Below are 56,204 nucleotides of genomic sequence, written 5' to 3'. Positions count from 1 at the left end.
CAGGCCATTTTGTGCTGCTTCTTGGCTACTGTACAAGCCTGCTTTGGTAACTGGTTAATTTATTATTATTCGTTATTTTCATGGCAAGTGCTCGTCTGAGCTCCAATTTATGGTCCCCCTGAGCAAAACATTCACGAGGAACACTCGTCTGGCTAAAAACACTATCAATAATTTTCCTCACTTTTTATCTGTGCCTAAACGTAAATGTAGATTCCATGAACAAAGCTTCTTTCTTAGAACTGCATACCTGTGGAACTCTCTTCCGTTTATCTGCTCTCCAGTTGACTACAATTTGATTGTCTTCAAGTCCAACATAAGCAAGTTCTTGATGAGCCGTTCCCCTTTAAGTAATTCAATTTACCAAATTTACACTTCTAACCATTGTCCTTTTGATGACTTTACATTCTTGAACCAATATCCTCGAGTGGCCTCCGTACCTTGATAAGTGGTGATTCCCTTGTAAAAAAACTTAATAAAATATTAATTTGCAGCACAGAGGCACAGAATAATTAACCAACACCTCTTTTTAGAACAAAACAACAAAAAGGGTTATTTCAAAAGAAGGACTGTGTCCGAGGTGAAAGAAAAGAAAATGAAAAGAAAGTTCTATTATGTTCTCCTGTCAGGAGGAAAAAAAACTTTAAGTGTCCCCCAGGTTGTCCAGTGGAGGTTTTCAGTGAAGCAGTCGCAGCCTGGGGGGATCAGTTGACAGAGAAGAGATGTTTGTCTTCTCTGGTTGTCCTAGTTTCTCTGCTTGCTGCTGGCTAGCGCCTGATAGGAGTAATAAGTTCCTTAAGAGACATATAGGATTAATGCGCCCTAGTAGCTGACTGGTCAGCGCGTGGACACTCGGTCAGAAAGGGGACATCAATTCATAAGAGAAAATAGTTTGTTATGGTGACTGCTATAAACATATAAACAAATAAAAATAATACAAAGAAAAAGAGTAAGATATAGACATAACAGCGACACCAGACACAAGCGATACAAAAAGTTTCTTTAAGACCATATGTTCTCACCTAAAATCATGACCAATAAAATATATGTAAAGATTTGGATTCTTACCTCATTGGCAAGAAAAAAACTGCTACTTACTATATTGGACTGATCGAACGATGAATGGCCGACGAAACGCGGGGTCTAATCTTAAATGGGATTGGCATCCCTTTTCTTTTATCACTTCGCCCGGTGCATTAACTGAATCACGACCTGAAAATACGGGCACTAATCTTATTTTACTTTCTAAGCTATATACAACTCAAATGAATGATGATTATTTATTTTATTTAAATATATTTATACCATTATTATAATTAATTATTACTAGAACGATATTTTCCCTATTTTTCATATTACCTTAAGAGCCTATTTTATGGTGACGGATTTAGCTAGGGTTTATTAGGATTTGATATTCAGCATTGTGATTTGCAAAGGGCCAGAAAACTAAAATTCATCTGTCGTATGGAAAGATGAATCTGGCAGCAGCCACAATAAGTGCATTAGCACCAGCACTATGAATATACGCACAGCTTTCAGCGATTTTCTAACGTCTTTGAAATTCTTTTTTGGTTCTTATGATCTCCACGGCAATTTCACACTCAACGTATGCGAAAAAGTTGTATTTTTCATTTCTTTTTATTTGCAAGCATCATTTCGTGACTTAACGACGACTGTATAACTAACTTAACATAACTAACTCAGTCTGGAAGGATTTTTCATCTATTAAATTATAGCAAAACCAATGGTTTTACGATTAACTTTAATATTCCTACGCTTACATGTTTTATTATCACATTCATGTACGGATGTGGGGTGTTATCTACGATTTTCTTTCTTTTTTATTTTGGTTGTTGCACATTTTTTTTACAGCTAACCTGCCATTTTCACGTTTTTTTTTTTTTTTTTTTTTTTTAGATATTTTTCGTTCCTTGCACGAACTAACAACCTAGCTGTATGAGTTTCCATTCCAGATAATTACCAATCACTTCATCAAACTAAAACGAATTTATCTCAGTGTATAAGGATTTCTCCTTCATTGTAAAAACACCAGAATTAATGGTTTCAGGCTCGAATGAAATATGTATTCGTAATTATTCCTTACTCATTGATTTCCTTTATTGGGAGGCATGCACATTTACAAACTTTTTAGAAATCTAATTAGCGTTCATTTTTACACGTCTGTTCATTATTTCACGTGTGCTTAAAATATTTCTTCATAAACATTTTTTTTCCATTACAAAGGGATGGAAGCACATTCATTTTACCCGTTAATCAACCTGTTTCTTAAACATTGCTTTATAATGGTGGGGATCTCGATTAGTACTTCATAAAACAGACCAAAACAATATTAACTCAGTTTATCATAATGCGTTAATGTTTTTGAGGGGGCGGACTTCTTACAACAAACTTATTCTGGCTTTGTGCCATCTTTCCACCCGGCAGCGCCAGTGCACGGGTCATAAAAGTACTTCTCAATCTTTTCCAACTGTTTTATTGGATTACTAGCGATTGGTGCCTGGCCTTGTCCGGTTGTTAAGTATATTTTAATTCATGCAGATGTCGTATTTATTATAACAAAGCCAATTCGCTTTTGGATATTATTTATAGTACTGCTTTTAAAAGTTAAAAAAAATTACTAGGATATCATCAGCTAGAATTGAAACGAAAACTTTTAGCACCCCAGTCGTGTTCGCTACTGTTTGAACCAATCTCACAATAGATAAGAAAGTTTTAAAATTTGTAACTATGATTAGTTTGTAGCAGACACAAATAGACCCCTTTTCTTCTCGCGCATTCGCTTCCTCTGAGTGAGTGATGAGGCGTTAAACTGTCCAATCTGAGGACTTGCACACGAATACAAATTAACCCCTAGGGACCAGACAGCTTCCGGTCCCAGAAGAAAACTCTCTCTTACGCTACCAGCCTTCGTCGGTGCTAGACGCCTGTTCTCTTCGCTGCTCCTACTAAAGGTATTGACGACAGCCGCGGGTTGTAACTACCTCGTAAGGCAGTGGAGACCCGACTCTACTTTCTTCCTTCAGTACGCTTTGCAAATAAACCTTTCCCTTGTTAAGTTGAAGAAGTTGTTTGTCATTGTTCATAGAATTGTGTTATTTTATTTTATTAGGGAAATTCCCAAAAATGGTGACTCCGTCGTGATAACACATTTCCGAACAGACAACGGATTCGGGAGAGCACATTTAAAACTTAAAAAAAAAAAAAGACGTTATTTCCCTCTCTTCCTTATCGTTTTTTTCCCGTTATATATATATATATATATATATATATATATATATATATATATATTGTAAACTAAGGAGCATACAAAAAAAAAAAAAAAAAAAAAAAAAACAAAGAAAAAACACCCTTTTCTTTCACAACGGCGGGCTACACATAAAAAAAAAGAACGCCAACCTACAAAAAGAGGTGACACTTTCTTGGTGTACGAAAAAGAATAAACTCAACAACAAAAAAAAAAAAAAAAAAAAAAAAAAAAAGAACTTTCACGAAGTTTTTCCGCATTAGCACTCTTCGGCCAAAATGTAAGTACTTAAAGAGTTCATTTATCTTCAGGTTCACACACATTTATAAAAAAAAAAAAAAAAAAAAAAAAAAAAAAAAAAAACCATATTGTCCACATTTTTTTTTTTGCTTCACGGCTCTTCCTGATATAATTTTGTTTTAGCTTTATTTCATGGTAATTTTGTTTCTTTCTTCTCCTCCCCCATTAGCCTGTTAATTTTTTTTTTTTTGTATTGTCTCTGTTTAAAGATTTTCTCCATATTTCTCCTTTCTTCTCCACGTGGTCCATATTCGGCGTCCTTTCAGATTTCGGATACATTATATATATATTTTTTTTTTAAAAATGTTTGGTATCTACTTTCGGTAGTGACGATGACAACGTTGCCTGCCTTCGCTGGGGACGTCCGGGTCTGGTTTGCTCAACTCGAGTCTTATTTTGCGGCGAACAACGTGTCAGAGCAAACGAAGCTGCACATTTTATTCAGTGCCTTCCCCGCGTCATTGACTCCTGCGGTCAAGGACTTAATAACGGACACCCCGTTAAACTCCACTTACGATAGCATAAAACGGGAGGTGCTACTACGGACGTCCGTGTCGGCGGAAAAGCGTTTTCAAACGCTGGTCCATGACGAGCACTTAGGTGACCGCAGGCCGACGGAACTACTCCGTAGAATGAGGGAACTGGCAGAGGACGTCCCTCCTGACAGTGCCTTAATTAAGCAGCTCTTTTTCTCAAGGCTGCCGGCGCAGGTAAAGGCCATACTTGCGCCAATGTTTGAAAAACACACCGTCGATGTAGTAGCAGCATCGGCGGACAAGGTCATGGACTTTGTGAGGGGGCCTACCACCGCGGCGATTCCACAACAGCCTGCTGAGGTACCCGCAGGCACCGCAAATGTAAGACAGGATGCTACATCGGTGGCTATACTAACGGCCATCGAACGCCTCACTAGAGAGGTGAGCAAGCTCAATATGGGCAGGTCGCACTCACCCAGACGCCGCTACAAAAGCCGCTCATCTTCCCCGCACCACCGTCGCCGTGCAAACATGCCGGGACTATGTTTTTTATCATAGTCGCTATGGCGCTGAAGCACGGAATTGTAAAATGCCCTGCACTTTTAACAACCAGGGAAACTAAATTGTGGAAAGACGAGCACGGCAAACTTTCCACAAAATGCAAATAACCGTGCCTATTTCGTCACTGACGTAAAATCTCAAGCACGTTGCTTGGTAGACACTGGCGCTGTTTGTAGTATATGGCCACTTAGGCTACTTAAAGAAAGGCCACCAGTGTCATTGATAACACTGCAAGCGGTGAACCATTCACCTATCCCCACGTACGGTCAAATTTCACGTTCTCTGGACTTGAATTTACGGAGAGACTTTACGTGGGTTTTCACTGTAGCAGATCTACCGTACCCCATACTAGGCGCGGATTTCTTGCATAATTTTAATTTAATGGTCGACATGCGCAGACGCCGGCTGATAGACGCTAGCACGGAACTTTCCGTCCCTGGCTCGTTATCTAATGCCCCATCTATCAGCCCGGTATTTTTCATTGCCGCTGCAAATGACCCATACCATGAGGTGCTACACTCCTACCCAGAGTTAACCAATTTAAATTTTGTGGTGAGCAAACCCACGCACACCACAAAACATCATATTGAGACCACAGGTGCTCCTGTGTTCTCACGCCCTCGTCGCCTTCCTGTGGATAAACTTAAAGCAGCGAAGGCAGAATTTAATCATATGCTACAGTTGGGAATTATACGCCCCTCGTCCAGTCCTTGGGCTTCCCCTCTGCATATGGTTCCAAAACGAGACGGAGATTGGCGTCCAACTGGGGACTATAGACGACTCAATGCCATGACGGTACCTGATCGTTACCCAATCCCGCATATTCAGGACTTTGCTTCCTCTCTGCATGGTTGTAAGACTTTCTCTAAGCTAGATCTGGTTAAGGCTTACCATCAGATCCCGGTGAATCCGGCCGACATACCCAAAACTGCGGTTACAACTCCATTTGGAGCGTTTGAATTTCTTACTATGCCTTTCGGCCTACGTAACGCTGCCAGTACTTTTCAGCGCTTTATGGATGAAGTAGTGCGTGATTTAGATTTCGTCTATAACTATATAGATGACATTCTCGTGGCTAGTGCCTCACCTGAGGAACACGTCACTCACCTCCGCCTACTTTTTGAACGGTTTCAGCAATACCAAGTGAGGATTAACCCTGGTAAATGCGTTTTCGGTGTTACGTCACTAGTTTTCCTGGGCCACATTATCAGCCCAGACGGTATATCTCCGTTGCCGGAAAAGGTGAAGGCTCTACAAGACCTTCAACCGCCCACTTCACTTCGCCAACTTAGGCACTTCCTTGGTCTGTTGAATTACTACAGACGCTTTATCCCACACTGTGCGGATCTCTTAGCTCCTCTTTCCGACCTGTTACGTAACAGGAAGAAGAAAAACGAGCAGATCTCACTTAATGAGATCCAACTTAAAGCATTTGCGGAAGTGAAAAATAAACTAGCGACGACATCTTTGCTGGCACATCCTGTACCCGATGCCCAGTTTTCACTGGTCGTTGATGCATCGGGCACAGCTGTAGGTGCAGTGCTGCAACAGCAGCACCAACAACAGTTACAACCTCTTGCATACTTTTCGCGACAGCTGAAACCGGCCGAACAACGTTACAGCACGTTTGGCCGCGAACTACTGGCAATGTACCTCGCAGTGAAACACTTCCAACATTCACTCGAGGGCCGACAATTTGTGATCTACACCGATCACTGTCCGCTTACATACGCACTGCGTGCTAAGCCGGACAAATATTCTCCCCGCGAAACACGTCATTTGGACTTTGTTTCGCAGTTTACTAGTGATATCCGACATATCGCGGGTGAGCAGAACGCAGCAGCAGACGCATTGTCTCGCCTGCCCATCAATTCTCTGTCCTCACCATCGGATATCGATTTGCAACAGATGGCCTTAGACCAGCCAAGTCTGGACACGTTGGATCCATCGTCACCTGAATTCGGGACTTGCAAATTCGCATATCTGCCCGTGCCTACTTCTGACACGCAGATCATCTGTGACACCTCAACGGATTCACCTCGACCATTCGTTCCAACGACCCACCGTAGAGTTGTTTTCGACACTCTACACAACCTGGCACACCCCGGACGCAAGGCCACAGTAAAGCTGATTACAGCTAGATTTTTCTGGCCTAACATGAGGCGTGACATCATTGCTTGGTCACGTTCCTGTGTATCCTGCCAAAAATCAAAGGTGCACGAGCATATCCGCGCACCCCTTGGAACATTCAGCACCCCAGACGCTCAGTTTAGCCATGTTCACATTGACTTGGTTGGACCATGGCCGGTCAGTCAGGGATTCACTTATCTCCTGACCTGCATAGACCGTTTCACACGGTGGCCAGAAGCCATCCCACTTAGTGACATTTCGGCTGAATCTGTAGCGCGAGCCCTTATATCAGGCTGGATATCGCGCTACGGAGTTCCCACTACAATCACCACTGATCGTGGTGCACAATTCGAATCCCACCTATTCCGGGAACTGTCCAAGATCCTCGGGATCACTCGCATTCGGACAACAAGCTATCACCCTGCTTCAAATGGGATGATAGAACGCTTCCATCGCCAATTGAAAGCTGCATTACGCGCTTACCCTGATCAACAGCGATGGAGCGAGTACATACCGGTCATCCTTCTTGGCTGTCGGGCATCAATCAAGGAGGACCTGGGATATTCCGCAGCCGAACTGGTCTATGGAGCACCTCTATCGTTGCCAGGTCAGATGCTGACCCCGATAGAGGATATATCAACTGACACAGCTCTATATGTCAACAGACTACGAGCTTATCTCAGTAAGCTACCGCCGATGCACCCTAGGGAACAGACCATTAAATCTTTGGTTCCGAAGGACATAGCGACATGGACTCACGTGTTTCTTAGAAAGGACGCAGTAAAAGCCCCCCCTAACTCCACCTTACACTGGCCCTTATCGCGTGCTTTCACGCACTGATAAAACTTTTATCCTAGACATTAGTGGTAAAAAAGAGACAGTATCGGTAGATAGGGTAAAAAGAGCCTTTCTGGACACATTAACACCTGAGCCACACATTCCTCCAACATACACACAGCATAATCATACACCTGAGGTAAATGTTCCACGTGAGAACAATTATGTGACCACTACACGTAGTGGTCGACGGGTACATTGGCCGAAGAGACTTTGCAAAACAGTGTATTTCTGTTGAAAAAGAACATTTTTTCTTCTCTCCTTTTTAGAACAGAACGTTTTGTGCAAATATTCCAACTTTTCACAGAAAAGTAAGAACATTTTTTTTTCTGCAAGAAAATAACCTAAAGAGACGGACATTTCTTATTGTATTTTTCTTTCTGCTATTTGTTATGCTACCTTTCTCTCTGTCGGCTTTCAGCCTAAGCAGGGGGTTATGTAGCAGACACAAATAGACCCCTTTTCTTCTCGCGCATTCGCTTCCTCTGAGTGAGTGATGAGGCGTTAAACTGTCCAATCTGAGGACTTGCACACGAATACAAATTAACCCCTAGGGACCAGACAGCTTCCGGTCCCAGAAGAAAACTCTCTCTTACGCTACCAGCCTTCGTCGGTGCTAGACGCCTGTTCTCTTCGCTGCTCCTACTAAAGGTATTGACGACAGCCGCGGGTTGTAACTACCTCGTAAGGCAGTGGAGACCCGACTCTACTTTCTTCCTTCAGTACGCTTTGCAAATAAACCTTTCCCTTGTTAAGTTGAAGAAGTTGTTTGTCATTGTTCATAGAATTGTGTTATTTTATTTTATTAGGGAAATTCCCTAAAAGTTGTCCGCATGCGCAAACTAATAGAAATATTGGAAAGTTTAAATAAATATTTTCCATTTCAACTTCTGTACGCGTTATTCATTCATCCAAACAAAGACGTTATAAACCATCCTTGGTGAATGATTATAATTTCTGGTTAATCTCAGTGTTATGGTCCCAATAGTTTAAGAGATTATTGGTTAAATATTTAAACACACAGGCATATTTTTTTTTTTTTTTTTTACACAGTGATCACCACTTATCAAGGCCCGGAAGCCACCCAGGGATAAGGGTTATTGCAAGTACATCACGTTAGTGAGGAGATTTTATGAAGTGTTTAATTAGGGGGGCGGTTCATTAGGAATTTGTTAACATTAGACTTGAAGACATCCAAGTTGTAGTCCGGAGGGAAGCAGGCAGACGGAACAGAGTTCCACAGGCGTGCAGTTCTAAGAAAGAAGCTTTGCTCATGAAATCCGCGTTTTGATTTAGGCACAGATATAGAGTGGGGGAAATTTTTCAAAGTGGATTCAGCTAGACGGGTGTTTTTCGTGAAAGATTGGCGAGGGGGGACCAGGGATTGCAGTTCAGACGAGCACCTGCCATGAAAATAACGATAAAACAAGGATAGGCTCGCAACGTCTCTTCTGTGGGAGAGGGGTTGCAGGGTAGAGAAAAGGGCATCCCCCACTAAAACACGAAGTCTATTTTGTACTCTGTCAAGGCATGATAGGCTGTTTTTGGCAGCTCCTGCCCAGATATGGCAACAGTATTCCCATCCTTGGCCGTACTTGGCTTTTATATGGATAGAGAATTGCATCAGTAGTGAGATATCTTCTGGAGCGGTAGAAGGATCCCACCATCTTTCCTGCGACCTTGGCAACAGACTTGATGTACGTGTTCCATTTCAGATCAGGAGTAAAGGTCAAACCCAGACGCTTGTCAAAACACGGGGCCTCACCCAGACGAGAGCCATCCATCACAATTGATGCCAGCTGGGGATCAGAGCGTTGATGATGTAAGGATAGGAGTTTGGTTTTGGATGCATTAAAGCTAACTAGCCACATCTTCCCCCACTGAACCACGCGCTCGAGATCAGAGGAGAGAGAATCCGAGAGAACTTCGTCATTTACAGCCTTTGATGTGTTGCCGTAGATGGTCGTGTCATCAGCATAGATGTCAACGAATGATTTAAGTATGTGTTTAGGGAGGTCATTGATGTAGATCAGGAAGACAGTTGGGCCCAGGATTGACCCCTGAGGGACTCCAGCATTTATATTGCAGGCCTTCGATTTTTGTCCATCTACCACTACTCTTATGAGCCTATCGGAGAGAAATGATTTAATGATTGAGAAAACATTTCCAGTTATACCGTAGCTGGAAATCTTGTGAAGCAGACCCTTATGCCATACTTTGTCGAAGGCCTTTGATATGTCAAGAGCAATTGCCCTAGAAAGGAAGCCCTTGTCAAGAGATTCACTAATCCTGTGGGATATAACCGTCAGCACATCTGCGGTAGATCTTGCAGAGCGGAAACCATATTGTGTGTCACTAAGAAGGTTATTCCTGCTGAGGTGGTTGACTATTTCTCTATTTAATATTGATTCCAGTAACTTACTCATAACACAGAGAAGACTTATTGGTCTGTATTGAGAGGGAGATGACTTATCACCTGAATTCTTAAATACAGGGCAAACTGATGAGGTCTTCCAGGGGGTCGGAAAGCACTTCTCCTTAAGGCAGCGCTTAAATAGTTTCGTAAGTATGGGAGCAAGTTCTGGTTGAAGCTTTTTTAACACTATAATTGGGATGCCATCAGGGCCAGTTGCTTTACTGGAATCTAGGTTTTTTATTAGCTTGGCGACCTCATGCACGGATATTTGTATGTTACCTAGCTTGTTCTGTGTTATAGGAGGAAATATGGGGAGTCTACTGTTTTATTTATATAGATGTTACTCCCTTGTAATGTCATCCAGTATGCACAAAAACAAAACAAAATGAGTGAAAATGTTCGTCTAGATCATTGGTCGCCAACTAATGGTTTTTACACAAAACCCTGGTATTCTGTGTAAAACCTTTTGAAATTTTTCGTAGAAAAATTGAGATATTATTCCTATTGTTATGCAACGTCAGATTTTAAACTGAAGAAAATCAAGGAGTTTTATTGATGGTATGATTTTTGAAGCTAAAACTAATTTAATGTTGATTTTAACACGAGCAGACAAGTATAGAGATGTGACATCATCCAGCCATTGTACAAACAAACACGACTTGTAAAGTGATGTTCAATACCGTACTTTGGGGTAATTGCGCCAAATCCGAGGGGAGGGGTAATTGCGCCAAACTAAAAAAAAAAGTGCTCTTTATATGTGTGGTTGCCAAAAAAGCACTTTTGGCTGGTTGGTGCAATTACCCCAAAGTACGATACTTATTATTGCTTTTTATCACCATAACTGTTGGTAATGACTAGATGTTTGCTAGTATAATCTATAAACATATCGTAGAAACGGCGAAAGAGATCTGTTCTAACAAGTGGCGCTATATGAATAATGATGTAACCATTTTATGACATCATCCACTATTATACTCAGTTATTATGAATGACGTCATCACTTTGTGACATTGTGTTTTGTAATGTTATTCAGTGTACACTGAGGCAAACTAACAAACATGCAGAAATAAAACAAGACCTTCGGGGTTTTGATAGTATATGTCAGTAGATTGATATACAGAGTGCGTCATAAGTAACGCCTTATTCTTAAGTGGGACAAAATTAAACCCCTTTTTTTATTTATTTATTTATTTATTTATTTGATTACTTTTCATTTTTTCGAATATGACTTCATATTTTTAACAAATAAAAGGGGCGTTCTGTATAAGGCAAATACCCAGAACAAAATCTATTCATACGAAAGTCGTCCCAAAAGTAAAGACTCTTATTTTCTAATCTAAAAAAAAATTGAAAAGCTACAAAGACGGGAGTGGTACCATTAAAACGAACCAGTTTTTGTGCTCCAGAATTTTTTTCCTACATAGTCACCACAATTCCCAATGCATTTTTGTTAGCGATGAACGATGGCTTCGCATGAGCATTCAGAGCCCGCTTTATTATACGGAATCATTCTAAAAGTAAAACCTTTTTTTTCACTGCAAAAGTTGAAGAGCTACAAGGACGGAAGTGGTGACATAAAAATGAGCGACCTTTTTTTATATCAGTATTTATTTTTCTAGTTATTTACCATTATTCTGAATGCACTATTGCCAGAAATTCAATGATGCATTTCCTTCTGACGCACGTCCATGACAGGGGTTGCTTCCTTAGAGTCTCACGCCGTCAATATCTGCAATAGATAATAGGTAATAAATGCATGAGTTCAGCCATCATAACAATGCAATTTTCAATCCCTTCTGATTTATTCGGGCAGAATAAAATATAGGAGGAATTACTTTGAAAACGTTCCTCGTAATTATAAGAAAAGAAGTAATTTTGTTTTATAAAGTTTATTCAACGAAAAGCAAACTAATATATTATTCATATCATAACTGGCTTCTTTCGTTTCATCGTCCGACCAGTTCTATAGTTTGAATAAATAGTTTCTTGGCGTTGAAAATCAGCTTGACATGGTGTGTTCAAGTTGTATCAGCGTGGCATCGGTCTTCACTCATCCATGTAATTTCTGAATATTTTTGATCTAAACTTTCTTCGAAGATAATGACCCAGCCTGTTTCGTCTCTTGGCCTCACGCCAACGACGTTTGTAATACCCATACCATTTAGTCTGTTTCTCATCTATAAATATAAGGAAATAATGTTTAGTCTTGGTGTTTGGAAGTGTTAGATGATAATTGCAAGGTACATTGAAAATACAAAGATTAGCAGGAACATGGAGATCATTGGCCATTAGAATGATTAAGAAACAAAGAGATGGAGAGAGTGAACTATAAACAAACTGTGGGAGAAAATCATAGCCATAAAGATATTAAATAATGTTGGTGGAAAGAGATAATGAAGATATCACGTTACAGACAAACAATAAGAAAAGTGCAGTGGAATGAGATAACAGAGGAGTTTTTTTTTTATCGGAAAAGGAAATCAAGACAAATTAGGAGCGAAGAATAAAGATCGTTTTGCCATTGTCAATCTCATGGATGAATGAATATTCGTAGTTTTCCAGACTCATGGAACATCCACGGATGTTGTCGTTGGATTCTGTCACTATTATAGACTACACACGCCCCTTACCACTCCCTCCAGGATCTGTAAAATTTAATTCTGACGTATATAGGAATTTAACAGATGAGGACATTAACGGCGGAGCCCCAATAACATGGACATATACGTTTTTATTGAAATCGCTCAAAACAAGGCATGAAGCCACTTGATGCAAGAACTAACAAGAATGAAAGATGATTATTGAAAAATAAGGACACACTCATTAGCTTTAGTCTTAAAAAGACTAACACTTTAAGTAAGAAGAAAAGAGTCAACAGATAGCGATTTCAACAAGAGAACTACCGGTGACACTGGAAAAAAAACCCCAGCGAAAATGGATGAATATATAAACAGTATGACGAAATAAATAAAGCAAAACATAAAAAAGATTAAGCGTTTCCATTTACGATATGCAACACAATGTTGATGTATGAGGATAGAGTCATAATACCGCGAATCTTAACAAAACAGAATTTTGAAAGAATTCTATATGGGCCATCCTTGAATCTCCAGAAAGAAGGCATTCACAAGAAGCTACAATTGTTTGCTGAAACTGAACCAGGATATTGAAAATCTAGTAAAATAATATAAAGGTTGTCAATTAGCTGCTAAAGCTCCACCGATGAGGACCAAACCGTGGCTGAAAACAGGCGTACTCTGGACACGTATTCATATAGATTATGTAGGGTCACTGAAGAACTAATATTATCTGTTATTCGCATATAGTTTTTCGAATTGATCTGAAATTTATAGATACTAACACCCAACAGCTTCGAACAATATAAAAGTGTTAAATTAAGTATTTAGTCGTTTTGGAGTACCAAAGACAATTGTACTTAAGGACTACTGTGAGTCGTTGGCACAAACACATCAAAACACCAACGTCCATCACTAGGTCCTATGGCGTTGCCGAAAGGTTTATTGATGCCTTCAAGAAAACATTGAAAAAGAATGACAATATTGACAGGGAAAAAATTGCATGCGGAAATTGCTAACCATTTATAGGATAACACTAAATCAAAATACTAACGCAAATTTATCACCGACGAAAATAATGTACGCAAAGAAGATACATTCAGTATTCGATAGGATATTACCAAGAAATAGAAAAAAAACACTGAAGGCAATACAGAGTATAAAACGTATAAGTATGGCGATAATGTTTGTTTTAGGAACTATCGGACAGGAAAGTGTTTTAAGGAGGACGGTATAGTCTAAGAACGAATTATGAAAATGGTCTATATAATAAAAGAAAATACATTTTTCCATAAAACCATAAATCAGTTGAAACCCTGATACATCGAAATAGTCGAAAACAATATTGAATTAGCAATTGAAGTGTTATATGATACTTTTCAGATTATTCCCCCTCATTAACAATGAAATACCGACGGAAGTAACATCAACGCCAAGAATTGCGGATTCCCCAACAACTAAAATGATACCAGTTCAAATTGTAAGGAGAAGTGAAAGAATAAAAAGAAAAGAGAATGAATGCTTGTGTTCAAACTAAAAAAAACAAACTAAATGTTAAAAGCAAAATTCTAGGGAAGAACTTTCCTCGGGAGATGTCAAAATAGAAAAACCTTGCACCCTTATAACTGTTAGTTCGTCATGAGAGACGACGACTTCGAAAAGATAATAAAGGAATAGTTTAACACATAAATTGGGGAAGACAAAAAGAAAAACACGCAGTGTGTCGGTGAAATATTCGTCCATACATACGCACCGACCTATATATATATATATATATATATATATATATATATATATATATATATATATATATATATATATATATATATATATATTGTAATGAAAGGATCGTTCTAAAAGTAAAACCTATTTTTTCACTGCAAAATTTGAAGTGCTACAAGGACCGCAGTGGTACCATCCAAATGAGTGACTTTTTGTATATCAGTATTTATTTTTCTACATGGTCACCACCATTCTGAATACACTTTTGCCTGGAATTCAATGATGCATCTTTGCTTCTGACGCACGTCCATGACAAGGGTCCATTTCTTTGTTTCGCACCGTCAATATCTGCAACAGAGAGCAAAAAAATATTAGGTTATAAATGCATGAGTTCAGTCATCATAGCAATGCAATTTGTAATCCCCTTGATCCATTCGGGGGAATAAAATATAGGTAGAATTACTTTGGAAATGTCCCTCGTAATTATAAGAAAAGAAGTAATTTTGTTTTATAAATTTTATTCAACGAAAAGCAAACTAAAATATTATTCACATCATAACTGACTTCTTTAGTTTCATCGCCCGAGCAGTTCTATAGTTTGAATAAATAGTTTCTTGGCGTTGAAAATCAGCTTGACATGGTGTGTTCAAGTTTTATAAGGGTTGTATCGGTTTTCACTCATTAATGTAATTTCTGAATATTTTTGGTCTAAACCTTCTTCGAAGATAAGGACGCAGCCTGTTTCGTCTCTTGATCTTACGACGAGGAGGTTTGTCTTGCCCATACGTTCTAGTCTCTTTCTCATCTATAAATATAAGGAAATAATGTTTAGTCTTCGTGTTTGGAAGTGTTAGATGATAATTGCAAGGTACATTGAAAATACAGAGATTAGGAGGAACGTGGAGATCATTCAGCATTTGAATGGTTAATGAAACAAAGAGATGGAGAATTAGAATGGCCGATGAGACAAACAGATAGAGAGAGTGAACTATAGACAAATTGTGAAAGAAAATCATATACATAGGAAGATTAAATAATATTGGCGGAAAGAGATAATGAAGATATCAAGTTACAAACAAACAATACGCGAACTGCAATGGAATGAGATAATAAACGAGTTTTCTTATTGGAAACTAGGAAAATCAAAGCAAACTAGGAGTTTTAGTGAGATTGTTTAAATGGAAAAAAGCGTATATATATATATATATATATATATATATATATATATATATATATATATATATCTACATCTATATATATAGTCATCCACATACAGTACTGTTTCGCTGTTTCACAGCTCATCAGTGCATCTGGACAAGCAACTACCTCAAGCCGGGATTGAAACCCGACCGCTCAAATGAAGGTCAGAGCTTTTAACCGTTGCGCTATTCGGCTGCTGCTATGCGGTTAGTGAATTAACAATGTTTTGACATTGTCCAATTACCTAAGTTCAAGGCCCTGTCGGTGGGGCATTAGAATACGCCGACTGCCCCCCCCTGCAGAGGGTAAAAGTCCTTCCATGGGGGTCCTGGATATGACCTTAAACTATATCCAGTGGTGAGGCCCCAGCTTGTGGTCTTTGGGGAGTGTGGAGCCACCCTTTAATTACCATTGCTCCCAGGTCCACTCTGACCCAGAGTGGTAGTACCTGTTAGGGTTCCAACTATGGGTTAAATAGAAACGGACGTGAAAACAACAAATATATTCTATTAAAATAACTTTTTTTTCAAAAGCTTTGGATTCGGCATTAAATAACCCGAAAAGGGTTGATATGCCGTAAAACAAAAACAAACAACCAACCAACCAACCAACCAACCAACCAACCTAAGATCAATCGGTTTATATAAAGCATCACTTAATACGCTAATGCTAATTTTTATATCACTTCCCAATATGCTCAAATATATATATATATATATATATATATATATATATATATATATATATAGTAATGTGATATATATATATATATATATATATATATATATATATATATATATATTTAGTAATTTGATTGATAATTTAAAAATCAAATTATAATTAAATTAAAAATCCGTTTCATAAGAAGGAACAACAACAAAATCAATTATTTGTACGATCGTTTCGGAAAACAGTGTTTTTATTGTAGTAGACATCAAGTTACGGACAATAATTATTACATATAGTTTTTTATCAAACAAGGTTTCCTCATCAGCCAATATTGTGAAGGGTTTTTATTAAATGTAAAAGACACCATAAATAAACCTAGCATTAAAAGTAAGGCAGATGTATCTGGAAAAAATTAAAATAAAGGTATGGATTTAAACTTGATAAGAAAATTGATATGGGTTAGAGATAGAAATAAAATAGAGTAAAATTATAAATATAAATTTGGTTTAAGTACAATATTATACATATATACATAAACAAATATATACATGCATATATATGAAAAAGTACACATATATATATATATACATATACATAAATATACATATCTATATATATAAAAATATAAAGTTGGTTCGTTCTAAACAAATAAAACCCTATTTCTAAGTTACCAATTTATTTGAAATTTTCAGACAACCCATCTTTAGAGTCGATGTATGTTTTTATGTTATTGAAATAAATTTACCTCGCGATTTATTAAAATTACAATATTAAATAAAATAAATATATTTTTTTTACTGCGAATCTGTTATGTTGATAAAACTGAACTTCCGGTTCGATTCATTTCACAGCCACGAATTGACGAAAGATTTTATTTTCTGTTAACTCGATAAGTAAAAAAAACTTACTCATGCAGAGAGTGATCCGTGCTGAAATAATAATGTTATTATTTAAAAAGCCATTCTTAACATGGGGAAGGGAGGGTGTTTTGTACCTATTCTGTACTTTAACCTTACAATTGAATAAAAACATATCATAAAACTTTAAACGTGGAAAACGATTTAAAAAAAATAGCGCGGATCACTCTCTGCATTAGGACAAACACACACACACACACACACACACAAAAATAATAATAATAATAATAATAATAATAATAATATTTTAAACTTTAAACTCATTTATGTACTTATGATTTTTAAATTTTATTTATGTAAAGGCTTCACTCATGAAACATTACGTTTTAATTGTTTAGTTTATTTTCACGGCATTGTTTACATAAAAAAGTTTGTTTTAACTTTTTCTAAACTGTTTCATTTTTACGACATGCCTCAACGTATTATAAACACCCTAACCCCCCATGTTAAAAAAAAAACGCCTTCCATAAACCTCGAAAGCCGTTCTTAACATCGGGAAGTTAGGGTGTTTATAATATGCTGGGGCGAGTCGTAAAATTAACGAAGTTGCTATCTATTATTTATTGCAAAAATTGCTTGAAATTTATTTATTTGACAAAAAAATTAAATTTTGGTATTCCTTGGGCGTTGAGTTCCATGGCGACCAGTAGAAAAAAATAATAGTCGCTCCCTTAGTCTCCCACCTCATCCCGCACGTAACATATTTTATTTACTGACGTTGCCGTAACTAAACGATTATCTGTCACATTTACAAACATTTATTTATTTATTTATTTATTTATTTATTTTGAAAAAGGTTTTACTTTTTATGAATATTAAAAGAAAAATGGGTACTCATGCAGAGAGTGATCCATGCTGAAATAATAACGTTATTATTTAAAAAGCCATTCTTAACATGGGGGGAGTGTTTTGTACCTATTCTGTACTTTAACCTTGCAATTGATTAAAAAAAACATGATTTAAAAAATAGCGCAGATCACTCTCTGCATTAGCACCGAAAAATGTTACTAAACATTTATTAATAATTTCTCACGTTTTACAAACATTTGATTTTAAATTTCTTTTTAAATGACGACTTTTATCGACTTTTTTTTAAATATCCCCCCACCCCAATGGTGTTTATTCCGAAATCCGTTGTTAACATGGAGAGGTTGGGGGTGTTTATTCTGAAAGCCGTTCTTAACATTTGTGGAGGTGGATCTAATGTAAAAAAAAATAAATAAATTAAAAAAAAAAACTAAATCATTTACTAATAACTTCTCACTTTTACAAATATTTTTTAATTTACATGCGCAGATGAACAAATTGTTGAATAGTGCGAAAACAAAACATTTAGGTCCACCTCCACAATTTTCTTTTTTAAATGACGACTTTTATTGATAAATAAATTTACTTCTCCGCAACTTTTATTGATAAATAAATCTACTTCTCTGCCACGGGCACTGAACCCCTCCTTTTTTTTTTAATAGTATTTTCGGGTGGGTATGCTGACAACAAATATCAGTTAAATTTTGCAAATAGCCACCCCCCACTCCAAAAGTGGTGTTTATTCCGGAAGCTGTTCTTAATATGAGGAGGTTGGGGAGGGGGGTGATTATGAGGTGGACCTAATCTAAAAAAAAAACAAAACAAGTTGTTTATGCGCACATAAGCAACTATTTTTTTATTAAATTTTTTTTTTAATTTTTAATTTAAAAATTAGTAAATTTCAATGAATAGAATAATAAATCATTTATCATTAATATGTGTTTTTGGTTTTGTGTTGAATGAAACTTTTTTTTTTCATTACAACAATGATGAACCAATTTAAATCTTCCGGCATGCGTTTAAGGGTTACGAAATTATCAATAAATCGTTTAGTTACTAAGCCAACGTCAGTAAATAAAAAAATGTTACGTGCGCATGCATTAGCCTTGACTGGGGGGGGGCTAAGGGAGCGACCATTTAATAATTATGCTGGTCGCCATGGAACTCAACGCCCAAGGAGTACCTAAAGTGGCACTTATGCACTTATGTTACCGTGCTATTTTTTAAAATAGTATTTTCCTGTTAAATTCAAATTTTACAATATGTTTTTCTTTTATTAATTTGTTAAGTGAAAGTACAGATAACCCGGTCGGTTTCTAATGCGAAGAAAATCTAGCCCCCCTCAAAAAGGGGTACTCTGGATAATAACAAAACATTAAAATTGCCTCAGTATCGAAAGATTTCTTCTCTACTGAACGAGGAAAAAAACGGTGAAGTGGAGTTCACCTTTTGTTTCTCTCCCCCTCTCTCAATATCTCTCTCTATCCATCTCTCCCTTTCCCTCTCTCAATCTATCTTTCTCTCTATATCACCCTCTCCATCTCTCTTTGAGCCCCTTTCTCTCTCTAACTCTATCTCTCTCCTTTCCTCTGTTTCATCCCTCTCTGTTTCTAACTCTCCCTCTCTCTCTGTTTATCTATCAATCCCTTTATCTCTCTATCTCCTTCTCTTTCTCTATTTTCCTCTCACTGTCTCTTTTCTATCTATATATCTTCCTCTCTATCTGTCCATCTCTAATCCCTCATCCTATTTTAGTCTCCTAAATTAATTACAGTGAATAAAGCATTGTCAAAACATGGATAAATTCTATTTTAGTCACCTAATTTACTGACTGTGAGAATAGAAGTTATTTGGAAATTACTGCTACCTTGAACAGCACCAGAAGTAACTGGTAAAACCTTTCTAATTAAATTGATTTTGGCAGCCATTTGATAACAAAATGACATAGCCTTAGCCCTTGCTGGATGAGGAATACCTGCGACTTTGCTGCCAAGTAGAAGAATTATTTATTCTACTTTAAAACATTCAATTTTTCAAAAATCTCATGTTCGACATCTCCAAAACATCCAATATGGGGAAAAATATTGCAGAAATGCAAACTTATTGTTTAGGATGAATGCACAATGGTACGCAAAAAATCACTTGAGGCTCTTGGTCGATCCTTGCAAGATTTGCGTGGCAATGTCAAACCATTTTGGAATGCAGTAATATTGCTTGCAAAAGATTTCAGACAAATGTTACCTGTTATTCTTACATCAACACCAGCAGATGAAATAAATGCTTGCCTCAAATACTCTACTTTTTTGTTCCATGTGAAGACATTAAACTTAACTCAAAATATGCATGTACAGTTGCAGACTGTTCGATCCGCACAAAAACTTTTGCGTCACTTGTGGGAAATTGGGTACGAAAAAGTGCCAGCTGATCAGAGTTAAGGGCAAAATTCTTTGACTTTTAACTTCTGTAATTTCTGTCATTTTATTTCATCAAAAGAATAGTTAGTTTAAAAGGTTTTTGCAGATATTCAAAATATAAGAATTCCATTTGACTGAGTGAATGAGCTATTCTTGCAGGTCAATACAAAGATGCCCATGAACTTAACGCTATAATTAAATGTAAAATTCCAAGTGAGGTAGTCAAATACAAATCCATCGACACTGTTGTGAAAGCAGATAAAGTGGTTAATTATCCAACAGTTATATTTGCCAGGGATGCCACCGCATGTATTGTAACTGAAATTTGGTGTACTAATTATCATGTTGTGAAATATAAACCAATCCAAGCTTTGCAATGGCACATAGCTTGCAGTAAAAAAAATAACAAACAATATCATAGAAACAGCAATCTTAACAGGACCTTTCACAGATGAATATATCTTCATTCCATGCATTACTATGATTCCACCGGATACATCATTACACTTTAGCAAATTGCACTTTCCAATTTTATTGTAATTTGCAATAACCATCAACAAAGCACAGGGAACAATCTTTACAATTGTGGGCCTTACAGTTACACACTGACTGTTTTTTCACATGGACAATTTATGTTACATATTCAAGAGTCACCAAACCGGAAAATCTCTATATCAGCTAAGAAAATGGAACAACAAAAACTGTGTACCCATGCAAAATGGAAATTTAAACCTATAAGAAACATGCTTTTTCTCATTTTGGAACTTTTTCCATTGCGCCAATTTGAGCCACAGCAACGCGTGGCAGGGTACAGCTAGTATATACATAAAAACATACGTACAAATATTTACCTTTTAATTTTTCGCCTTTTGAAATCAGGAACTATGGTTAAAGTACTCATATAGATGCTTGCTATAGCTTTTTAGCTTATGAAATGATAAATTTTCAAAAAGAACGCTTGTGTAATAATTTATTTCCGTTAGCGTACTTTTGATTAAAGGACGCCAAGGTTTAGAATTCGAAAGAAATTGGAGGATAATGTTATTTGTATAATTAATTAATGAAAGGGGGATAATTAGTCATATTTTTTTAATTAAAGAATGTAAGGGAGATAATTAGTCTAACTTAATTTATTACAGAATAATAAAAAATATTGTAATCTATTTTTACTAATAAGTAATTTTTAATGATTTAAGGTGGTTTATATTTATTAAATTTAAACCAACGTTTATGACTGCATGTGAAGATTAGTTCCTCTCTTGAATTTAATAGGGTGGTTGTATTTTTATATCTTCATATTTCAAAATTTGTAGGGTCTCTTTTGTACATAGTGCACAGAATTTATCTCCTGGTTTATATGGTTTGCAAGATTCAATTACTTGCCATTTCAACTTGAAAGAAATATTGTTATTCTTGAGTTGCCAAATATACTTGGATAGAGTAGTTTGATTTGACAGAGAGTTATTTCTAAAAGAATATTTGTGCATTGAAATTCTATGTTTTATTAGGACAGATTAATTTTCTTATCAAGTTTAAATCCATACCTTTATTTTAATTTTTTCCAGATACATCTGCCTTACTTAATTTCTCGGAGCCGTTTGATATCTACCTAGAATAGTGGGAGAAGTTTCTTAAAAAATTACTAGAACCGGTTATATGAGATAAGATGGAGTTACGAATCATTTGTGAGTAGCTAGATATGGCCTCAAAAGTGGGTCTTCGGAGATCTAGGTTTATTTATGGTGTCTTTTATATTTAATAAAAACCTTTCCCAATATTTGCTGATGAGGAAACCTTGTTTGATAAAAAACTATATGTAATAATTATTGTCCGTAACTTGATGTCTACCACAATAAAAACACTGTTTTCCAAAACGATCGTACAAATAATTGATTTTGGTGTTGTTCCTTCTTATGAAACGGATTTTAATTTAATTATAATTTGATTTTTAAATTATCAATCACATTACTAAGTATTAAATTAGCTCTAGGATATTTACCTATCAGGCTTATTATATATCTAAATTACAACGAGCACTTTTTCTTTCCCTGCATTTTAATTAAACTAGTAATTTTACTTATTAGATTAAAATACACTCTACTCTAGACTATTGTTCTAATCTCCTTTATATATATATATATATAGATATATATATATATATATATATATATATATATATATTGTAATGAAAAAGTCGAAATGAGTTTAAGCTTAGAAAGCTTTATTTAGAACGTTGCAGAGACTGTATGCGAACTCACGATGATTTAAAAGAAGGAAAATGAAAGAGAATGTTCAAGGGAAGTAATTCACTCCCGGGGAGCGAAAATAGATAAAGAAGTGCTCGCGTTTTAGGACATTCTCAGCTACTCAGGAAAATCTGAGGTTGCATGATTGCTTTGGAAGAAAGACTTAATCTCATGTACAAGTTTCTGCTTAAACTGAAAAAAAAAAGAATAAAAGTTCCAAGCTGGTAGTTTTCAATTAAATACTGATGAATTCTAGTAGAGCGTTGAAGCTTCATCCCATCAGTATCCTTTGAAGAATATTTCTGGCGATCCTCCGAGATGGGAGAGTGAGGAAGTGTAGGAATTAAGTTACAAGTGATGGAATTCTTGTAAGCACTTGGCAGATGATCCGAGGAGTTGGCCTACAGGGGTATATTCTGTAGCTGTCGGTTCTTTGGCTCAAGATCAATTTCTGCTTCCACACTGCTCGATCTGTCACCCAATAGAGATATGTGGCGTGACGACACAGCAATCGTCTCTCGCTAATTATTGAAGTGTACATGAACATAGTTAGGAACAACAACCTTGACTAGGGGCTCATATGTGCATACATGTCGCTTTAGGAGGACGGATTTATCGTTTGTTAGCCACGTAGGAATGGAAGCTCTAGTGGCTGAGTTCCTTTGAAAATTGAAGAGATGTTCGTGGGGAATGCAATTAGTGGAGCTGGAAAGCAATAAATTTCGTGGAGGACTACATCTAGTACTCTCTCCCTATTAGTTATAGGAAGCTTTATCCACCGTAAAACCACAGTTTGCAACATTATTTAATTGAATCTCTCAACTTGACAATTACCTTGAGGATTGAAGGCAGTTGTTTGATTGGTAGCAATACTTCCAGAAAGCAGAAATTTCTTTTAGTTCGTCCGACATAAAAGCCACCCAACGATCGGAGAGTATAAAAGAAGAATTCCAAACTTTAGAGAATAGGCTAATCATAAATTTCCAGACAGTTGCAACTGAAAAATCAGCACAGGGGAAAGCAAAAGAAAATAAGAATATCCATTAATTACAATCATAATATAGCGATTGCGATAATTTGAAGGTAATGATCCCTTGAAATCCACAATTATTCTCTCAAATGGTTTATTTGCTTTTATAAGAATTTGAAGTGGCCCGTTAAGGAACCTAGGTTTACATCTGAACAGACACTGCATGTTTTAATAACTACTCTCACATTTTCCATAGAATATGGCAGATTCTTGCTCCTAACGAAATGTAGCATTCTGGTTACTCCCGGGAAGCATAAGTCTGAGTGCAAAGAGTATAATGTCAAGAGAGCTAGTGGAGGAACAAATTTGAGACAAGCCATCTGCAGCTGCATTTCGTTTCCCAGGGCAGTAAGCAATATTGTACCGAAATCAGGCAAGTTCCAGCTTCCATCTCGTGATCTTCTTATCTTTAATTTTGCTCTTGCCTTTGGAGTCAAACATAAAAAATAGACTGATTTTTGATCAGTGATCAGCTTAAAATGTTTCCCAAACAGTAATTGTCGCCATTTTCAAATCGCTTTCACAATTGTGTTGGCCTATTTTTTTACCTGCAGAGTGCTTTTGCTCAGTAGAGGTTTAAGTTCTTGAATAGAAGACCACAGGCTTAGAGTTTTGAATCAAAGCAGCCAGCAATCGTGTGTTCCAAAGCATCCGTTTCGATGTCAAATGGAAGAGATGAGTTTATGGCTGCAAGGGACGATTCAGCAATTTCCTTTTTTTTTAGTATCTAAAGGCATCTGTTTGTTCCTTATTGAGGGGAAAGTTGGTAATCCTGGTTAAGGGGTGTAATTTCTCGGAGCCGTTTGATATCTACCTAGAATAGTGGGAGAAGTTTCTTAAAAAATTACTAGAACCGGTTATATGAGATAAGATGGAGTTACGAATCATTTGTGAGTAGCTAGATATGGCCTCAAAAGTGGGTCTTCGGAGATCTTTAGTAGGATATCTGGAAACCTCAGAAAAACTCATCAAAATAATTGTTATGATGAAAAATGTAATAAGCACAAACAGAGGAGAATGAGGTTCGGTAATAAACTTACAATGAGGAATACATGTGTCAATTCCTATAAGAAACAAGTTAGTAACTTCCTAATCAGAATAATTAGGAGACTTATCTGAGATAGAAAACCGCTCAGTTTCCCTGTAGTAAAATGGCTTCCTATGGAAAGGACTATGAAGAGCTGATCTTCTTCGCTTTCTGAAAATGAACCTCAGTACCAACAACAGCTTGATCAGAAGAATTCAATGGCAGGCATAGAACATGAGTTAGGAACCAGTTGGAACATGTGATGAGACAAAGAAAAGTTAAGACAGAGCAGCAAGATCTGTGCGATTAAAATGAGAATCCTAGTTAGCATTGATGAGCATTGAAATCACAAAAAATGTTCTAATATATCCGATGTTTGTGCATGTGCTTGTTTTTTTATTATTATGTGTAAGTTGTAAAATACATTTCGCGTTGACTTGGTCATTGCCACTGAAAGAATCGGTACGGATAGAAGAAGAAGAAGAAGAAGAAGAAGAAGAAGAAGAAGAAGAAGAAGAAGAAGAAGAAGAAGTGTTAATGCTGGAGTCCCTTTCTTCCTGATCTACATCAATCATCTCCCAAAACACATACTTAAATCATTTGTGGACATCTATGCTGATGACACGACCGTCTATGGCAACACATCTAAGGCCATAAATGACAAAGTTCTCTCTAATTCTCTCTGCTCTGATCTTGAGCGAGTGGTACAGTGGGGAAAGATGTGGCTGGTTACCTTTAATGCATCTAAAACCAAGCTCCTATCTTTACACTCTGATACTCATCTAGCATCAATTTAAATGGACGACTAGGGGAAGCTTCATGCTTTGATAAGCTTCTGGGTTTGACCTTTACTCCTGACCTGAAATGGAACACGTACATCAAGTCTATTGCCAAGATCGCTGGAAAAATGGTGGGATCCTTCTACCGCTCCAGAAAATATCTCACTGCTGACGCAATTCTCTACTTATATAAAAGCCAAGTACGTCCAAGGATGGAGTACTTTTGCCACATCTGGGCAGGAGCTGCTAAAAACACTCTATCCTGCCTTGACAGAGTACGAAATAGGCTTCATGGCTTAGTAGGGGATGCCCTTTTCTCTTCCCTGTAACCTCTCTCCGACAGGAGAGACGTTGCGAGCCTGTCTTTGTTTTATCGTTATTTCCATGGCAGGTGCTCGTCTGAGCTCCAATCCCTGGCCCCCCTCGCCGATCTTTCACGAAAAACACCCGTCTAGCTGAAACCAGTATCAAAAATTTCCCCCACTCTTTATTTGTGCCAAAACCAAAACGTAGATTCCATGAACAAAGCTTCTTTCTTAGAAGTGCACGCCTGTGGAACTCTGTTCTGTCTGCCTGTTTCCCACCTGACTACAACCTGGATGTCTTCAAGTCCAACATAAACAAATTCCTGATGAACCGCTCCTTAAGTAGACACTTTATCAAATCTCAACACTAACGTACTGTACACGCAATAACCCTTAGTGGTTTCCGGGCCTTGATAAGTGGTGACCACCTTGTAAAAAAAAAAAAAAAAGATTACAATGACGATGATGATGTAGAAGAAAGCGAAGAAGATGATGAAGAAGAAAAGCAAAAAAGAAGTTGGGGTCGGCATCGCAATGCATAATGTGTATTGAGAAAAAAGAATTAAAGACAGATGATATGAAATCTACTTACTGTATCTACATGGTTGTACCTCACCATTTTTTCCGTAACAAGAGACTTTGCATACACCGTTACAAGTTGCTCTAGAGAAAAGAAATAAGAATTATTTCAATCTTATGCAGACCAACGAAAATAATATTTTAAATTGAATCAGGATGGATCAACGAAATATTTATTTATTAATAGAATAAAAATCTCAAAGAACAAGGAAAATGCTATTTCACACTTGAGTTTTAGAAAACAATGAGAATACTATTTAAATTAGCAAAAGCTGATAAAACCTAGACTTTCTGTGAAGTAACTAAACAAGAATATTATAACCCGCTTAATTAGAATATCAAATAAAAATACATAAAATCAAAGACTGACTTCGTCATACTAATAAATTCAGACAGTAAAACTACAGCAGACAAACTAAGGAGTAGTGATAAAATAGGAAATTTAGATACAAGAAAGCACATATTTTACAAAATAATCATAAAACTGACTTCCAAACTAACGTCTTCGATGGAATCATTAACACCAGTAGAAAGTGCATTAGTATAATTACTTTAAAACTACAAGAAAGATTTAATTAAAAGACTAAAAAGCAATCATGCATTTTACGAATGAATGAATACAACGGAAACTATTAACAGGTTCTCCAAAATTAAACAAAATATTGTTCAATTTGATATTGTATACTATTATCTATATATATGAATTTCGCTGTTTTCCCCCTGACACTTGCGCGAGCCTTTTCAAGTCTCACACAAAAACACGCGTTCACATTTCAAGCTATATTACTTGTCATATACATACGCTCACACAAACATACGCGCCCACGTCCACACACATACATATATTCACGTTCGCATACATACACTGACATTCACGTGTATACACACACACACACACACGCTAACGTACACACATGTACTCACATACACGCACGGACAACGTCACTTTCCCTTTCAAAGGAAATCCACACATGCGCAAAAGACCAGCGGAAACACCTATAAAAGGAAGAGACAAGTTGTTTCTAACCCTTTTTTTCGGCCCAGCTTTCGAGCTGTTCGGTCTACGGACTTCCAGCATGCCTTTTCGGCATGCACGCGCACGCGTGTACCTCACACCACTTGCTACTATGTGGGACAAAAAGCTAACAGACCGTACGTAGACTTTATATGCTTTCTCTCTCCATGAACTGGATGGACATTCTCACTCTTTCTCTCTCTATCTACTACTGGTCCCTGAGAACACCTTCGCGTAGCTGACTGCTAACTGATGTAAACCCTCTATCCTTTTCTTTGTCTACACGATGGACTGTCATTTCTCATTCTATTACATTACTCATTTCTCTTCCCACGCGCAAACAAACGATAGCGACCCGACCTTGAGATGAACACACATTTCCTTTTCTTTCTACAACACCAGTCCCGCAACGAACGATGGGTACACCCGCGCGGACATGAACACGTGTTATATCTAAAACATTCATTCTTTCAACAGTAAATAAACGACACGATTATCTTATCCATCAATTGAGTCTTTGTTTCCTTCAATTCCATTCGTTTCATTATTCTTTTGTAACGGGATTGGGATTTATATATCCTAGTCCTCTACAAACGATGGTGACCCCTTTATTTTAAAATGAAATGGATGAGGTTGAACGAAACACTCATACACACACTCACTCTCTCTCTCTCTCTCTACGACAATAAACTTTTCTTCTCACCAGTAAACAACGAGAGATGCACGGCAAACTATACACTTTCCCTCTCACCAGCTTACTACGAGAGACGCATGCCAAACTTTCGACCTTCCTCTTCACCAGTGAACAGCGAGAGACGCACGCCAAACTAAACAAGTGTGGTACTCTTTTCTTTCATTTGTTTCTTTTATGAAAGAAATTCCTGTTCGTTTAATTCAATTTAACATGCCGTTCATTTCTTCGTCGAGACAATTCATTTTCCCTATTTTGCACCACCACCACAGAATGGTGACAACCGAACGCGAGACGAACAAGCATTGCTTCCTATGCCACAAGTCCACAACAAACTGGCGCTCGACTGACGCGAAACGAACAAGCATGGCACCCTTCCTTTTTGAAATTAATTGTTGTGAGTGAGACGCGTGTTTTATTTGATAAAGAAAAAAATCAACTTTTCAACAAAGAAAAACAATGAACCACTACCGACAAGGACCTCAACAAACTACAAGTACGAAACCATTTGTTAGACTCGGCAGAAAATAAACACGGAGCTGTCGACTTTATAGCGAATTTAAAAAAAAATTCGAGCCCGACAAACATTTTTCACGGTTTCCTGACATTATACTGCAACAAACTCGAGGAGCAAAATCACATAGGCCTATACACATTCTCTCCCGCACAGCAGACGCAACAACAAAGAAACAATTACAGGACATCTCCATCAACACATAGGAAGAAGTTGAATCAACAATACGAGTTGAGATGCACCATACACGCTGATAAACTCACAACTTGGAAGTTTCGTTGACAGCCGGCAACCGGACACTATCGTTCACCCACGAACGAATGCACAACAAACGCCCGTTCAGACAATGTATATCACTACCGCAGACTCACATGTGAAGATAACGGCAACCAAACACATTGTTCAACAAGAACGAATGCGCAACTAGCGCCCGTCCAAACAATGTACATACTACCGCAGACTCACATGCGAAGACAATGGCAACTGGACACACGACGTCGCCATGAAACAAAAAAATTTTCCTTCCAAACGAACAATTCACTTCTCTGTCCAAGCAACTCGTTGCACATGTCAGCACACAACAAAACCCAACCAAACAAATATCACCAAAAAAAAAAAAAAGAGTAAACGCATTTTCCACGCGTAAGTAAATACCTTTTTTTAACGAACACACTGCGTTTTTGACGTTTTTTTTTAAACAACCACACAAAAAAAAACAAAAAAAAACAGGACGAAAAATCAACTGCCGAAAACATTACTTACAAAAAAAAAAAATACATATATATATATATATATATATATATAAATATATATACACTGCATATATTTTTTTTTCCTAGGAGGGAGAGTATTGCGCGAGCCTTTTCAAGTCTCACACAAAAACACGCGTTCACATTTCAAGCTATATTACTTGTCATATACATATGCGCACACAAACATACGCGCCCACGTCCACACACATACATATATTCACGTTCGCGTACATACACTCACATTCACGTGTATACACACACACACACGCTAACGTACACACATGTACTCACATACACGCACGCATGGACAACGTCACTTCCCCTTTCAAAGGAAATCCACACATGCGCAAAAGACCAGCGGAAACACCTATAAAAGGAAGAGACAAGTTGTTTCTAACCCTTTTTTTCGGTCCAGCTTTCGAGTTGTTCGGTCACACGCGTACCTCACACCACTTGCTACTATGTGGGACAAAAAGCTAACAGACCGTACGTAGACTTTATACGTTTTCTCTCTCCATGAACTGATGGACATTCTCACTCTTTCTCTCTCTATCTACTACTGGTCCCTGAGAACACCTTCGCGTAGCTGACTGCTAACTGATGTAAACCCTCTATCCTTTTCTTTGTCTACACGATAGACTGCCATTTCTCGTTCCATTACATTACTCACTTCTCTTCCCACGCGCAAACAAACGATAGCGACCCGACCTTGAGAATAACACACATTTCCTTTTCTTTCTACAACACAAGTCCCGCAACGAACAATGGGTACACCCGCGCGGACATGAACACGTGTAATATCTAAAACATTCATTCTTTCAACAGTAAATAAACGACACGTTTATCATATCCATCAATGTAGTCTTTGTTTCCTTCAATTCCACTCGTTTCATTATTCTTTTGTAACGGCATTGGGATATATCCTATTCCTCTACACACTCCTGAGGATGAAATTAACATTGTTATAAAATGCAGAACTAGTTAGTTAAAACAAAACTGATGGACTTAGAGTAATCAAACGTGTTCAGTTGATGTGTCAGTAAGTAACTAGTAGATTACGCTTGTAGAGTAACCGACATATTTGGCATTTTTCCATTTTATATAATCTCACTAAAGCTCTTGATATAGACACTATATGATTGTATAGAGATGTCAGCTTTCTAATCTTAAAATATTTCAATGGACCTAAATTTGTAAACAATAGCCAATATTCTTATAATCGTTAAACAACAATTATCCATTAATTTATATATTTACTTATTTGTGTTCTTCTACAGTTGACATACATAGTTATAACCTACGAAAGTTCTGTGTACCTTTTATTTTATGGCTCTTCTTGTATTTATTAAATTATTACTATCATTATTACAAGTAATATTAGCAGTATTTTAATGATAATCATCATTCTTATCATTAGTATTATTATTATTTTAAGTAGTAATATCATAAATGTTGTTAAGATTATATTATTTTTTTAATAGCAGTAATAGTATCAGTATTATATATCAATGTATATGTGTGTGTGTGTGTGTGTGTGTGTGTGTGTGTGTGTGTGTGTGTGTGTGTGTGTGTGTGTGTGATATAGAATTATGTAACTGAATCCCCAGTCCAAGAATTCGAAATTAGGATCAAAATATATGAGAGGCGTTCTAAAAATAATATCTCCTATTTTTTATTACGTCTGAATCAATGTGAAGAAACTACAAATTGCATTGCTATAATGACAAAACTTATACATTCAGGACCAGACAATTTCATTTTGCTGTTGCGGGGCAGTGTGAAACTCTACAAAAAAGACTCCTGTCATGGGCAGTATTAGAAGAAGCCATGCGTCATTGAATAACCGAGAAAAGCACATTGAGACTGGTGCTATGTGAAAAAAAAATTCTGGTGCTATGTAAAATAAAAAAAATTTTGGTGCTTTGTGAAAAACAAATTATGGTGCTTTGTGAAAAAATACATTCTGGTGCTTTGTGAAAAAATAAATTATGGTGCTTTGTGAAAATATACATTATGGTGCTTTGCGAACAAATAAATTATGGTGCTTTGTGAACAAATAAATTATGGTGCTTTGTGAACAAATAAATTATGGTGCTTTGTGAACAAATAAATTATAGTGCTTTGTGAACAAATAAATTATGGTGCTTTGTGAACAAATAAATTATGGTGCTTTGTGAACAAATAAATTATGGTGCTTTGTGAACAAATAAATTATGGTGCTTTGTGAACAAATAAATTATGGTGCTTTGTGAACAAATAAATTATGGTGCTTTGTGAACAAATAAATTATGGTGCTTTGTGAACAAATAAATTATGGTGCTTTGTGAACAAATAAATTATGGTGCTTTGTGAACAAATAAATTATGGTGCTTTGTGAAAAAATACATTCTGGTGCTTTGTGAAAATATACATTCTGGTGCTTTGTGAACAAATAAATTTTGGTGCTTTGCGAAAAAATATATGCTGCTGCTTTGTAAAAAAATAAATTTTGGGGCTTTGTGAAAAAATACATTCTGGTGCTTTGTGAACAAATAAATTTTGGTGCTTTGTGAACAAATACATTCTGCTGCTTTGTAAAAAAATAAATTTTGGTGCTTTGTGAAAAAATACATTCTGGTGCTTAGTAAAAACAAATTATGGTGCTTTGTGAAAATATACATTCTGGTGCTTTGTGAACAAATAAATTTTGGTGCTTCGTGAAAAAATACATTCTGGTGCTTTGTGAACAAATAAATTTTATTGCTTTGTGAAAAAATACATTCTGGTGCTTTGTGAACAAATAAATTTTGGTGTTTTGTGAAAAAATACATCCTGGTGCTTAGTAAAAAAAAAATTATAGTGCTTTGTGAAAAATACATTCTGGTGCTTTGTAAAAAAAAAAATTGGTGCTTTGTGAAAAAATACATTCTGGTGCTTTTAGAAACAATAAATTTTGGTGCTTTGTGAACAAATACATTCTGCTGCTTTGTAAAAAGATAAATTTTGGTGCTTTGTGAAAAAAATACACTCTGGTGCTTAGTAAAAAAAGAATTATGGTGCTTTGTGAAAAAATACATGCTGCTGCTTTGTAAAAAAATAAATGTTGGTGCTTTGTGAAAAAATATATTCTGATGCTTTGTGAACAAATAAATTTTGGTGCTTTGTGAACAAATATATTCTGCTGCTTTGTAAAAACATAAATTTTGGTGCTTTTTGAAAACATACATTCTGGTGCTTAGTAAAAAAATAAATTTTGGTGCTTTGTGAAAAAAAAATTATGGTTCTTTGTAAAAAAATAAATTTTGGTGTTTTGTGAAAAAATACATTCTGGTGCTTGGTAAAAAAATACATTTTGGTGCTTTGTGAAAAAAAAAATTATGGTGCCTTCTGAAAAAATAAATTTTGGTGCATTGTGAAAAAATACGTTCTGGTGCTTTGTAAGAAAATACATTCTGGTGCTTTGTGAAAAAATACGTTCTGGTGCCTTGTGAAAAAAATTATGGTGCTTTGTAAAAAAATAAATTATGGTGCTTTGTGAACAAATAAATTATGGTGCTTTGTGAAAAAATAAATTTTTGTGCACTGTGAAAAAATACATTCTGGTGATTTGTGAAAAAATAAATTATGGTGCTTTGTGAAAAAATAAATTATGGTGCTTTGTGAAAAACAAATTCTTGTTCTACGTGAAAAAATAAATTATTGTGCCATGTGAAAAAATAAATTATGGTGCTTTTTGAAAAAATAAATTATGGTGCTTTGTGAAAAAATACATTCTGGTGCTTTGTGAAAAAATAAATTATGGTGCTTTGTGAAAATATACATTATGGTGCTTTGTGAAAAAATACATTATGGTGCTTTGTGAACAAATAGATTATGGTGCTTTGTGAACAAATAAATTATGGTGGTTTGTGAACAAATAAATTATGGTGCTTTGTGAACAAATAAATTATAGTGCTTTGTGAACAAATAAATTATGGTGCTTTGTGAACAAATAAATTATGGTGCTTTGTGAACAAATAAATTATGGTGCTTTGTGAACAAATAAATTATGGTGCTTTGTGAACAAATAAATTATGGTGCTTTGTGAACAAATAAATTATGGTGCTTTGTGAACAAATAAATTATGGTGCTTTGTGAAAAAATACATTCTGGTGCTTTGTGAAAATATACATTCTGGTGCTTTGTGAACAAATAAATTTTGGTGCTTTGCGAAAAAATATATGCTGCTGCTTTGTAAAAAAATAAATTTTGGGGCTTTGTGAAAAAATACATTCTGGTGCTTTGTGAACAAATAAATTTTGGTGCTTTGTGAACAAATACATTCTGCTGCTTTGTAAAAAAATAAATTTTGGTGCTTTGTGAAAAAATACATTCTGGTGCTTAGTAAAAACAAATTATGGTGCTTTGTGAAAATATACATTCTGGTGCTTTGTGAACAAATAAATTTTGGTGCTTCGTGAAAAAATACATTCTGGTGCTTTGTGAACAAATAAATTTTATTGCTTTGTGAAAAAATACAGTCTGGTGCTTTGTGAACAAATAAATTTTGGTGTTTTGTGAAAAAATACATCCTGGTGCTTAGTAAAAAAAAAATTATAGTGCTTTGTGAAAAATACATTCTGGTGCTTTGTAAAAAAAAAATTTGGTGCTTTGTGAAAAAATACATTCTGGTGCTTTTAGAAACAATAAATTTTGGTGCTTTGTGAACAAATACATTCTGCTGCTTTGTAAAAAGATAAATTTTGGTGCTTTGTGAAAAAATACACTCTGGTGCTTAGTAAAAAAAGAATTATGGTGCTTTGTGAAAAAATACATGCTGCTGCTTTGTAAAAAAATAAATGTTGGTGCTTTGTGAAAAAATATATTCTGATGCTTTGTGAACAAATAAATTTTGGTGCTTTGTGAACAAATATATTCTGCTGCTTTGTAAAAACATAAATTTTGGTGCTTTTTGAAAACATACATTCTGGTGCTTAGTAAAAAAATAAATTTTGGTGCTTTGTGAAAAAAAAATTATGGTTCTTTGTAAAAAAATAAATTTTGGTGTTTTGTGAAAAAATACATTCTGGTGCTTGGTAAAAAAATACATTTTGGTGCTTTGTGAAAAAAAAAATTATGGTGCCTTCTGAAAAAATAAATTTTGGTGCATTGTGAAAAAATACGTTCTGGTGCTTTGTAAGAAAATACATTCTGGTGCTTTGTGAAAAAATACGTTCTGGTGCCTTGTGAAAAAAAATTATGGTGCTTTGTAAAAAAATAAATTATGGTGCTTTGTGAACAAATAAATTATGGTGCTTTGTGAAAAAATAAATTTTTGTGCACTGTGAAAAAATACATTCTGGTGATTTGTGAAAAAATAAATTATGGTGCTTTGTGAAAAACAAATTCTTGTTCTACGTGAAAAAATAAATTATTGTGCCATGTGAAAAAATAAATTATGGTGCTTTTTGAAAAAATAAATTATGGTGCTTTGTGAAAAAATACATTATGGTGCTATGTGAAAAAATAAATTATGGTGCTTTGTGAAAAATAAATTCTTGTGCTATGTGAAAAAATACATTCTGGTGCTTTCTGGAAAAATAAATTATGTTTCTTTGTGAACAAATAAATTATGGAGCTTTGTGAAAAAATTAATTATGGTGCTTTGTGAAAAAATAAATTATTGTGCTTTGTGAAAAAATAAATTATGGTGCTTCGTAAAAAAATAAATTATGGTGCTTTGTGAGAAAATACATTATGGTGCTATGTAAAAAAAATTATGGTGCTTCGTGAAAAAATACATTATGGTGCTTTGTGAAAAAATAAATTTTTGTGCTTTGTGAAAAAGAAATTATTGTGCTATGTGAAAAAAATAAATTATGGTGCTTTGTGAACAAATAAATTATGGTGCTTTTTGAAAAAATAAATTACGGTGCTTTGTGAAAAAATTAATTATGGTGCTATGTAAAAAAATAAATTATTGTGCTTTGTGAAAAAATACAATTATTGTGCTATGTGAAAAAATACATTATGGTGCTTTGTGAAAAAATAAATTCTTGTGCTATGTGAAAAAATAAATTATTGTGCTTTGTGAAAAAATAAATTCTGGTGCTTTGTGAAAAAATAAATTCTTGTGCTATGTGAAAAAATAAATTATAGTGCTTTATGAAAAATAAATTATTGTGCTTTGTGAAAAAATAAAATCTGGTGTTGGGTGAAAAAATAAATTATTGTGCTATGTGAAAAAATAAATTATGGTGCTATGTGAATAAATGTTTCGATGTTACCACCCTCGTCTTTGTACCTCCTTAACGTTTGGAGTTAAAAATACAAGATTTTACTTTTGGAACGACCGTTGTATGATAAAGTGCGTGCTCGATTCACATTCACAGCCACCATTCATCACTGGTAAATGTGTATTGAGAATAGCATACACTATGTAGAAAAATTAATTCTGGAGCACAAAAGTTCATGATCATGTTTAAGTCGATAGTTATAAATAACTAAGGCACTTCTCATGCGATAATAGTCTTTCACATATACGAACATGAAAATACCTGGACCCTTCGATATATCGATTGGCTCTTTAATTTCATCAGAAGTGATCGACTTGGTTGAACTCTACATTCTATATAATGTCACTAAGGACATAGACGTTGAAACAACTGGCGACCTTTAAGTTATTAAAATTGGAATTGTCTTAAATGTGATTTTTTTAAAACCATATTAAAGGAAATGAAAAAGAGAAACCTTAAAGTAGAAATCACGTCAAGCGTAAAAATAATTTATTTTCTAGGTGTAACTATTAACTTGGTTAAAAAAAAACATATGAACTTTATAATAAGGAAAACAATAAGCCAATCTATGTAGAGCCACTCCAATTACCCCAAAAAACTATAATCCAACATATTCCCAAATTTATTGGAAAAGGAATCATCCAGAACTTCTTAAACAAAGAAATTTGCAATACTCATAAAACTCTTTACAATAAAGCTATAATAGATAGTGGTTATAAAATCATTCAAATAAATTATATTGAACTAACATCACTAAGTAACGTATCCAAAATAGTAAGAAATAGAAAAATATCTGGTTTAAACCCCAATTTTATTTTATGGTTAAATCAACATTGGAAATCTAAATCTAATTAATTTAAACTTCCCTCCTAATAACATCCTTCATTCATTTTTAAATAAACGGAGCCTTAAATTAAGTTATGGTTGTATTGATAGCTTAGAAAAAATAATTAAGGAAACATAATAATAAAATTTTAAATGATAATATAATTACCTCAACTACAGTAAACCAAACAGCACGAAGACATGTAGCTGTATGACTAAATCTAAATGCTGCATACAACAGAAGTATTTATAAAAATCTATAGTTTACCAAGTCACAATATCAATTAAGAAAATCATAGTATTAATAAATATTATTTTTGTACTGCTGGTTATACCTTCAAAGAGAGATAGTTCCGCCACAAATGATCTTTCAACAATTTAAATTAGACTAATAAACCCTTACTTTCTTTATATTGCATATAAATAACTAGTTAAAACACCAATCGTCAAATGGGATATTAGAAAAAAAATAGCAGCTGTCAATCTTTATACACACCTTCTTATTTATCAGTCAACGAAAAATTTCATATAGCAATATTAAATGACATCAATAATCTTTTTTTTAATTACATTTTCACCCCAAACAAGGCATATTGCCACTTTATTGTAGGGGGCTACTATCATGGACATGGACATCAGAGGTACTGTGTAGGGAGTTAGATTGTAAGCTGTCGGTTCACATTGCATTTGAACTTCTGCATGTCAGGACAGTTGGGGAGGCAAGGACCCGGCAGGGAATTCCAAAGTGTAGTTGTCCTGGGGAAGAAACTACTGGAGTAGAAGGCTCTCTTACATCTAGGGATCTATACTGTGAAGGGGTGGGATGTAGCTGCTTGTTGGGTTTGTCGGGGGTATTTACGTCGAGGGGGCACAAGTGCTTGCAGTTCGTCAGAGCATTCACCATTAAAGTACTTGTAGAAAAGGCAGAAGGATGCAACATTTTGTCGATGGGACAGGGGCTGAAGTTTAGATGACAGTTCAGGACCTATCAGATTGACGACTCTCTTGTAAACCTTATCTAGGAGCGAGAGACTAGTGGTAGATGCACCAGCCCAAATATGACAACAATACTACATACATGGACGAATGGTGGCCTTATAGAGGTATAGGATACTTTTGGGCGTTAGTATCTTTCTAGCACGGTAGAGAGAACCTACCTTCTTCGCAGCGGTCCTGGCGATACTCTCGATGTAATTGTTCCAACTCATGTTTCCTGAGAGCATTAGGCCGAGAAGTTTAAAGGATGTACTTTCAGATAAAGAGTCATTGGCTATTGCTATTGGTGGTAGAGAAGGTTTCTTGTAATTATTGAAAGAAACGAGTTTAGTCTTGGCATATTGAATGTGACCATCCATTCATGTCCCTATTCCACTACAGATAGGGGGTCATCCTCTAGTGCTTCTGCCATTTCTTTATATATGTGTTCATTTTATTTCCTGTCGTGTCTGTTATAGTGTGGTGTCGTCAGCATATATACACATCTCACAGGCAATTTCGTCAGGGAGATAATTTATGAATATTAGGAATAACAGAGGCCCCAGGAGAGACCCCTGGGCCACTCCCGCATTTATATCGTACTGTTTAGATGTACGACTGTCGAGGACAACCTGGATTTTTCTCTTATCTAAAAAGGATTTAATTATGTCCCATGTATTCTTCCAGTGATGCCATATGATCTGATTTTCCCGAGAAGACCTTTATGCCATACCCTGTCAAAAGCCTTAGATATATCTAAAGCTACCGCTCTACCTTCCCGGGTTTCTTGTAATTATTGAATGAAACTAATTTAGTTGGAAGCATTGAACGTGACCAACCATTTTTGTCCCCATTCCACTACAGATTAGAGGCCTTCCTCTAGTGTTTCTGCCATTTCTTTAGAAATGTGTTCATTCGTCTTCCTGTCGTGCCTGCCATAGAGTGTAGTGTCATCAGCATATATACCCATCTCAGAAGCAATTTTGTCGGGGAGGTCATTTAAGAATATCAGGAACAATAGAGGTCCAAGGATAGTACCCTGGGCCACTCCCGCATTTATATCATATTGTTTGGATGTACGACTGTCGAGGACAACCTGGATTGGTCTCTTATCTAAGAAGGATTTAATTATGTTAAGTATTCTACCAGTGATGCCGTATGATTTCATTTTCCTGAGGAGACCCTTGTGCAATTCCCTTTCAATTCTTGTAAGTAAAAAATTCTCAAGCTTAGATCGAAACCAAAACGTAGAGACATTGAGTCAAGTACGATAACCATTACAACAATTTGACATAACATTTACAAAGTTTTTCACAAAATCTTATTCTTTACATAAAGAAGCTATCATGCTTCTCGATCGCGCATACACAGCCATGAAACAGCTGGCAAACAAATAAAAATCCGACGACTCCCAAGTACCAATTTTGGAAATTTGACCCCTTTTTCCGGATGAAAACCGATTAAAAGGTTTTCTTTTATGTCTGAATCCTCTATATACCAAAATTCAAGTCTTTACATAAAAATTCGTTGAGTATATAGGTTGAGAATTGTGTCCTCACATACATTCTCACTTTTATAGGTATATAGATAATAGTAATTAGAGATAATACAACGCCATATATTGGTATATATAGATTTATTTATCGACATAATAAGGAAACAGCAATCGGGGGAGGCGTTATATGCTCTTTATACCTAGGTATTTTGAAACGTAATGCTTCTCATCAGTAGAGGGACTAGGAGGCTAAGTTGCAAATTATTTCAATGTAATATATTGTTAGAAGGATTATTGGAGGAATATTAATGCATCCAGTATGTAGAGAAGTGATGGGGAGGAGCAGTGAGCAAGGCTTCTGGTGGTGTTAAACTAATGTAGGTGGATTTCTGTGAGCTGAGGACTTGCGATAGATTAGGAGCTATAAGGTATAGAGGGGTTAATATATTATAGGGGCGTTATTTAATTAATATGTTTCAAACACACATACTCTTTCTAGATTTAAAACCCAATATTTAATACCTTGATTCATGCTTACAGCTTTGACGATAAGCTTAACATTCTACATTACAGTAATGAGACCAAGTCAAGTTTTTAAGATTCGCAGTTAGTTTTTATCATTCAATTTCAACTTGCCTATATTCGTATTCATTAGTCTAATTTTCAATATTATGGTTTAATTAAATTTGTCATTATACAGGTTATTTTATTTTCAAATTCAAACACTCATTATTATCTGCCGTTTTTTCGAATTACACTATTGGGTTTTTCTTTTGTTTTTGTTTTTTAATTTACATTTTCACCCCAAACAAGGCACATTGCCACTTTGGTGTAGGGGGCTACTATCAGGGGCAGCAACTACTGAGGCAATATGTTGGGATTTGGGCAGCAAGATGTCGGTTCACGTTACACTTGAACTTCTGCATGTCAGTACAGTAAGGGAAGCAGGAACCTGGAATGGAATTCCAGAGTCTAGCGGTTCTGGGGAAGAACCTACTGGAGTAGAAAGATCTTTTACATCTAGGGATCTCTACAGTATGGGGGTGGGATTTAGCTGCCTGTCGGGTTTGTCGAGGGTGTCTACATCGTGGGGGCACAAGTGTCTGCGGTTCGTCAGAGCATTCACCACTAAAATACTTGTAGAACAGGCAGAGGGATGCAACGTTTCGTCAATGGGACAGAGGCTGAAGCTTAGATGCCAGTTCAGGGCCTATCAGATTAGCGACTCTTTTTTTAACCTTGTCTAGGAGCGCAAGACTAGTAGCAGATGCACCAGCCCAAATGTGACAACAATACTCCATACATGGGCGAATGGTGGCCTTATAGAGGTACAGGATACTTTCAGGTGTCAGTAATTTTCTAGGACGGTAGAGTTTTTCGCAGCGGTCCTGGCAATGTTTTCAATATAATTGTTCCAACTCATGTTTCCTGTGAACGTTAGGCCAAGCAGTTTGAAAGATGTACCCTCAGACAGGGAGTCTCTGGCCATTGCTATTTGTGGCAGAGAAGGTTTCTTGTAATTATTGAAGGAAACCAGTTTAGTCTTGGCAGTATTGAATGTGACCATCCATTTATGTCCCCATTCCAATATAGATTGGAGGTCATCCTCTAGTGTTTTTGCCATTTCTTTAGAAATGTGTTCTTTTGTTTTCTTGTCATGCCTGTTGAAGAGTGTAGTGTCATCAGCATATATACCCATCTCAGAGGCAGTTTTATCGGAGAGGTCATTAATAAATATTTGGAAACATAGACGTCCAAGGATAAACCCCTGAGGCACTCCCGCATTTATATCACACTGTTTAGATGTACGACCATCGAGGACAACCTGGATTTTTCTCTAATCTAAGAAGGATTTAATTATTTTAAGTATTCTACCAGTGATACGGTATGATTTCATTTTCCTGAGGAGACCCTTGTGCCATACCCTGTCAAAAGTCTTAGATATATCTAGAGCTACACTTCTGCCCTCCCCCGCTTTGTCCAGTGAATGGTATATACGTTCAGAGATCACAGTTAGTATGTCAGCTGTGAAACGGGCTTGTCTAAATCCATATTGTTTGTCAGTCAGAAGTTTAACATCTGTAAGGTGCCGGACAAGAACATGGTTAATTATGGTCTCAAATATTTTGTCGAAAAGTGGGAGGAGGCCAATGAGGGGATAATTTGATGGGTCAGTACTTTCGTCAGAATTCTTGAATACTGGTACCACACAATCAGTTTTCCAACAGCCCGGAAAGCAAGATTCATTAATGCATTTCTTGTAGAGTTTGGAGAGAACTGGAGCTACTTCGGCTGAGCACTTTTTTAATAGCACAGCTGGGATGAGATCAGGTCCACATGCTTTTGAAGTGTCAAAGTTTTTTATGATAGCGTGTACCTGAGCAGGGGTGTTTTTTGGATCTAGCATGGCGTCTGTCCGCATAGGAAAATCAGGCAGGGGGTGGTTGGAAGGGTCCAGTGTGGAGTTGGAGGCAAACCGGCTGGCAAGCATATTAGCCTTGTCGTTTGCTGAGCAAACAACCTCGTGATTGTTGGTTTGCGGGGGAATTGTTGATTGCCCATTATTTACTACACTGTTGTAGATTTTCCAGAAGTCATGATTTCCTAATTTTTGTGCTTCGATGCTTTTTTTTAGTGGTTTCAGTAAATTCTCTCTTAGCAGTCACTATTTCTTTCTTAACGTTACTTCTAGCTTCTATAGTCTTCTGTTTGTTTGAACTGGACTTGTGTCGGTTAAATCTGCGGTATGCATGCTGCCTTTGAGCAATGGTAGTTGCGCAAGTCGAAGTAAATTATTGGGGAGAGTGTGGCTTGCTATAAAATTTCCGCATGGGAACATGTGCTTCCATTACTGCTTTGAATCATTCAGTGGTCTCATTTGCGCACTTTTCAGCAGGAAGAGAAAAAATATTTCCCCGTGGGGCATCTTTGATAAGATCTCTGATGGCTTCCCAGTCAGCCTTTTTATAATATTTCGTTGTTTTGATCACTGGCTTTTCGGTTTGGGCTCTAGAATTTAGGGCGATTTCTACCATTATCACTGCATGGTCGGCGTTCCCGAGTGGGCTGTCAGCATCTGTTGTACAATCCTCGGGAACTGTAGTCAGAAACAGATCTAGAAGTGATGCGTGTTATTCTTGCTGGTCAGGGAAATGGGTTGGAAACGTAACCATTTGTGATAGGGAGTGAGATATAGCAAAACTATGTGTTGTGCTGCCCGCTTCGTCTGTGTGAGTAGAGAATCCAAGCAGTTTTTGTGGGGAACATTAAAGTCACCAAATATGTGTACTTGTGCGCTAGTGTCGAGGGAGAGTGCTGTGTCTATGCTGTCAGAGACTTTGTTTATTATGGTGCAGTCCTGGGTCGAGGGAGAGTGGTTGAGAAAATAAAAGTAGCTAATGTTGTGTTGAATTTTTACTCTAAAGCACATAAAGGCTTTATCCTCCGTTTCTAGGTTTGTTTCTCTAGTCAGGGGGAGGGTGTTACGAATTTAGACTCCAAGTCCGTGCATATGTCTGTCAGAGTCCTTACGGCAGAGTGGGAGATAGCCAGACATGTGAAAGTAGTTAAAGGGGATGGAGGAGTGTAGGTTAGTCTCGCTTAGTGCTAAGATATCCGGGGTATTTGTTAGGAGAACTGCTTCAGCATCAGCTTATATTAGTTCTAAGCCCACGGATGTTAGTGAATGCAAGCCTCAAGGGAGGAGGCAAGTTGGATTTGTTTGTCCCTAGGCCTGGTTTAAGCTTATTTTTTTTATTGTACTGTCATCATGTTTTTAAAGAGTTTCAGTTAGGTGAGGGGGAGCTGAACAAGAGGTTATGCAGGGTATCAGACATGCAACACAAGTAGACCATTAGCTGACCTTTCTTCGACTGGGACTGTGGCCTCCGGAAAGCCCATCGGGGTTGAGTGCAGGGTCCCTTTCCATGCGCGACATGGCACTACAAACATCCCGATATTATACAACTGTTGATGGAGAAGCCGCTCTAAGCGCTACCAAAGAGTTAGGGCTGCTGTACTACCAGTCGGGAACAACAGCCAGGAACTGTCAATCCGGTACCCTCAGCCCATCAGAAGATCACCCGAAGTGGCGCTTCATTTACTGTAAAACTCACATGAGTTTATATAAATCAATCTTCAAACTATCTGCGTCTTATTTCACTAATCAAATTTTTAAACATAATTATTTAATCAATAGATATGTTTAATGCTTATCCTACTTTTATAAACTAATCTTTTTTTTATTCATAGGCATATATATTCAACGTGATAACGGGTTGTTTACATCTATTGTAATTTAAATTTCCGGTTCATCCATTACAGTTTTTATTGAAGCTAGATTTACCATGTTTCAATTTATTATTAGTTATTTACTTATTAAACTCTATTTACACTTACCGTTTATTATTAGTAAAAATGTTTATTGGCTTAAGTTGTAACGCGCTTATGATATACGTTAGTATTACACTTTTCATCTGCTTATCTTGATTATGAGTTTTATCATAATCTATCATCAAATCACTAGGACTTTCGGCGGAGGTTTATTCTTGGCCCCCAAATCAACAAAGATTAGATCATTCCTGTAATGATCCGGTCCCTATTGATTCTGTGACGGAAATAAAGTTCTGTGCAGTTCCAGGACGTTCTGTCAACATATTGATTATCTTTCCTTGTTGTTTATAATTCGTGCTGTACGAGTTACTTCCCTTAGAAAATAAGGATATCTTCCGTGAACTAACACGCTTCGTTTCGCCTCCTTAATATTACACATTCATACTAATAATATTACAAAAAAGGTACAACATGGTCGCAGTGATAAAACTTGACTATGAGCCAGTACTGTTTAAAAAAAAAAGAATGAACTAAAAAAAAAGAAAAAAGAGAGAACTTTGAAAACAGCCTGACAACAATTCAGTCTTCTTACTTTTGAGAACACGTGCGTCACTAAGGCGCCATATTGAATTTGTACTCGAAAAAATGTGAGTTGCTTTTTTCCCCTCTTTTCCCTAATTATCTTCTTTGCATTCTCGTGTATCGTTTATAAGAAAATGACCAATCACTCAATGGAACCACACATGTGCTGGGATACTGACAATTTAGTGGATTCTTTTAAATTCTTTAAACAACAGTGTGAGTTATACTTCTCTGTCAGGAACATTGACGTAACCAAACAAGTGGACCACATTTTATTATTATCGAGGAAAGAAGGGCTAAGCCGATTTAACATGGTCATTTGAAAATGAGGGCGACAAGCGCAACCCTTTAGTGATTTGGAACAAATTCCAAGAATAAATAGAGCCTCAAATCAACTTTAGAATTGCTTCTTTTTACATAAATACTCGCAGACCGATACAGAAAATATCGATGACTTTCTCGCGAGATGCAGGCTGCAGGCGCAAAAATGCAAGTTCCGGTGCGGGCGAAATTGAAACAGAAGAATGCATCATAGACCAGATAATTGCGGGCACTAGATTCCCAGAGCTGCAAAAGCAGCTACTATGCAAAAATTAAAAACCGGCGATGCCTGAAGTTCTAAACATGTGCAGAAGCTTCGACGCTTTAGTAGATCACATGTAAAAAATGGGCGAAATAAAGGGTGGATGTAAAAGTCAGATAAGCTCTATCAAACACAAAATTGAGAGCGCAGATCTCTGTGGAAGACGTGGACTCCATCATAAACCAGGAAATCGTCCTGCTCGCGGCAGTACGTGCTCAGAATGTGGTCATAAAAACCACTGGGCCAAACGGTGTCAGACCCGAAAAACTAAAAATACCAACAGGCAGCCAAAAGCAAACAAGCTAACCAAGCAGAAAAATTTTGGACCGGAACGGGATACGTTAAAAAACCAGCAGAACTGTATAAACATACAGCAAGATGAAAAAGCAGATGATGTTGAAAGAATGTTTTTATATACACTAAATCAGAAAGGAGACAACACCTCCCAAACAGAAGCATTTGCCAACCTGGATATCGTCCTGCCAAACAGAAAAGTCATTCATGAGCTGAAGGTCAAAGTGGACACAGGCTCGGAAAGGAATACACTTTCCTTACGCACGTTCCGACAGATGTTTCCCAAACATGTGAACCAGAATAGGCATCCACATCCAGGCACAACGAACAAAGAAAGTGCAATTCTTACAGCGTACAATGGCTCTGATATCTTGCAGCACGAATCCATCGATATAAAGTGCGGGTACAAGGGTCTATGGAAAGCAATAAAATTTTATGTGGTCACATCAAATGGACCTACCATATTAGGATTACCTTTCATCCAAGATTTGAAATTGGCAATGCTACACTGTTCCATATAGAGAACAACATGTACCCCAGTTGATCCTCTGTCAAACACCATAAATTCTACGACAGATCTCATGGAAGCCTATCCGAACCAATTCGACCGGATTGAAAACTTTCCAGAAGAGTACCACATCGTACTTCGCTTTAACAACTTACCCATAGTCCATGCACCGAGGAAATGTCCCATCAATATGAGGGACGAGATAAAGGCAGAATTAGACCTAATGTCCCATCAATATGAGGGACGAGATAAAGGCGGAACTAGACCCAATGGTGTCTCTGGGAATAATAAAAAAAATTGATGAACCAACTAACTGGGTAAGCAGCATCATTTATGTGCGGAAGAGCAACGGCAAACTGCGAATATGTTTACACCCTAAAGATTTAAACAAAAACATAATGTGATGCCATTACAAAATCCCAACTACAGAGGAGTTCTTACACAAACTGTCTGGTGCAAAATTCTTCTCAAAGCTGGACGCCAAAAACGAATACTGGTCAATCAAACTTGACAAAGAGTGACAGATACTCACGACATTTTACTTTCCTTTTGGAAGATATTGCTTCAAGAGAATGCCCTTTGGGTTGGTCATGTCTCAGGATGTTTTCCAGCAAAAAATGGATATGATCATAAAAAATGTCCTGGAGCATTAGCGTTAATTGATGACGTGATCATATATGGAAAAATCAAAGAGGATAATGACTGAAACCTGATTAATGGAGATTCAAAGACTGCTGGCCTCACATTCAACAGCAGCAAATGTGCCATAAATCAGAAACAAGTCAGATTCTGTGGAGGAAATAAAATCACTCCCGAGCCCAGCTAATCTTACCGATCTGCAGAAGGTACTAGGGATGATCACCTACATGGCACCTTTCATTCGAAGGCTTTCAGACCTCACAGCTAGCCTCAGGGAGCTCTTAAAAAAAGATGCTGACTACCAATGGAACTGTAGCCACCAGAAGTTACTGCAAATCCCAACCCGCTGAAACCCTCATGCCGCATGAGATTCCCGTACGACCGTGGCAAATCTTAGCCACCAACCTCTTCAATCTGAATGGAATCAACTATCTCCTTGTGGTGGATTATTAATCAAAGTACCCCTTCATCCGCAGTCTCAGAGAATTCTCCAGCAAGGAGGTCATTAGTTGTCTCAAGCAAATATTTAGTGATCAGGGAGTCCCTGAAAGGCTCATAAGCGATAATGGTTCACAATTTAGCTACCAGCAGTTCAAAGAATTTGCTAAAGCCTGGGACTTTGAGCATATTACCAGCTCTCCCAGATACCCGCAATCTAACGGCATGGCAGAATATTGAATTCAGGCTGTCAATGCAGTCATGAAGAAAGCTATGTTGAGCAATCGGGACACAAACATGGGCCTCTTGTGTCTGCGATCAACACCAATGGATCATACAATCCCATACCCGGGTGAATTGCTTTTTAATCGCAAACTAGTCAGCAATCTCCCCACAAAATGTACGAACCAAAATGTCCATAGGGAAGAAATCCAGAATCGTCTGTTACAGAGAAAGTTGTCGCAGAAAAGACAACATGACAAATATGCTAAGGACCCCCCTAATCTCAGCGCAGGACGGTGAGTACGAGTACAAGACCAAGAGACAAGAAGATGGACTCTAGCGACTGTTAGACAAGCCTACACTGAACCACGTTCCTACATTGTAGAGACGTCATCAGGAGAGATTCTTCGCAGAAACCGTAGACATCTCAAGAAAATTACCCACACATCCAATATGACACAATCAATTACACATAATACACCCTCGCGTCATACCACCCAATGTGCCAGGCTCACATCCTGCAGAAACTCCCAATACACATGCAAGCATCTGCATGCCATCTGCCGAAACACATAGTCCTGCACATATCACGCAGTCCAGTACAAACAAACCATCTGTAACAATCACAAGATCGGGTCGGGTCATAAACCCCTCTCAAAAGATACGATCTGTAGATAAGTTCACTTGTAAAAACTCATCCAGCAACCTCTGGTTAAACAAACAATTCTCTTGTGAAAGAGGGATGTCAACATATGGATTATCTTTCCTTGGTGTTTATAATTCGTGCTGTACGAGTTACTTCTCTTAGAAAATAAAGATGTCTTCCGTGAGCTAACACGCTTCGTTTCGCTTCATTAATATTACACATTCATACTAATAATATTGCAAAAAAGGTACAACAGGTTCACCCTCGTAGACTTTGCCTTCGCTCTTTGAGAAGGTGTTAGTTTATTGCTAATCGCCGGACGCGCCCTCACTAGGTAATGCCGATGGGGTTGCCTAGGCACTTTTTGCAGATCAGAGTACTTCTCCTCAGGGGCGCTGACTTCTCAATTCCACTTTTCGACCTTGGTATCACGGTTCTTGCAGTGGGAGAGAACAAAATAACCACTAGAAGCTTGTGAACAAAAGAGCAATAGAAAAAAACAGGAACTATGACCACACACACACACACGCGCGCACACACACACACACACACATTTAAATTGTATACGCACTAATTCTTCATATACACGCATATTCCTATGTACATATTCATAGACGCACATACATTAATGCACACCCATGCAACATTTATTTTACTACTAATATAAAATAGTAATAATGAATTCATAAGAGCTCTACAAACTTCACGCTTAACTTACACCAGTTACATTAATAGAATCTTACGATTCCAGTAGATTTTGATGGCAATAAAAGTTCAACAACAAAGTTAGTCTTACTTACTGAGTTTTTCTACTTACTTGCAAACTGGATTGAGAACATGTCTACATGGCGGGAGAATACATTCCCGTCTTGTTGAACCAGGGACACACGACTTGGCTGAAAACAAATCAATGTTATAGGTTTCGATTAATATTTCCTCTCCGTTTTAAATAGGTCCCTAAATCAAAGAAATCATTTTTGTATAATTTTCTAAGTGGAACATTTCTAAAAATATCTTTAAGAAATACACTTTTCCTTGATTTTCGTTTATAAATTTTATTTCTATGCTTACATCGACAATTTAGCCTTGATCTTGTGCCATAATCGTTGTGTATTTTTTCGATATGTTTTGTAAAATTGATTGTAACCATTAAACGCGAATAAATACAGTCTATTAACACTTTATATTCCAATCTTATAAATCTTTTTTTCACCATTTGTTGGTGTTCCCTTTAAGAATTAAATAATTGCATAATATGTTTAAGAAATATTACGAAAATACTGCCAATAACATAAGGCGATAGTTGAGATAATTAACGGATTCTGTAAGAAACATCATCCACACTTACGTAAAAGGTGTATTGCCATCGTTACAGCAAAAAATGCGGAGAAAATGACGATTTTAAACATCATGGTTCTTGGAGGTTTGCTGCAAGTCCAAAAAAAAAAAAAAAAAAAAAACAGAAAAAAAGAAGAATACATTAAAACGACAATGTTCTTTTTTAAAAGAGATATGTTTTCTTAAGATGTGACAAGCGATTAAAATGATATTTTAGTTAAACGTGACAGACCAAAGCACAGACAAAAGCTAATAGAATTATTCTGGTATTGTTTCTTGTCCATCTTTCTCGGATCATTTGAAATATGTAGTTGGTCTAGAAGTTGATTTCAGTTCTATTATTGATTGGGAATACGAAATAACTTGTTTCGTTTACTCATGTTAAGACTCGCCTATTGTCTTTCAATCGTAGGCATGTCCCTTTTCTTCCCGAGATTCCTATGGATGGCTCTACTCTCGACTAGAAATCGACTCTAAAACTTCTTGGTCTTTCTTTCTCATCAAATCTTCTATGGAGACCATATATTTAATCCATTGCTCTTTCTGATTCTCGTAAAATCGGTTATCTTTATCGCTCTAAACACTTTCTCACGCCCGAAGTTATTCTCTATCTCTACAAATCTACAATCAGACCATGTATTATGTTGTTATATTTGTAAGAGAGAGACAGAGACATTTTAATAGTGATTTGTATTACACTTTGGATGAGGGGAGATATAGATATATAGATAGAAGAGAGATTGACATTTATACAGTTCTGACAATTCTGGGAGTGCTTCTATAAACATTATATTTCTTTAACACATATATGTTTGAGATGATGATTATCAGTTCTTTTATCATAAAGAAGGAATAGTCATTACGTATCATAGCTGAGGGGGGAAACATTCTTAAGATGATGAAGATACATTACTTATATGCGTTCATACACAAAGTTCTTATACAGATGAGTGGAACAAAAATTCATATAAATGATCCACAATACCTTTTTTTGTTGAATGACACAACACAAGACAGCTGTTACAAAATATGATGACGTCTTTCATTTTTTGACCGGTCAATAATTTCGCATCAAAAGCTCAAAGTCTTTTATGATATCCTTCTTCTAAGCCTTCGCTTCCAAAGATGGATGTCAGCTATATCTGTCCGACCCTCTCTCGACCCTGCCTCGACTCTGGCTCTACTCTGACTTAAGCTCTTACGATATTGACAACTCATCTCTTCCATGACGTCATTGCATGGCCAATAACGTGCATATCGGTCCCGTGGCCTGACATGCCTCATGTGTCTAAACATGTACTGTTTCTCACATGTCTACAACAAGAGTTCTGTAACCTATTCTTTCGACTAACCTACTTTACACATATGTTTAACATTTTCCTATTTCGTTTCAAATTCCTTTTTCAATAACAGAATTGAATCAATAACATTACTAAACAAGGAATTCCTTTTCAACAAACATCTGCTTATTTATTTTAAACTCTCGATCGGAATTCTTCTGAATCTTAATTCCAACCATAGCTTCCCAGGTTCGAATTCTCGGACTATCCTATCTGATTTTTACTTACTTACAACAACAGGCGACCTGTTCTCTACCACATGTATAGATTATTATTTTGTTTAATATTTTCACGTCAAACAAGGCACATTGCCACTTTGATGTAGGGGGCTACTATTAGGGACACAGGCTACAAGGGTACTAGGTGGGGAGTTGGGCTGTAAGATGTTGTTTCACGTCACACTTGAACTTCTGCATGTCAGTATAATTGGGGAAGCGAGAACCTGGAAGGGAATTCCAAAGTCCAGCTGTTCTGAGGAAGAAAATACTGGAGTAGAAGACTCTCTTACATCTAGGGATCTCTACTGTGAAGGGGTGGGATTTAGCTGCTTGTTGGGTTTGTCGGGGGTATTTGCGTCGAGGGGACACAAGTGCTTGCCGTTCGTCAGAGCATTCACCGTTAAAGGACTTGTAGAAAAGGAAGAGAGATGCAATATGTCGTCGATGGGACAGCTGAAGTTTAGATAACAGTTCAGGACCTATCAAATTGGCGACTCTCTTTAAACCTTGTTTAGGAGCGAGAGACTAGTGGTAGATGCACCAGCCCAAATATGACAACAATACTCCATACATGGACGAATGGTGGTCTTATAGAGGTACAGGATACTTTCAGGCGTTAGTAGCTTTCTAGCACGGATGAGAGAACCTACCTTCTTTGCAGCGGTTCTAGTAATGCTCTCAATGTGACTGTTCCTACTCATGTTCCCTGTAAACATTAGGCCAAAGAATTTAAAAGACGATCTTTCAGATAAATAGTCACTGGCCATTGCTATTGGTGGTAGAGAAGGTTTCTTGTAGTTATTGAAGGAAACAAGTTTAGTCTTGGCAGCATTGAATGTGACCATCCATTTATGTCCCCATTCCACTACAGATTGGAGGTCATCCTCTAGTGTTTCTGCCATTTCTTTAGATATGTGTTCATTTGTTTTCTTGTTGTGTCTATTATAGAGCGTGGTGTCATCAGCATATACATCTATCTATCTCACAGGCAATTTTTTCATGGAGGTCATTTAGGAATATTAGGAATAATAGAGATCCAAGGATAGACCCCTGAGGCACTCCCGCATTTATATCATATAGTTTAGATGGATTTTTCTCTTATCTAAGAAGGATTTAATTATGTTAAGTATTCTATCAGTGATACCATATGATCTGATTTGAGAAGACCTTCATGCCATACCCTGTCAAAAGCCTTAGATATATCTAGAGCTACCGCTCTACCCTCCCCACTGCTTTGTCAAGTGAATGGTATATACGTTCAGAGATTACAGTTAGAAAGTCTGTTGTGGAATGGGCCTGTCTAAATCAATATTGGTGGCCGGTCAATAGTTTAGCATCTGTAAGGTGATGGACTAGACCTTGGTTAATTATGGACTCAAATATTTTGGCAAAAAGTGGGAGGAGGCTAATGGGTCATTTCTTTCGCCAGAATTCTTGAAAACTGGTAACACAGAAGCAGTTTTCCAGCAGGCAGGAAAGCAAGATTCATTAAGGCATTTGTTGTAAAGGTTGGAGAGGATTGGAGCTACTCCAGCGGGGCACTTTTTAAATAGCACAGCCGGGATGAGATCAGGTCCACATGCTTTTGAAGTGTCAAGATTTTTATGATGTCATGCACCTGAGAAGGGGTGATTTTCAGATCGTCTAGTATGGCGTCTGTCTGCAAAGGAAAGTTCGGGAAAGGGTGGTTAGAAGGGTCCAGTGTGGAGTTGGAGGCAAACCGACTGGAAAGCATGTTAGCCTTCTCGGTTGCTGAGCAAACAACTTCATGATTGTTGGATAGTGGGGGAATTTTGATTGTCTATTATTTACAATATCATTATTTACTACACCATTGTTTACACTATTATTTACTACACCATTATTTACTAAACCATTATTCACTACATTATTTACATCATTATTTACTACACCATTATTTACTACATTGTTGTAGATTTTCCAGACGTCACGTGTTCCTAATTTCTTTACTTCGATGCGTTTTTTAGTGGTTTCAGTAAATTGTCGCTATTTCTTTCTTACAGTTACTTCTAGCTTCTATATACTTCCGTCTGTTTGAACTGGATTTATGTCGGTTAAATCTGCGGTATGCGTGCTGCCTTTGCGCAATGGCAGCACCACATGTGGAAGTAAACCATTGGGGAGAGTGTGGATTGCTATAAAATTTCCTCGTGGGAACATTGCTTCAATTGCTACTTTGATCAGGGAAACGGGTTGGGAACGTAGCAATCTGTGATAGGGAATGAGTTATAGAGAAGCTATGTGTTGTGGTACCAGCTGCATCTGTGTAAGTAAAAAATCCAAGTCAGTTGTTGTGGTGGACATTGAAGTCTCCAAATACATGTACTTGTGCGCTAGTGTCGAGGGAAAGTGCTGTATCTATGCTGTCAAAGACTTTGTTCATTAGGGTACAGTCTTGGGTCGAGGGGGAACGGTAGAGAAAATAAAAGTAACTAATATTATGTTGCATGTTAAGTCTAAAGCACATAAAGGCTTGATCGTCCGATTCTAGTTTAGTTTCTCTTGTCAAGGGGAGGGTGTTTCGAATATAGACTCCAAGTCCGTGCATATGTCTGTCAGAGTCCTTACTGCAGAGTGGGAGATATCCGGGCATGTTAAAGTTGTTAGAGGGGATGGAGGAGTGTAGGTTAGTCTCACTTAGTGCTAAGATAGCCGGGGTGTTTGGTAGGAGAAATGCTTCAACATCATTTAAATTAGTTGTAAGGTCACGGATATTCGTAAATGCAAGCCTCAAGGGAGCAGGCAATTTGATTTTCATCAAGATTATTATTATGTAAAATGTGTAGACATTATCGTAAAATTTATTATTAGAAAAATAGTTTCTGGCTGGAAGTTGTCACTCTTTGTCTCGAACGAAAAGGAAAACATGATTATATTATAATTGCGACACTATTATAAAATTGAATTAAAATTATTTTAAAAAAGCAAACTAAATTAAAACAAATAAATCTTGTACTTACTTTAGAATCAGTTGGTTGATCACATTGACATTCTTCACTGCCGGCACAGACAATTTTACCACGCTTTTTATAATCTCCAAACCCAGGAGGGATTGTGTTTAAGAGGAAAAATAAATAAATAAGAAAAATAGAAACGTATCATTTTTTTTTTGTTTAGCTCCACCCACCTTTTATTATATCAACCAATCAAAATGTCTGCATTACATTTACGTTTACTTTTCTCCTTCTTTTACAATTTTCTCTTTTGCTTCATTCCTAATGGCAGTTTACAAAACGCCCAGAATCAGTGTCACTAAGAACATAACAAATAAAAATTAAAAAATAAAACAAAACAAAATTTTCACCGTTGATTAATGAGACAATTTCATCAATCAAACTCGAGTTGAATTAATTGCTGACGTGGTGTTCTACGTCTAAAATAAAATAATAATCCCCACCCTCCCTCTATATGTGTGTAAAATAGGACTGAGATAAAATTAAACAACGATAAAGTAAAGAAATGTGTCATTACCAAAATTCATCTTTAGGTAACAATAACTGGAAAAACAAAAAAGGGAAACAGCAAAGGCGTAATAAAAATGAGCAAAGAATAAACTCGATCCAGACAGTAATTAAGTGCAATTTTATTAATACACAGAAATAACAACTGTTGCTTTTATTTCTTTTCAAAAGGCGATTAAGAAAATTAACTGAAATAACAATCTAAAACAAATAAAATATAAAATCTCTATCTCTACTATTATATAAACGTCACTTAATGTGCGTGTGAGTGCCTTCCTCATAGGTTCTGAAACAGTTGCTTTTATCTTATAATTTTTATTTCTAGCAATGTTCTTAGATATCAGCTGACATGATATTGCAAACAAACACAGATGGAATTTAATGAACGACATTATCATTATTATTTTTTTACGAATCATTCTATCGGGTAAATTATTCCTCGTGAAATAATGTTCAAAAAAGGATTGAGTCTATAAAAATGCATACGCAATCTGCATAAATTAAAATATCATGTGTAAGCATATTGTATAACTGGGGAAACTCCGGGCGAGCTGCTAGTAAATACATAAACGGTGAGTCTCAATATAAGAGACAATTCTTTAGAGGAAGTATCGGTCTACATACAAAATCAAGAAAAGCGGGAGATAATCTCGCTTTTCTGCTTCAAAGCAAGGAAAAACGATATTGTCCTTACTTGAACACAAGGCTGAAAAACAAAGGGCTTGCAATAAAACGTAATACAAATTGTCTTTTATAAAACTGTTTTCAAATGTCTTTTTCCTTTCAGTCTCCCTTTTCCTTCTGTACATTTTTTCCTTGTAATAAGTCGCTTCGGACTAAATTCTCTTTCTTTTATATAAAACCTTCTATCTTCTTTTCTCTTCTATTCTTCTTCTTCTATCTTTTATATATATATATATATATATATATATATATATATATATATATATATATATATAAAATGAACTCATTTTTTCCCGTGTGAGTTTGACCTTAATAGGATTAAAACGCAAGACATTACACGCAAATGTAATGTGCACAAACTGCAGCATAGGATCTGAGGAGTGCTACAGGCATATTACCTTTACACTTCCTCAATAACCGTACATTCCTATATTTTTCCCCGGTGAAAGTTCACTGCCAAAACCGATTAGAATCAATGGAAGTTGTAAAATCTTTTCTCTCTATTAAATCCCTACTCCTCCTGCTACCACTTAACACCGTTGAGAATGCGTCCACAAGGAACAGTAGAATTAAACACCAGTTTGGAGTCGTAAACGCTTATTAAACCCATTATTTTCTGCCTCCCCCCTATTTTTTTCGCTTCTCTCCCATAAAATATTTTTTAAAAAAAAACGAATTACGGTCCGATTAACATTATCTTTTTGCTTTTTTTTTTTTACCCCTTTAACGTAGAATGCAAACTGCGTGACTACTCGGATTTTACTTCTGGTTTGGACAACTTTAACCGCGGAATCTGACTATGAGCTTTATTTATCAGTACTTCCCACTAAAAATTTATTAAATAAACAAACAATTCCTTTGTTACCATTTATTATTCGAACGCAACGATACCGTGATATTACTCGCATTTTACTTAAAAAACAGAAACAAAAGATTAAGATTATATTGTTTTGTTTTGCATTTCTTTCTTCCGTAAGACGCACACACTGCGAGACTACTAAGTTTATACTTCCGGTTTTGACGACTCCAACCGAGGAATCTGACTATGAGCTTCATTTATTACTGATTTCAACTACACAATTTTTTTTCACTAATATCTCATTTTTTACAAATTACTATTACAACGCAACCATATCGTGAAATTACTTGCATTAAATTATGATTGCTTTTTCTTTACTAAAGAATTCAGTATGTGTTTCTTCTTCTTCTTCTTCTTTAACGAAATTACATTTGCTACATACTGAGTTTCCCACAACTTTTTCGTCAAACCCTTTCTTTCAAACATCCAACTGCTGACGGACACAATTGATTACGTTACGTTCGTGAAAGTCAGTTAAAACTGAAACAAACTCTGACACTGTTTTAGATAGTTTTTCACTTATTTACCCAGATTTAACATATTCAACAGAGTTCGGGCCCATTTGTCTTCGCCAAATACAGACATAAACACTGTGTTCTTCGAGATAATTAAACATTTTACATTAAATAAAAACACTAAAATATCAAACCATGACGTACTGTAAGAGTACCACTTCTTACATTTTGCGTTTTTTTCCTGTAAGTCGATTGCTGCACTAAGAATATACGAAACATGCATTTTCTCTTTTTATTAGATTTTTCCATTACAGCAAATTGCGCCACAGCAGCGCGCGGCAGGGTAAAGCTAGTCTTAAATATTCTTTGGTTTTCTCCACACAAAAAAAACAACAAAAAGCAAAAAAAAAACAAAAAAAAAACGTTAAATTAAAAAAATGTTTTTTTGTTTTGTTTTGTTATAACATTTTGTTTTCTGTGAAAACGGAATTATTCTTTCTTAAAATCGTTCCGGATCTGACTTTTGTTTTGACTATAGACGTCATTTTAAGGGATACCATTTGTAAAGTCTCCATTTTCTTGAGGGTATTTACCCTGTAAGAAAAGATATTAGGATAAACAAACAAAACAAGACTTCGGAGGGACACTGCACTTATTTTTTATATCTGTAAAATAAAGGAATTTATAATATGGAAAATAGTCCATTTTGTTGAAAAATTAAACGTTGGTATTTAGGGGCTTTTATATGTGATATGTTCTAAGTTGGCCTATTATTCTGACAATCAGAGATAAAGTATTCCGCGAAACGAA

At 36.5% G+C, this 56,204-nt stretch overlaps 1 protein-coding gene across 2 annotated transcripts; it reads right to left on the bottom strand.

Moving 5' to 3' along the window:
* Window positions 1-11,855: 11,855 nt before the first annotated feature.
* LOC145242734 (uncharacterized) lies at window positions 11,856-53,394 on the bottom strand. Of its 2 annotated transcripts, none has more exons than XM_080105876.1 (5): window positions 52,896-53,394; window positions 48,367-48,446; window positions 47,836-47,914; window positions 26,267-26,337; window positions 11,856-12,159 (listed from the first exon to the last, which is right to left on the bottom strand). In XM_080105876.1, exons 2-5 carry the CDS (start codon window positions 48,428-48,430, stop codon window positions 12,029-12,031), a joined length of 345 nt encoding a protein of 114 aa, XP_079962002.1. In that variant the 5' UTR covers window positions 48,431-48,446; window positions 52,896-53,394; the 3' UTR covers window positions 11,856-12,028. The 2 variants fall into 2 exon arrangements, with proteins under 2 accessions (XP_079962002.1, XP_079962003.1); XM_080105877.1 differs by lacking the exon at window positions 11,856-12,159 and adding an exon at window positions 14,782-15,085 and having other exon boundaries at window positions 52,896-53,004.
* Between the last annotated feature and the right edge of the window lie 2,810 nt (window positions 53,395-56,204).

The sequence above is a fragment of the Euprymna scolopes genome, chromosome 21 (assembly GCF_053919585.1).
Source record: "Euprymna scolopes isolate OS-2025 chromosome 21, ASM5391958v1, whole genome shotgun sequence".
Lineage (NCBI taxonomy): Eukaryota > Metazoa > Mollusca > Cephalopoda > Sepiida > Sepiolidae > Euprymna > Euprymna scolopes.
Note: the sequence above shows the minus strand (reverse complement) of the source record. Positions and strands in the feature narration are given on the sequence as shown.

Excerpts from the sequence above, each read along its gene's own strand:
- LOC145242734 (XM_080105876.1), bottom strand. The coding sequence starts at position 48,430 with ATGATGTTTAAAATCGTCATTTTCTCCGCATTTTTTGCTGTAACGATG. Across the intron at positions 26,338-47,835 it reads GTTCTCAATCCAGTTTGCAA|AGCAACTTGTAACGGTGTAT; the intron begins GTAAGTAGAAAA and ends TCTTTTCTCTAG. Across the intron at positions 12,160-26,266 it reads GGTACAACCATGTAGATACA|ATGAGAAACAGACTAAATGG; the intron begins GTAAGTAGATTT and ends TTATATTTATAG.